Here is a 72,089-nt window from a genome sequence, read left to right on the forward strand (position 1 = left end):
ATCTTTTCATTTTTTAAAAAGCAGCGTTTCTATCAGTTGTTTGATAAATGCATATGAAACCTCAGGTACCCTACAGTTTACTTCAATGAGACTTTTACCAAGATATCAGTAATCATTATAAGATTTGTGCATCTATTCAACCTACCATACCGTAGACTGAGTGATTCAGAAACAAACAGCAAGTCATTTCTCTTTGCCTAAATAGAGTATTTCTCATTTTTCAGAATCATTTTCCAGCACACGGTAATGCAGTCATCATGCTGAGACTGTCAGTAATAACCCTCACTACTCAAGTGGCTTCTCTGAACAGCTGCTCTGACACAATTTAAAATCCCATATTCCCCTGAAGGATAACAAATGATGACTATAGCTATAGAAACATTTGAAATCTTAATGAGATACTGTATGAAGACATTGACATAGTATCAGCAGTGTGTCAACATAGAGCCCATTTCCTTCCATTAGGTCTTTATTGTCTTTGAACCTTTTAGGAAAAAGGACATCGTGTGTTCTCTACATGCAACATTCAAAAACATCTGAAACTTGAGCATGTAGATCTAGAAGTATCCAGCACATTTTCCTATTCAATATATCAATTCAATTCTTCATGCTTCAGTGTTTGTTTTCTTTTTCTTTTTTTAAATTTTATTTTAGAGTGGGAGTAGGGGAGAAAGAGGTTGGTGGCGGGGGTGGGGGGGGAAAGGAGAGAGAGAGAGAGAGAGAGAGAGAGAGAGAGAGAGAATCTTAAGTAGGCTCCATGTTAAGTGTGCCTCAATCTTACCACGGTGAGATCACAACCTGAGCCAAAATCAAGTCAGACCCTCAACTGATTGAACCACCCAGGCGCCCCATGCCTCAGTATTTTTGATATGAAACATTGTTATAAAATGATGCAAATCATGAAAATCTGAATTTCATGAAATTTCATGAAAATCTGAATTTCAAAATTTCATGAAAATCTGAATCATGAAAAAGAATTAGGAAATTCTTTTGTAACTAGGTACTATTTCATATGATTATTCAAGTCCCAAACTGTTAGAACTTTTGCAAAAAAAAACACAAAAAACAAAAAAAAAAAACAACAATATATAACTCATAGATTGAATAGCCTGATCAAAACAAACAAAAACAACAAAAAAAAGTTAAAATGACAAAGAATATGAATTGATGTACAGGAATCTGTAGTAGAAGATAAATATGATAGAAAACTCTGTTTTCAGCACTCAGTTTAAATCAGTTCTCTATATTGGTTTGATTTAATCTGACCATGTCATACTTTTACGAAATAATTATAAATCACAAACACACACAAGGAGGAGAGAATTGTTTCAGTGTTAACCAAAGAACCTGGCATCCTCTTCTAACTTAATGTATTGTTGGCAAGATTCATTTTCCGTCAGCTAGATAAAGTTTGCCTCAGGAAAGAGAGTCTCTGGCTTCCGTCTCTTACCTCTAAAGCGTTCTTTTAGATGCTCATCTGATTTGATCAGGCTCAGACAAGGTAGACTTCCTTGGTTAACCTCAAGTCAACTGATTATAGAGCTTAATTTCATCTGCAAGGTTCCTTCACTTTTGCCATGTAACTGAATAGGAGCCCGAGTAATATTCCTAAAATGTGCCAAATTTTACTGAGTAGAAGCAAGTTTCAGGTTTGTCTACACTCAAGGGGGAGAGTATTAAACATGGGTTTAGAGCATGGGGGCTTTATTGGTATTCTGCCTATCTTAACACCTAACAGTATTTATTTGACACCACTGCAAATGTCTTTGTAGTCATTTCACTCTTTATTGTTTATCTTTCTTTTTAAGTTTATTTTTATTTATTTTGAGGGAGAGACAGAGAGTGAGTGAGGGAGGGGGCAGTGAGAGAGAGAGACAGAATCCCAAGCAGAATTCACCCTGTCCGGGCAGAGCCTGATGCAGGGCTTAAACTCATGAACTGTAAGGTCATGACCTGAGCTGAAATCAACAGTTGGATGCTTAACAGACTGAGCCACCCAGGTGCACCTGCAGTTCATCTTTTAATATTTCTTCAAGGATCATGTGAAAGGCTAATGAATTCTTGGCAATATTTATTCGTTTCTTTAGTATTCAATAATTTGTATGCCCATAGAATTAATGGTTCATATTTTCCTTTCTTTTTTCTTTTTTTGAGGAATTTGCAGACATTGCTACAGTCCCTTTCAGAATTTACTGTTGATATTGAAAAATCTTAGGTCAGACTATTGTTTTGTATTTATAGGTAAAATGATATTGTACTTTACTGCCAACTGGATCTTTGAAATCAATTAGCTTTATTAAAATATTTCTAAACTGATCATTGTTTTTTTTTAAGACCCATTATATCCTTTATATTGGCAATTTTAATACTTTTTCATTAAAGTTTTCTTAAACTTCATTGTTTCATTTCTCTTAATTTTTTTTTTTATTTTGTGGATTATTTTGACTTCTCTCTTTCATGTCCTGTATTCCATCCTTTGTTCTAGCTCAAAGTAATTTTTCTTTTTACTCTAAGATAGTTTATTTTGCTCTTAGGATCCTTTTCAGAGGCCCACCAGTACATAGTTTATTTCTATAGTTTGATATGTTGTTCCTGAAATTTTGTATACTCTAATGTCACAAAAGTGAAATGACATACTGATTTATTTTATATTTTTTAAAAACTATGCAACATTTTTGGTCTGTGTTTACATTTCTCTGTGCGGTAATCCTTAATGCAGTCACCATAGTCTGGAAGCAGAGAATAACTCCTGATGTGTTGTCAGAAGGTGAGTAGTAGGCTAACGCCACATCACTACGCCTACATCACCCACGCACTTTATCTCATCATGTAGGCATTTTATCATTTCACATCACCACAAGATGAAGGGTGAGTACAGTACAATAAGATATTTTGAAAAAAAAATCAGACATAAATTTTATTACAGTATATTGTTATAATTGTTCTATTATTTATTATTAATTTCTTACCTTGGCTTATTTATAAATTAAACTTTATCTTAGGTCTGTATGTAAAGTAAAAATGTATATATAGGGTTTGGTACTATCTGTCGTTTCAGGCATCCACTTGGGGTGCTGGAGTATATATCCTGTAAATAAAGCAGAGGGGTGGAGCTCCTCTGGTTAAACAAACAAAAAAAATCTGATGGGTGTAACCATCTATCTGGTCTCTCACTCTCTCTCTCTCTTTTCCTTACATTTTGTAGGTCCATACTTGATAATTTACATTTTACTTAGATTTGAATGGTGTAATTACTTTCTGAACTGGATTTTTATCCAGAGGACCAGTATCATGTTAGAGTATAGAAAAGCATTTCTTGTGTAATAAGAATACCTACTTGAGTACAGTCTCTAAGTCTGTATATCTGCCAAACAACAGTGATCAGCTACCTAGAGTCAACTCAGTGCAGCATGGTTCTCCTTTACCAGCTTATCTCACTGAAAAACCTACTTTCTGCAAATAACTTCTCTGTAAAATTGCTCAGAACATACCTACCTTCCGGCTTCTTCTTTATGCCAAATGAGGTCGGAAGGAGGAAACTTCTGCCTTGAGTCATAATATACATCCCCATTCCAATTTTGTCTTTGAATCTTAAACTGCATCACTTAATTTGGAAGAATTTCCCTCAGTTATAGTAGTACAACATTGTCAACGATGGGAATCTTCCCTTGACATCTTTCCAAACCATTCCATTTGCCTCCATTAAACAGACTTACCTCACATAATGTAGTGCAGGGATACATAAATTTTCCATTATTATTGCAAATACGGATTGCATTTCATATTCTTTATACTTTTTGAGAGATTTCTGAGAAGACAATGAGAAAGACACATGCCCCTTGAAAATTTTAAGTTATAGTGCTACTATTGAGTTCCATATAAGATTTTTTAAAATTTTCAGGATTTCTATCTTCGTTTACCCCTGCTAACGAAGACCCTATATTTAGTTTTGTTTTGTATTATATTTAGTGATTGTTGTTAGGTAGCTAACTTGGTTGTTGCATGTATTGCAAACTAAAGTCTTAATGTTATCCTGTTTTGAATTACAGATTAGCTAATATTCTTGGTTGTTACTTATTTTTCCTCAGCATTTCTTCAGATATTCCTTACAGCTGGTTAAAAGCAATCTATTTTAATTACATTACAGGTTAAGTTTCTTTCTTAAACAAATAATGTGATTTTCCTTTTAGGTCTTAGAAACTAAACTTGATTCTTTTTTTGTGCCAAAAGTTTTTCCTATGATTGACATAGTCACAGGTATATTTTACTTACCCTTTTAAGGCCTACATGTTAATACAGAAATAAAACTCATTTTTTCTTCAGTTATCAAAAAATCATGTTAATACTATCTTCAAATATTGCCACTCTGACGTTTCTTCCATTTTTTTCCTTCTGAAACTTATATGTCTATTTCAGAGTCTCTACATGTCACATTCTTAACATTACATTAACATTCTTAACATTCTGGTCATTCTTAACATTACACCCGTGTGAACATCTTAACATTTTGGTGCATTAGTGGCAAATTCTTCAGTAGTGTCTGACAAGTTGCTAAGATTTTCTTCCTTGATGTCTCATCTAGTTTGTACTATCTGTTTCCATTTTAAGGACAATATAAATGTTGTTTAGTATTTCCAAAATTAAATATTTTTTCATAGTCCTAAATTCTTAGTTTTCACTTACTAATACTATTTCCTTTTAATTTTTTTCATATAACTATTGAGCATCAAAAACATGCTGAATGTAATATCTTCATTAGACCACCTTATCAAGTTATATTTATAATCTGCATTTAACTTATGTACTAGTTGTTAATCTGTCTTGTTACCACGATTTTTTTTTCTTTTCTTGGAATTTGATAGGTTCTATCCTTTGGAAAAGGAGTTTTCTTTTTGAATATATTCATATTTTTCTTTGTTTTGATTTTCTTTCAGTGTCTCCTAACCAACAGTTTGCTAGGGTCTATTCCCTGGCCCATGTGTCCTTGGGGCTTGAGGCTTATGATGAAATTTTGTAGTCGTATGAAATTAATAAAATATTGGGCTTTTGACTGTGTTGGGTACTGGGGAGACCAACTTAAACGCAGAGTTTCCATGATCTTTTCTCAGTTCTGAAGCTGTTCATGTTTCTTGTAGCTACAGGTTCAGGAGTACTGTTGCCAGGTAAAATACAGGCTGCCCGATTCAATTTAAATTTAAAGTAAACTGGATACTATTTTTTGTAGAAGTGTGCTCATTTTATTTAGTATTTGTATTTGCTAAATGTGACAGTCCTACTGAAAACGTGGTCCTTCTGTGGTATGGCCAGCCTCATTCGCTGAGATACAGAGCTTGACAAATAATGCATATGGTCAAGTAGGGAGCCTGACTCTTGTTTTCATATCACATGGTACACATGTCCCTTTAATGTGCCAGAGACAAGTCCTTGGCCATCACTGTATATTTATGGATCAAGGACCCATGGTTTCAATACTGTATGCATTTTGTCCGTTTCCATTTTTTTCCACCTGGCTATGCCTTTTCCATTATCTATACTTATAATGTTTTGTTTTTATTTAAAGCTAAGAAAGGACATTGCAACCTGAATATACTGTGTCATCTTGACCAGAATCTCATCCTTCTTTTAATAATAAAAGTATATTGAAAAGAAGTAAAGCATCACAATATTTTAAAGGGTATCCAGTTATCTAAATAAATATATCCCACAAAATACATTCTGCACATATATTTAAAGGAAGATAACCATACTTCTACAATTAAATCTAAAGCCAATATAATATATTATTGAAATTCAAGTGTTAGCATTTTCAATGAAATCACAAGCCCAGTAAATATTTGGGAGAACTTGATGTTCGTATTCTGCATTGTGTATAACACTGAACTTTTATGAAGTATTTTATTATTAGGGATTAACTATAGCATTACCTTTTAATGGAATCATAAATCTTTAATTATAGTTCAATATGTTGCTGACTTAAATTGCTTTTGGACTGAAAATTCTATTACAGTATACAGTATGAAGAAGCAATTACTTTTCCCTAAAATAAATATCCTAATTTCTAAACAGAAGAGATGCATTTTGTAGTACAAATCTTTTATTTTTTGGGGGTGGTGGGGGTGGACAGTAAGACATCTTTCCTAGCAAAGAGATGTGGCATTATTTACATGTCTTTGCTAAACAAGAGAAAATAAGAATGGGAGGAGATACTTTAAAGATCATTAGTTTAAACCACAAATGGAATCAGGATTTACTTTTATTGCATTCTTAATAATAGTAACATAACAACAACAACAAAACCAATAGTAGCAGCAGGAGCGAATACTTGCTTGAACATGGTCTATTGAAATAGTATCTAAAAATTGTGTTTAAAATTATCTTTATTTTTTATGTGTGTGTGCTCAATTCAGTTTATATGAAACCTCATATACATGAACATATATTTATTTATGTGATTTAACATATTTAAATAAAAAATACATGCCAGTTAAGCACAAATATGATATCAGACTAATTTAATCCATGTTGTTAATTTAACACAGACTAGAAAATATTGTGTAATAAGATGAAACTTTGTTTTAAATATCATCACATTATATTTCATAGTTTAACATTTTCAAATAATAAACTTCTTTAAGTTTTATTATTATCCTATTCAAAATTGGGAATACTGATACCAGGCTAATAAGAATTTATTAAAATATGGGTGTACCATATTTAATAGCATAGTGCCCGTGTCATAGTAAATGCACAAATAATAGCTTTTTTCTTCCATTTATATTCTAAATAATCAATACGAAAATTTATAGTAAATATATATTTAAAAGTATACTAAGCTGGGATTTATTCTATGTATACAAGACTGATTCAACATTCAAAAGTCAACAGGGTAAAAAAAAAAATCACATGATCATATCAATAGATACAGAAAAAGCAATTGACAAAATCCAACACTTATCCATGATAAAATATTTCAACAAAGAAGGAATAAAAGAGAACTTCTTTAATTTGATAAGGACTATTTATAAAAACAAACTATAACATCACACTTAATGGTGAGAAACTCAAAGCATTCCCAGTAAGGAACCAGGCAAAGATATCCTCTCTCACTAATCCTATTGAACATTGTACTGGAAATTCTAGCTAATGTAAAAAGATAACTAAAGGAAAGAAAGACTGTACAGATTGGAAAAATAAAACTTTGTTCACAGATAACTTCATCGTTTTGTAGAAAATATGAAATACTCCTCAAAAAATATTCCTGGAACCGGTAAGTGATTATAACAAGATTGTTGGACATAATGTTAATATACGTAATTGCTTTTTTATATGTCAGCAATGGGCAAGTGGAATATGCAATACCATTTACATAACCCCCCAAATGAAATACCTTAAGTATAATTCTAACAAAATATGTACAACGATCTATATGAGGAAAGCCACAAAATTCTGACGAACAAATTTTAAAAATAACTAAATTAATGGAGAGCTACTCAATGTTCATTGATCAGAAGGCTCAATTTTGTCAAATGTGTTTGTTTTATGGCTGTTAGAATCTGTCCCAGAGAATGCTTTATGCATGCTTGAAAAGAATATCCTGTTGTTTTTGAATGAAATATTCTGTATATAATAACTGTTAAATCCATTTGTGTCATTCAAAGCTACTGCTTCCATATGGATTTTCTCTAGGTTCAACTACCCATTGATATAGGTGGGATGTTAAAGTCCCCTACTATTATTGTGTCACCATTTCTCCCTTTATATCTCTTAATATTTGCTTTATATATATAGGTGCTCTATGTTAGGAGCATAATTTATAATTGTTATATCTTCTTATTAGATTGATCCCTTTATCATTATCTAATGCCCCTTTTGTCTCTCATTGCAGTATTTGTTTTAAAGTCTGAATATATATGTGTATGCATATATATATATATATATATATGCATACACATATACATATACATACATACATATATACATACATGGGATATTACTACCGCAGCTTATTTTCAATTTCATGTGGATGGAATAACTTTTCCCATCTCTTCACTTTCAGCCAGCATATGTCTTTAGGTCTAAAGTGAATCTCTGGGGCACCTGGGTAGCTCATATTTTCAATTTCATGTGGATGGAATAACTTTTCCCATCTCTTCACTTTCAGCCAGCATATGTCTTTAGGTCTAAAGTGAATCTCTGGGGCACCTGGGTAGCTCAGTCAGTGAAGCATCAAACTTTGGCCCAGGTCATGATCTCATGATCTGTGAGTTCGAGCCCTGCATTGGGCTCTATGCTGACAGCTGAGAGCCTGGAGCCTGCTTCTGATTCTGTGTCTCCCTTTATCTCTGCCTCTACCCCACTCATGCTGTGTCTCTCTCTTTCTAAAAAACAAAACAAAACAAAACAAAAACTTAAAGTCAGTCTCTTGTAGGCAGTATACAGATGGATCTTATTTTTTTATCCATTTAGTTGTCCTATGTCTTTTCCTTCCTTCCTTTCTTTCTTTCTTTCTTTCTTTCTTTCTTTCTTTCTTTCTTTCTTTCTTTCTTTCTTTCTTTCTGTTTATTTATTATTGAGAGACAGAGACAGAGCATGAACAGGGGAGGGGCAGAGAGAGAGGGAAACACAGAATCTGAAGCAGGCTCCAGGCTCTGAACTGTCAGCACAGAGTCCAACACGGGGTCCAACTCACAAACCGCGAGATCGTGACCTGAGCCGAAGTCGGATGCTTAACCAACTGAGCCACCCAGGTGCCCCGTCCTGTCTTTTCATTAGATTCAGTTGATTTTATTTATAGTAATTATTGAAAGGTGTGTAATTATTGCCACTTTGCAAAATTGTTTCTAGTTTTTGTAGTTCTTTCCCTTTTCTTTTTTTTCCTCTTTTTTTTCTCTTGTGTTTTGATGACTTTCTTGAGTGTTATGCTTGGATTTTCTGTTCTTTATTTTTTGTGCACCTATTAGAGGTTTTTGGTTTGTGCTTACCATAAGTTTTATACACAGCATCTTGTATATAGCAGTCTATATTCAGTTGATGCTTACTTAAGTTTAAACACATTCTAAAAGCACTGCATTTTTAATCCCCCTCCCACATTTTTGTGTATATGAGTCCTATTTTACATCTTTTTATTTTTATATTCTTTAATTATTGTCGATATCATTGACTTTACTACTTATTTTCTTTTAAGGCTTATTCTAGTTTTGTAAGTGTTTGATCTACTTCCTTGACTATATGCTTGCTTTTATCAGTGAAATATTTTCCTTTCGTAATTTTCTTCCAGTTATGGCTGTTTGTTGTTGTTGTTGTTGTTGTTGTTTTTACACTTAAAGAAGTCCCTTTAACATTTTATAGGGCTGGTTTAGGGGTGATGGATGTCTTTAACCTTTGGGAAACTTTTTCTCTCTCTTTCAACTCTGAATGGTAACTTTGCCAGGTAGTGTATTTTTGGTTTAGTGGGTTTGTTTTGTTTTGTTTTGTTTTGTTTTGTTTTGTTTTGTTTTCCTTTCAGCACTTAGACTGTATTTTGCCCCCCACCCCCACTACTGGCCTGCAAAGTTTCTGCTGAAAATCAGCTGATAGCCTCATGAAGTTTCCATTATATATAACACATTGCTTTTTTTCTTGCTGCTTTTAAAACTCATTTTTTATCTTAAACTTTGATATTTTAATTATTGTGTTTCTGGCATGGACCTCCTTGGGTATATCTCATTTTGAGCTCACTGTGCTGCTCTTAAATGTTTGTTCCCTTCCCCAGGTTGGGGAAATTTTCAGCTATTCAAACAAGTTTTCTGCTGCCTTGTCTTTTTTTTCCTTCTAGGATGTCTTAAATGTGAATGTTAGTATGCTGATGTTGTCCTAAAGGTCCCTTAATGTATCTTCATTTTTAAATTCTTTTTTATTTTTCTGTTCAGTTGGGTGGCTTTCTATTACCATGTCTTCCAGATTGCTGATCCACTTTTCTACATCCTCTAATCTAGTGTTGAGTCCCTCTAGTCTATTTTCATGTTAGCTATTATATTTTTTCAACTCTGATTAGTTCTTTTTAATATTTTTGTTCTCTTTGTTGAAGATCACACTGAGTTTATCCACTCTTCTTTCAAGTTCGGTGAACATTTTTATGACACTTACTTTGAACCCTTTATCAGGTAGTTTGGCTATTTCTATTTTGTTTACTTCTTTTCCTGAGATTTTTTATTGTTCTTTTGTTTGAAACATATTTCTCTGTCTCCTTGTTTCATCTCTCCGTGTTTGTTTCTGTGTATTAGGTAGCTCAGCTATGCCTCCTGGTCTTCAAGATAGTGCACTTAGATATAAGGCATCCTGTGGGGCCCAGTAGTACAGAATCAGGTGCTCCAGGAGTGCCTTCTGTGTAGGCTTGCATACCCTCCTGCTGTGACTGGGCTGTGACTGCTGCACACGTGTGCAGTATGCCGACGTGTGGGGCTGGCCCCAGCCTAGTGGGCTGCAGTGAATGGTTATGACTACTGTGTATACTGGTTGGCAGGGAAGGCCTCCAAGCACAGCTGGCGAGGAAGCCCAGCTGTACCTGCAGTAGGCTTGCTGGTGGGCGGGGCTGGTCCCCAGCCTGACTGGGTGTATTGATGGATTGTGACTTGGTGTGCTGGCTAGAGGCCTGCCTGTGGCCGGTGGGTGGATTACCTCCTAGTACAGCTAATTGAGAGCCTTGGCTGCAACTGTTGACAGGGGTGCATGTTGGCAGCATTGTAACCCCCTCCCTGAGGCAGAATGTGTTTTGTAGTGGCACCGGTTCTGGCCAGGGCTATCCGCCGAGTGTAGTGGGGTGGTAGTCACTATGGAGGGGATACTGGTCCTGACTGTTGCTGCCCACTGGGTGTGGCAGGAGGTATTCGCTTTGCAAAGGTGTGTTTGCTCATTGGGGTGGATTTTCACAGAAACACTGGGGTGGGCAAGCAGCACTCCCAAGGTAAATGGAAAGTGCCAGTTACGCCGAAGGAGGGCAAGAAAATGGTGCCCAACAAGACTTCCGTTCCTGGAGAAAACTGCTACAGTTCCCTGTCCCTCAAGTACATATTAAAATTAGTCAATAAATCTCCTTCACTTATAACCCAGGTCCTTTGAAATTTCGGCCTCTGTGCTGGGTCTCAGATCAAGTGATACAGTGTGTTGGCCCATTAAGAGCAGAATCTGAGTTTCCTGTAAATCTTTGCTTCCCTCGAGTTAAGTCCCATTGATTTTCAAAGACATTATGGAGCTTGTCTTCCAAGTGCATGATCCCCAAGGTAGGGTGTGCCTGATGTAGGGTTTGATTCCCTTGCTCCCCAGGGAGAACCTCCATACCTGTGATATTTCTCCTGCATGTGGGTCACTGCACAGAAAGGTTGGGTTCCAACCATGTCTCTTCCCCACTTCCCCTTCTCAATGTGGCTTTCTCTTTCTCTTTAGCTGTGGAAGTGCTGTTCAGCTGGTCTTCAGATCATTTTCAGAGTGAGTTACATTATATATACCTGTAGCCTCAGTATGTCTGTGGGACAAAGTGACCTCAGGATCCTCTGACTCTGCCATCTTCCTTGACCCCTAATGTTATCTCAGTTTTAGTATAATAGTGTCCTTGATTCTTACCAAACATAGTAAATATCCACTGTTTAAAAACAATAGTTAAAAATAGCAACTATTCACTGTTTAAAAACAGACGGAATAAGATTAGCAAAATAGTATGAACAGAAACAATTTTGTTAACTTCACAATAAATACAAACAGGTACTCATGGATTACACTTGAAATAATAAAAACCAAAAACAGTACTCATGGATGACACTTGAAATAAGGAAACAAAATAGGATGTATTTGATTCTCATCTATATACAAAAATTCAACAACTAGATCAGGGTGTTTTTTTTTTAATTTAATAAAACCATCAGTTAATATAGACTTCACAAAGGAATGAAAAGATGAATGAGACATAACTCATTTCTCATGTGGAAGAATATATACTTTATTGGAGGAGAATGGCACATACTTAAAATATGCAGGTAATCAGTAAAGGGAGGAAAGCGTTTTCTAAATTGAAACGTGTATTGTGTGAAAAGTCCATTTTACTTTGACATTATAAATTCGGCCTCCATATCCTTGTAAAGAATATGAAAAGTACTCAAAAAATATTTCTAAATGTTCAGTAGCCACCTACAGATAGTAACTTGTATATTTCCCTTTAAAGGTGGATAAAACATTTCCAAAGAATTCTTACTGAAAAATAATCTCAAAATTTTAAGTAAAAAAGTACATTCTGCTGAAACTAAAATTATACTGTATGTTAACTAACTGGAAGTTAAATAAAAACTTGAAAAACACATTCTGAAACAATATATATTTTATGAGCTTAAATTGGCTCAAAATTGATATGCATGTATTTTTGTGTGTGCACACATGCATACATGTGCAAATAATACCTTATTTGTGTGTATATTTCCAGAAACTTAATTGTGGTTATTTCTCATTTGGTGGTGATTTTACATACATGTAAATTACACACACACACACACACACACATATATGGCATATGTACAATATATTATTATACATGTAATGTATATTATGTGAAATATTATATATAACAAATGTTATATGAATACATATATACATATTCTATTCATAAAATGCATGTTGCATGTATTATATAAATGATTATATAAAATATATAATGAATATATATTATTTTCTAATTAGACATTAAGTGGTAGAAATAAAAGGTGTTTTCCAGAAATAGAAGGATAAATATTTTATGATATTTTAAGTATAAATTCTCTATTTAGGGGATAGTAGTCAGTCCTTGAAACTGTATAAGTATTTTAACATTAAGGTGGCCACCGATGCATGTGGAATAAGTCGAGAAAGCAAGAAGTGAAGAGAAATTAAACACACATAGAATACAATTACAACAAACTGCATTTTCTAAGAAATCATATGTGCAAAATAACAAGAGAAAAGTCTCCATGAAACCTGGTAAATATTTATTAAATATTTTGTAAAGCTATCATAGAGTCATACACTCTACCTTGTGTATCACTGTATTTAAAATATGACAGCAAAGCCATTTTTTTCAAAAGTGCTAAGAATCTTTGACACATTTACATGCTATGGAGACCTGTGAAAAGTTTGAAATCATAGTCAGCCAGATGGTTATCTGCATGATACCAAATTGCCACCTGCTTAACAACAGTTGCATGATTAACTGCACTTTAAAACTTTTTATCTAAGTATTTGGCAAAACACAGGAACAATCATTATTCTATGTGATATTTTAAAGCATTTCATGATACTATATATCTGACAATACAGAAAATCTTTGTATTTCATAAAAATAACACTGTTAAGTACATAGCACAAAAGCACAAAATGTATTGGATGGCATAAGTGTTCGTGTCATTGTGAGACTTGCACTTTTTATTACTTCTAGAAAATATATTTTAGACCCAATCTTTCACCTATCTGCTGCCCTGTTTGTTCGATCATAAAAGGAGATCATGAAGGAGATAAATGTTCTCATGAAGGAGAACATTTACATTTAATTTTCCAAGTAACAGAGCTGCTTTGCAATGCTACCTCAGAAATTTGATTGGTAAAACAACTTAAATGGTAATTTGTGCCTTTGTGTAACTCATATAATAGACTTAATTTACACAAACGTTAGAAAATTTAATGGATATTTTCTTTATGTATCAACACATTTTAATAGCAGTATGGCTATTGTACAACCAGCTATTTAACATTAGCTGCGTTAGTATAGATTATAAGCACAACTCGCATGCTTTATGCAAATAATGAATAAATTACATTCTGATAATACATTAATAACCTATTTTGTGAGTAAGTTGTGTGTAGGCCATGTATATAGACAATACATAAAAATGGAACTCAGAAAGAGCTGAATTAGTTTAAAAAATTAGTATTTTCATTATGAATGTGTATTTTAAAAATGTATAGGTTTTCTACATTTCTTTTACCTTTTATTAAACATCATAGTATTCAAAATGCTTTGCACAGTAATTACTGAAGTTGTTTTACTGTTTGGCATGTATTCATTCACGTATTTGTGACTGCTGCATGAATGTTTCTACCCATCAACTTTCTCTTTCAAATTAAACATTTCAATTATCCAAAATGTTTGATCATTAAAACAAGGCACCGCCCGGGCTTTCCTTTTCCTCTATATTTAGTCTCATGAGTAAATTTGGCTTTAGTAAATTTACAGAAATGAGACTTCCAAAAGCCTTGAATACGAAATATAAAATATTGCGAAGTATCTCAAATATCAAGATAATGGACTTAGATAAAATAAATGACTTAAAACTGCTTTAAAAATTATGTTATTTCAATACAGACTTGTGATATACTTGCTCACAATTCTTGAAAATTACGAATCTAAAATATTGGCTTTATTGACTCACTACTTTGGTGTAGCAGGATTCTTGCACAGAGAATTGACATCAAGGTTTTTTTGTTTGGTTTTTTTTTTTTTTTTTTTTTTTTTTTAGAAAGCAACTTTATTTGTGCCAGCACTGCTCGGTTGGGTTTGTACCCGAACTGAGCTCGGAACACCACGTGGCATAGTTTTTATATATATATTTTTTTACTTTTTTGTCTCCCATATATGGTAACTACACACACACATACACACACATGTAGTCTGATTAAGCGGTCTCATGTTCCAAGGTTGTGAGGGATGTTGTCACATACGGTATAGTCAGGTTGCCTTTTTTTTCCCCCCTTAGGGAGGGGATGCTATCACACGGGAGCTTTATGAAGCTATGATATCCAAACCTTTCTCTGATTCTTAATCTTGTTGACCCAACCACTAATTCATTTTCTCTTCAAAACAATTTTCTTCCCACATTATTTGTAATTATCTCTCACAGCCTAGATAATAGCTCAATAATGACTTTTACTGCATCATGACAACTATGGATAGTAAGTAACTCTACTCAAAGTCTAATAATACTCTCTCGCTCTGTCCCAAGCCTCCCTAGCACATGAAATTTGGTATGTCTTCGCAAACATTTTTTTCTTCAAAAGGATTTTTTTTTTCAAATATACCTCAAATGTTCAGCCTGTTCAGGTACTTAGAATTATTTGTACCTAAAGGAAAAATGAAGACACTGATACTACTCTAGAGAGAACACAGAAAGAGAAAAAAGAATATTGTGTGACCATTTTCGTGTGTGTGTGTGTGTGTGTGTGTGTGTGTGTATGCATGCAAACCTGTGCATATACAGGTTTATTACATAAACCTGGAAAATCATCTCTATGCCTTTTTTTATTTTTTTAATTTTATTTTTTAAATTTTTTTTATGTTTATTTACTTTTTAGACAGAGAGAGAGACAGAGCATGAATGGGGGAGGGGCAGAGAGAGAGGGAGACACAGAATCCAAAGCAGGCTCCAGGCTCTGAGCTGTCAGCACAGAGCCCAATGCAGGGCTCGAACTCACAGATCGTGAGATCATGACCTGAGCTGAAGTTGGACACTTAACCAACGGAGCCACCCAGGCGCCCCTCTATGCCTTTTTTTAAAATTAGATTTTATAAGAGATTTTGTGTCTAATCACTATCGGAGTTTATAATTGCAGAATCCTTTGTCAACTTTTAGAATCTCTATAGTTTTATATATTTTTTTCACATAAACACATTCTTTCTACACATTAGTCCTTTATTTTGTATAATTTTTGGTTCAATTCCATTTTTGAGACTAGATATTAAAACCTTTTCTGAGTAATTTTCTGCCCCTAGAGCTGGATTTGGAATGCCACATTTTTCTTTTCTAAACTATAAGTAGAATAATATTTTTATCTTCTAGAAGAAAAAAAACAAAACAAAACAGGGAGCCTGGGTGGCTCAGTTGGTTGAGCGTCTGACTTCAGCTCAGGTCATGATCTCACAGCTCGTGGATTCCAGCCCCACTTCCGGCTCTGTGCTGACCGCTCAGAGCCTAGAGCCTGCTTCCGATTTTGTGTCTCCCTCTCTCTCTGCCCATAACCCTCTCACATTCTGTCTCTGTCTCTCTCAAAAATAAACATTTAAAAAAAATAGAAGAGAGAGAAAACGATTGATAGGTTTTAATTTATTATGGTATTTAAAATTAGATACTGAGTATATTTTTAGCTTACTATTTAAGGAAAAACAGGTGAGTTGCATATAAGTATTACTATCATCCTTAGCAAAAAACAAGTCTATATAAATATTCAAGATATATATAATAAAAATGTTTTCTCTTAAGTGGTACAATTAAGTTTGTACTTTGTGATATAATCCGATTAAATGTGTGTTTTAAGTTTTAATAGTTTTATATTTGTTCAATGACAGAAAAATCTCATCCTTCAGGTAAAAGACTTGGGAATAAGCAGGTCACTGAGAATATAACCTGAATCTGAGAGAAAGGACTTGGAAGAAGTAAACAGGAACATGCATTTTGCGTATTCAGATATTAGGAGACTCAACACAAACCTGTTAGTATTCCTAATAAGGACCGAACAATACTCAGTGTAAACCCAAGTGCAGTTAGGTCTCTGTTCTACTAGATATGTTCATCAATACCTCAATGGTTTGAGTTACCTTTTTTCTTTTTTTCCTTGAATACTGCAAATCTTTTGCTAAGGAAGAATGCCCAGGTGCTGAGAATCTTCAAACTTTGTACATAGCTTGGAAGTTTAGAGTGTTGAACACAGACTGCATTTTTTCTTTTATCAGTGTCCACATACCCAGCATTCTTTGTCTGTTGTAGTCAGTAGAGCTTATGTCATTGAACCATGCAGGGAAAATAGAATGCTCTCTCTGAAGATCAAATTAACTCTTAGACACCAACCTAAAAACTAACAGAATATTTTATGTATTTCATGTGAAATTTGGTTTTCTTCTAACACATGCTTCTCCTTGCCATTCTCCCTCTATGTAGAGGTAACTCTATGCAGTAGGAGAAAATTTAGGTTGCTATAAAGAAAAAAGACTTATAAGAGATCTTGAGAGACTGGACAGTCCAGAGGTGCTTCCTCAAACACGGTCCCTTTTTATTTTAAACCTTATCTGAGTCTAATTGAATGTTCTTCTCTTAACTGGAAGACTCATGAGTGGCACCAAAATATATCTTCTTTCTCTTAGGTTGGATTATTTCAGTGGAGATCCAAGGATAAACATTTTCATATAAGTAATTTATTAAGAGGGTTCTAGTAAAAATCAGGAGAGTAAAGAAATTGTTCGATAGGGGCAAAGTTCAATAAAGACAAAGTACTTTGTAGGAAAATTTTAGTTCATCCTGCAGAGATCTCTTGAAATAGTATAAGTAGCAATTCATAGTGGCTCTAACAAGATAGAGAGGAGCTGAAGCGTTTATATTTATATCCCACATATATTTGTCAGTCACTGGGTTACAAAAGGCTGAGGGGAATGCTAGCTTACTCATCTGGTAAAACAGGTAAAATGTGATCAGGCAGCTTTAAGGGCAAGTCCTTTTGTATGTTTGTTTTTGTTCTCTCTCTTTTTTAATGTTTATTTTGAGAAGAGGGAATATAAATGGGAGAGGGGGAAAGGGAAAGGAAGAGAGAGAATCTTAGAAATCTTACCAAGTTGCACACTTGGCATAGAGCCCAATATGGGGCTTGATCCTACAAACTGTGAGATCATGACCTAAGCCAAAACCAAGAGTTGGAAACTTAACCCACTGAGCCCTCCAGGCACCCCAAGGGCAGGACCTCTAATAAGAAGATTCAATTGCTATTCAGAGTAGAAGCACATCAGTAGCCCCTGTACATGCAAGTGATAAGGAATAAGAAAAAAAATATGCATGTACAAGCGTGGGCTTCAATACTACAAAAGAAGAGGTATAAATCTCACTACTGAATTGCATGAACCTTGTTTTAGCTGAAAAAAATGTCAGTATAAAAATTAAACTACAATAATTTTCACCCTTTAGGTGTACTTTTTGATGAATTTTGGCAGTTGTATATATTCATTATCTCATCAATCATGATACAGAGCAATTCCAACCAACTAAAATATATTCTTGGCCTCCTTTGCATTTCATGCCTCCTCTGGCTTTCCTTCCTCACTGCTAGGAAACACTGATCTCTTCTTTGTCCCTATAGTTTTGCCTTTTCTGTAATTTCTTATAAATGATATAATGCTTACGTGTTTGTGTTTGACTTTTTTGACATAGCATGATTTTTGATATTCATCCATTTTCCAATGTTCAAATCTGTTTGTTTTTACTGCTGAGTAGTATTCTCTGAAATTGGGTTGTCACAATTTGTTTACTGACAAGTTTGTGATGGGTGTATCATTGAGCATTTTGATCAGAAATCTCTGAGAGTTCTATTTGCTCCACATCTTTGCCAACACAAGGCATCATCAAGCATTTTGATTTTAACAGTCTAGTAATTTGGTGGTTTGAATTTGAATTTTCTGAGTGACTAATGTTGAGCACATTTCCATATGCCTATGGGCCATTCATCAATCTTCTTTTGTAAATGATCTATTCAATTGCCCATTTGTTTTTGTAGGAAGCGGTTTTGTTTGTTTTTTTGTTTTGTCCATAGAAGTCTTCAATGTTAAGCACAATTTATTAGAAAGACTATCTTTTTTTTTCCATTTTTTCCATTTTTCCATCCCCCATGATTTTTCCGTTTAACTAACTTGGCACTGTGTAAAAAAATAAACACACTCTGTAAATCTGTGATTATTTTTTCACTCTGTATTCTTTTTTATTGATCTATATATTGATCATTACCACTATGCACACTATATGTGGTGAATCTTTCAATGGCAGATGCATTCTGTTTTGAGGTGTTTAAAAATAATTAATTTGGTTAGAATTTGTTCAAATTCAAATTTGTCAAATATGTCAATTTTTTTTCTTTTTCTAACAATTATTGATAGGATGTTGTAATCTCCAGGAATAGATTTCAAGAGAATTTATGTTTCAAGCCCAGTAATTTACATTGTTCTCTTTCTTACACATTTGATTGATTGTTCAATTGTTTTCAGGTCCTCTATTTTCTCCTTCAATTCCCCTTGCCTTTGAATCCTTAAGCATAGTTGTAAAAAGTACTTTTAAATCTATGTCTGCAAAATCCAACATGTTCATCATTTCTGAGTTTGTGTCTTTTGATTGGTTTTTCTCCTCTTTTTAAATTCACTAATTTGCTATTTTGTACTGAATATTGCTGTGTTATGCTATTAATGTGTAGATTTTGTTGTCTTAAAACAAGGTGACATTTTATTCTGGTAGAATTTGCAAATGAGCTTGATTTATTTGAGCTTCTTCCTAGATTGTACCAAGATAAGTCTGGGATTATTTCTTTTAGGACTATGTAAATCTTATTCTTAACGTATTGTCTTTCTGGGAGCTTACCAAATGCCTGGGGTGTAAAATGAGATCTCTCCACTCTAGCTTATAAGAATTTGAACATCTAGCAGCATATTCAAACCCAAACAATTGTTCAGCTCATATCTCCGCAATAGCTCCTCTTTGGTAGTTTTCTTTTCTCTTTTCTTTTCTTTTCCTTTCTTTCCTTTTTTTCCTTTTCATTTGTTTTGTTTTGTTTATTTTTTTATTTTTTTACTTTGGTTGTGGAGTGGTTAGCCTTGCAAAATCTCCTCTCGTAACTTCTCAGCTTAATATTTATCTAGAAAGTCAAGACAACTCCTGTGCATATTCCTGAAGTCCCTTCATTGTACAATATCTTCTTCAGTTTTTGGCCCATAAAGCCAGGATCCTCAATAACATAACATTGATCTCTGTGGTTCCAGTTCAGTGTAATTTTCTGCTCTATTTGGACTTGCTGTACTCCAGAAAGTATCTCCAGGCATAAAACTGAGGTTATAGAGCCATCTGACAGTTTTTGCTTCTTTTCATGATAACAGCATCACTTTGCCTATCATGCAGTATTTGAAAAGTTATTATAGTTATCTATTAGGAGACGTTAATTGCTAACAGTTTCGCCATTTTAATCACATATGGAAATCCCCATTCTTCTTTTTCTGAGTTATTTTTTAGTTGCAGTATAGCTAACACACAATGTTATGTTTGTGTCAAATGTACAACATAGTGATTTGACAAGTCTGTATATGTTAGGCTCACAAGTGTAGCTACTGTCTGTCACCATATGATGCTATCACAATACCATTGGCAATAGTCTCTATGCTATACCATTTATCCCCATGATTTATTCATTCCCTAACTGCAAGCTTGTATCTTCCACTCCCCATCATCCATTCTGCCCATCCCTCCCACTTTCCCCTCTGGAAACCATCAGTTTTTCTTTGTATTTATGGGTCTGTTCCTGCTTTTGTTTATTTTATTTTTTAAGATTCCACATATAAGTGAAATTGTATTTATCTTGGTGTGACTTATTTCACTTAGCATAATACCCTCTATGTTCATCCATGTTGTTGCAAATAACAAGATCTCATTACTTTTATGGCTAAGTAATATTCCATTATAGATATTTACATTCATATTCAGATTTATAAATATATATGTATATACACACATGCCCCACATCTTCTTTATCCATTAATTTATTTATTGAATGTCCCTAAATTTTTAAAGTGAGTTTTTCAACAAATTGTTTTGATTAACTGGACAGGTTTTCATAGTTTTTGAGCAATATTTTTTAATACATATAAACATCCTTGGAAAACTTCCTTCATAATTAGTGACAATTTTCCACATGAAAAAAGAATAGTGTATTTTTATCAACAGGGGAAAAAAGAATAGTATATTTTTATTGGGTCATCCTAATAATGTAATTAGAATTTATGGTATAAAGTCATTACTTAAAAAGTAAAACTTTTAGAATAATGTCTATGTTATTTGTCATTAATGTAATGTTCTAAAGGTCACAACATTAAGTGCATGTGTGAAAATTAGTGCTGTATACTTGGTTAGTTATGTCTTGAGGTGAAATAATCATAAATAGCTCAACTTTACAAAATAGGATACTGAGTATATCCATTGATGGTAAGAAATAGTGAGTAGTGACCCAATCTGAAAACAGTATACCATATTTCTTTTACTTGCAACATCTTTCACAAAAAAGTTAAAAAATCAACCCAGCAGGGCGCCTCAGTGGCCCAGTCGTGTAAGCGTCTGACTCTTGGTTTCAGCTCAGGTCATGATCTCAAGGTTCCCGGGCTCAAGCCCCCCACTGGGCTCTGCGCTGTTAGCCAATTCCTTAACATTTCTTCCTCTCCTTCACCCTCTCTTCTCTCTTTCTCTATATACACACATCCTATTGGTTCTGTTTGGCTGGATAATCCTGACTAATACAAAGGCTGTATTCATTTTCCTTAACTAAATACATATGTTCATGTCTCACCTCCTTTGCTAGTAGTTCTTATATATTGTTATAATTCCAGTTATTTTATTTGCATATGATTTCTATCACAAATTAGGGTATAAAATTCTCTACAACTGAGACAGTGTATAAAACCACTTTTATATCTGTGTCTACTACGTTTTTCTTTTTTAATTATTGAGATAGTTTACTCATTTTTTTTAATGTTTATTTATTTTTGAGAGAGAGACAGAGCAGAGAGGGGGAGGGCCAGAGAGAAAGAGAGACACAGAATCCGAAACAGGCTCCAGGCTCTGAGCTGCCAGTACAGAGCCCGACGCAGGGCTTGAACTCACAAACTGTGAGATCAACCTGAGCTGGAGTTGAACGCTTAAGCAACTGAGCCACCCAGGTGCCCCTCTGGTCCATTTTTCAACTACACAGGTAGAATGCCAATATATATTTTAAAAATTAATCCTATTGCTTTATATTATGCTACTGACTCTTGTGAATAAATATGAAGTATTTGATATATTATTAAACCTCAAAAAGTATGTATCTTTGTGTGTGTGTGTGTGTGTGTGTGTGTGTGTGTGTGTGTGTTGGAAAAGAAAAATGGAATGATATCATTATTAGTTGCTTCTAATGGCTCTCAAAGGAACCAAAAACTAAATGAAATATTTGTCCTATATCTGTTCATGAGTGTTCTTAAAAGAAATATTAGTTTTGTTTATCATGATTAGTATCATGTCATAATATTTTAGATTGTTTTCAATTTAATTTAAAGAGAATAAGGCCATATCTATTTTAAGTATACTGTTGCTTTTGTCCCCAAAGTGAATATAGTTAGATTTACTTTCACTGCCACTTTATTTTTAATGAGAATATTTCAGTGACAACAACAGTAAAATACTCTGATTGTTTTCAAATTAGAGATATAAACTCTGCTCCATAATTTACTTTTGCCTCTCTACTTCATGGAATATTCGTTATTTCTAAGAACTGCAGTTTCCTATAAATGATATAAATAAGGTAAATGATGATCTTCACCTTTCCTTAAATTTCTAAGAGGCAAAGACTAACTGAAAGTTTGTATTCACCTATTTTTTTTTCCATGGAAATTATTTGAGACAGAAGTTTTTCTTTTATTATTGGCTGATAAGCAAACAAATTGAAGCAAATCAAATCAATTTATAAACCTGTAGGAGGATAAAATATAGACATAAATCTACTGAACACACATGTAACTAATACACCCTCTGCACGTATTCTGAATGATTTCAGCTAACGCTACTCGTCTGTCCATAGGCACATGTAATGAATGCCAATGCAGTCATCTGGAGGTTTAGCCATCCTTCTCTTCTTCTTCTTTTTTGTCTCTAGGCTCTCCAACTTTTATGTTTTTCATTCACTCCACTAAGCTTCTCTTGAGCTTTCTAGGTTTGACAAAGTTGTCCTCTGGCATGTTTTTGCCAGCTGTCATGGCCCATGTGCAATTTAAGCCTCTGTTGCACACTATTGTAAATCCAGGTAATGAAAGCCACAAACTTCTCACAAGCATTATAAAGCTGACATCTGTCAAGATAAATATTGTGCAGTCAGCAAAGAGAGGGGATGGCTTAGATGGCTTAAACAGGTAACCTTGATATTTCATTTGAGAAGGCTTTAGATGCACCTTCAAAGTATCGTGGTTTGCATTAAGTTGTTACGTAACATCTGCAGATCACTTTCATGCTCTTAATAAGTAATAGTTTATGTTTTTAAAAACATCTGTGTTTTGGAGAAAATGGATGAATTATTTCCTAAGCCCATTATTTAAAAACATGGTATGATTTTCTGTGTTTTATTTACTTATTTACTATTTTATTGTAATATTAATACCTGTTGTTTAAATAAAATAAATACATGTGTTAAAGTACACATATGAAGAATATCACAATTACTTTTATTATCACAAACCTTTCAATGTTTGTTTAGCAATACTTTATATTCCTTTAATCTTTTATTTTTGCAACGAACACCGTATGAAAATTTGCATCTTAATATATCTCAGTAAATCTTATGTCATAAACATTGTGATGTTAATCATGTTTATCTAAATTATAGCATGAAGTTACCCTGTAGCTTTCTGGCTTTTAATGACAGAAGATTTTACAGAGTGCTTTAATTATAACTATTATAACAACTATACAAATAAGTTCTAACATTGACCATTTCTTATAGGTCAGACTATTTCCTATGTGATATATATTCTCTCATTTAATTCTTTCTAAAAAAATTTTTTTAAAGTTCATTAATTCATTTTGAGAGAGAGAAAGAACACACGCAAGGGGAGAGGAGCAGGGAGTGAGGGAGAGAGTGAGAATCCCAAGCAGGCTCTGTGCTGAAGTCCAATGTGGGGGCTCAAACTCAAGAATTACAAGGTCATGACATGAGCCAGTTGGCTACTGATCTGACTGAGCCACTGAGGCCCCCAATCTCATTTAATTCTAACAATAATCTACTACTCATACTATTATATATTATATAAATATAAGTTAAAGTAATACACAAATAATTATGTAAATATAATACAATAACCATTATATTATTATGTTCTCTCTCTCTTATAGACAATAAATCCAAAGATTAGAGAAGTAAAACAAAATGGTTGAGACAATACAGCCAGTAAGAACAAGAGCTGGCACTCGAGCACATTCTTGTAAGCATCTTTAGAATTAGTTCTTGTAATATCTTAGCATGTACAACACTATGTGACAGGAAAATGAAGATTTAGTTTTAGTTACAACTCACAAGTTAGAAGATTATTCTTTTACCCCATCTTATTTCTTTAGTATATTCAGAGAACACCGTAGAAACAGAACAACACTGATCACTATGGAAAAAAAAAAATAGAGCTGACTATATAAGGGAAAAGAATCTTCATCCATTCCCTTTGAGCACAGGAAAAAAAAACAAACAAAAACTAAAAACAAATGCTTTGTGTCAAGGTATAAAAAAAAAAAAAAAACAGAAATGAGAATGCTGTAAGAATTACATTCTCTCTTATCAGACAGTGAAACACCAAACAAGAGTAGACCAGAAAAAATGTTATTGACATAGACATGCTTTTTATCATTATTTTTTAAGGAATGAAATACTGAAAATGGATTTGGAACCCATAAAATCCTTTAGAATTTTTCCATATAAGTATGTATATAATGATTGAGACCCATAGTATACATGTGTGAATCTTTTTATATACGTACCTGTGTGTGTGTGTGTGTGTGTGTGTGTGTGTGTGTGTGTGTGTGTGTATTTCAACAGTAGGTAAACTAATGCAAAGTCTAATTATTCTGTTAATTTTGTATTTTTGAGATTGGAAACAAGAGAAAGATACTGTCATTAGAGTCTAAATTGTATTATACTCATCTGTGAAGAGATCTATCATTTTGTGAGAAAGAATAAGGAAGAATGTGATGAAATCAGAGTGAGCAACTGGGGGTGGAGGGGAGGAGAAAAAGCCAATATAGTATGATCTTGCTCTTCTCTGTAAGAAAGAAGGTAAATAAGATATATATATTTTTTTAATTTCTAAAGAGAGCAAGAATGAAATATGAACTCCTCAATTTTACATAAAACTTAGAAAAAGGGAATTGACAGGGAGAAGCAAATACATTTATATGATTTTGACTTTGAACCGTATTTCTTTTACGCTTCCAAAAATGAAATTCATCCACCTGTAGGGAAATACCTTAAAAAGTAGTAAAAATAAATGCAAAATTAGGCACAAACATTAGAAAATAAGTCCAACTCTATATTAAATAGGTAACACATCCATGTCTTATACAACGTTATTTATAATTATAACTCAATAAAATTGGAAAAAAACACCAAAAAAAACCCACAGACATAAGACATAAATAATATTTCAAGTAATTTTAACACAGTTCTTTATATAGATTTATACACACACACACACATACATGTATAAACAGAAAGAACTATAAATACACTTTTGGTACATTTTCAATCAAAAATGAACAATAGGTTTATTGTTAGTAATGTTGACAATGTAACTGTAAGCTACATTAAAGTACATTCTTGGGGCCCCTGGTTGGCTCAGTCAGTTGAGTGTCTGAATTTGTGGCTCAGGTCATGATCTCACAGTTCACTAGTTCGAGCCCTGCTTCAGGCCCTGCGCTGACAGCTCAGAGCCTGGAGCCTCCTTCAGATTCTGTGTCTCCCTCTTTCTCTGTCCCTCCCCTGATCAATTACTTTCTCTCTCTTTCTCTCTCTCTCAAAAATAAACACTTTTTTAAAAAGTACATTCTTTCAAACTACACCAAATGTATTATAAATGAATTTACAATTATTCCCTATGTTTTAAAAAAATGTAAATATATTGAATTTATTTGGAAACAGTTTTTACAGCATAAAAGCATTAAATAAAATAGTTTTATAGCATAAAAGTACTAAATAAAATAGGTAAAAACCTTTTTGTTAAATCTGAGTTAGAAATACAAATGTAACTTGTAATTTAAAGTATGTATATTCTCTAGGTTTTTGCTACTGAAATAATCTAGAAGCAGTGACCTCCTAAGAGTAATGTGTATACGTAACAACCAGACTTTGATTCTAAAAACTATTCTCCAATATAATGAAGAGGTGAGACTTGAAGAAATAGCTATTTCCAAGTCTGAGAACAGGGAAAATAGAGAAAATGAAAAATGCACACAAGAAAGTGATCAAATATTAATGTGTTCATATCAAAAGGATACAGAAATGGGTTGGCAATTTGTGTGGAAAATTTTATATATATATATATATATATATATATATATATATATATATATATATATGTGTGTGTGTGTGTGTGTGTGTGTGTGTGTGTGTGTGTGTATAAATGTTTTTTTTTCAATGCTATACATCTCAAAATCTTGATTAGTTTTTCCAGTATGAAAAATATGATATCCACTAAGTTTGGTATATACACTTAGTGGATCTTTCCATTCTGTTTATTTTTAAACTTTTTGTATCATTTTGTTTTAAAATCCTATTGTGCAAAAATATATGGCATTAGAGAGGAGACAGTAAGATTTAAGAAGAAAGATAGTATCTTTTAAGCAGTAGGCTTAAACCATTCATATGCATACCGATTTTTGATGAGTTTGAATATATTCCATATTTGGTTTTATGTGGTCTTACTTGTCATTATTCACTTATTTTATACACTCCATTTTCCACTTTTTGGTGATTTTAGTTTGCTTCATTTTGTTTACATATTTAAAACTACGTATTTTACTCTCAAATTTTCTGATTACTTTTATGTACATATTTGACAGGTAACATTAAATTTAAATCTTCTAATAAAAGTTGGAGTTTAATAAGATCAGTTTTACTCTCTGCAAGGACATTAATACCTATTTAATTTTATCTTCTTTTTTTCTTCTCCTCTTTCCCCATAAATAAACACACACACACACACACACACACACACACACACACACACACATCATAGGACAAACCTTATTATTTTCATCTAGGTTGTAGTTTAATTTGTTAACTAAAACACATTTTAAAACACTGATTATTTAGATATATTGCAGACATATTTTTGGTAGCAAATTATTGAATAGTATTGTTCAAATGCCAGTAAGCTAATTAAATAATTTATAGAAATATAGCATATCAAGAATGGAATATTTTGTTGTCATTAATATTGATGTGATTTGTCCATATCAGCATATATTTAAAATGCTCAAAATTTATTGTAAAGTGAAAAAATTAATTTATATGAAGACAGTTATTTTAGATACCATTTTATTCAACTTCTATCAATAGTTATGTCTAGAGAGATGCCCAAATAAATAGGTAGATATATACATACATAAACAACTTGTCATTTCTGAAAATAGGCACCATTATTTTATAAACACATTTGCCTTTATTGAGAGGAACTGGTACAATGTGTTACATATACATTTGTAATGCTAAAATTTTGCCATATTTGTGTATTATGTAAAAAAAAACCCTATTCAAAATGTCTACTACAACATGGCAGTTTTTAAAAAGTTCTTACAAGCCAATGATTACATGTTACATGGGCATCTGGGAAAAATTAGTAAAAAAATTAATTCATTGATGAAGAAAAACACATGTCCCTACAATAAGGAGAGTTGAATCTTCACAATCAGTGAAATAAGATTTGCCTACAATCTTGTCATCTACAATATTAGCAAAGCGCTTTAAAATAAACAATTGATGGAGAATGTGAGAAAAATGTTACTGAGGTGAAAATTGGTATTTAATGGCAATACGTATATCAACCTTCAGCTGGTATGAGACAGTGTAATTAATTATTGGGATAGCATTCCAAGTAAGAGTATGTTTAACAATACTCTGCCCTCTAAGGAACATTTCTTCTGTTTTTATTTTCCTTAAATTCAATAAAAAGAGAATTAAGAATGATGTTGATTTGAGTTTCTAAGGTTCACGCCTGCGAGTCAGGATTCTCAATCCAGAGACAATGGCCCCAATGTGACAGAACCCCAAAGGCCTCATTGAGAGTAACTGGAATGAGAGAGTTGATAGCTTTGATGACGTGAACCTCTCTGATTCCCTTTCCCGTGTCATCTATGCCTATGGCTTTGAGAAGCCTTCTGCCATCCAGCAGTGAGCCCTTCTTTCTTGTATCAATGGTTAATGTGATCACTGAAGCCCAATCTGAGACTGGGAAAATAGTCACTTTTGCCATATCAATTCTGTGACAGATTGAATTGGAACTAAAGGCTACACAGGCCTTGGTCCTGGCACCCAGCAGAGAGTTGGATCAGCAGATACAGAGGTAGTCATGGAATTAGGAAATCACATGGGTGCCTCCTGCCATGCCTGCATTGAGGGAACCAATGTGTGTGCTGAGGTGCAAAAGTTGCAGATGGAAGTTCCCCATATCATCATACCCCAGGTCATGTGTTTGATATGCTTAACTGGATATACCTGTATCCCAAATACATCAAGATGTTTGTACTGGAGGAAGCTGATAAAATGTTAAGCCATGGATTTGAGGACCAGATCTATGACATATTCCAAAAGCTCAACAGCAACACCTAGGTGGTTTTGCTGTCGGCTACAATGCCTTCCAATGTGCTTGAGGTGACCAAGAAGTTCATGAGGGAACCCATTTGGATTCTGGTCAAGAAAGAGGAGTTGATCCTGGAAGATATCCACCAGTTTTACATCAAGATGGAACAAGAGGAATGGAATCAGATGCACTGTGTGACTTGTATGAAACCCTGACCATCATACAAGCAGTCATATCCATCAACACCTGAAGGAAGGTTGATTGGCTCACTGAGAAGACTCACACTTGAGACTTTACCATGTCCTCCATGCATGGAGATATGGACCAAAAGGAATGAGATGTTATCATGAGAGAGTTCAGCTCTGGCTCTAGCAGAGTATTTATTACCACTGACCTGCTGGCCAGAGGCATTGATGTGCAGCAGGTTTCTTTAGTCCTCAATTACGACCTTCCCACCAAAAGGGAAAACTGTACCTACAGAATCAATTGTGATGGACCATTTGGATGTAAGGGTGTGGCTATTAACATGGTGACAGAAGAAGACAAGAGAATTTCTCAGGACAATGAGAGCTCTACAACACCTCCATTGATGTATACCCCTCAATGTCGCTGAAACCATCATCTGAGGTGCTTCCTGCTACCTAGCTGTACCTGGAGTTCAGTCCTTGGGCTGGATAAGGGGGGAGGGGGCACTGAAGAGGAGCAGGAGAGGGGAGGGAAGGGAGCCAAGGGATGGACATCTTGTCATTTTTTTTAATAAATATCACTTTTTGAGGCTAAAAATAAATAGACTTCTGTTGATTTTATTTTATTATATAGGCTATACTTTTCAATGTAAAAAGCAAATTTATACTTTTTTTTATAAATTGAAAGAGAACAGCATGTTTGGCATCATAAAACAGAGCTATGGTTGAAGTGTATCTATTGTAGACATTACAAGTAATCTCAGAATAACCTCGTGGTTTTTTTTTTCCATTTTCATGGGTGTGTGTTTGCAAAATCTAGTTTAAAAAGAAACCCATAGCAATTTTCATTTGCCCAGAATGAGGGATGAAGATTACAATTTACAGTCACTTTCTATTTTTTTATTGACGTATAGCTGACATACAGTATCCTATTCGTTTATATCAATAGTACATCATAGTAATTCAATATTTTTATACATGATGAAATGATCTCCATAAGTCTAGTTATCATCTGTCACCACACAAAGTTACTACACTATCATCAACTATATGATATATCCCCATGATTTATTTATTTTAAAACTGGAAGTCTGTACCTCTTAATCCTCTTTACCTATTTTGCCCATCCTCTAAACTTTGGTAACCAACAGTTTCCTGTATCTAGGAGTCTGTTTCTGTTTGGTTTTATTTTTAGATTCCATATATAAATGAAATCAGATGGTATTTGCTCTTTCTCTGACTTATTTCACTTCACATAATGCTCTCTAGGTCTATCCATGTTGTCTCAAGAGGCACAATCTCATCTATTTTTATAGCTGACTAATATTCTGCAACACACACGCCCCATCTTCCTTATCCATTGGTCTATTGATGGACATTTAGGTTGCTTCCATATCATAACTGTTGTAAATAAGGTTTCCATTGAACATAGGGATACAAATACCTTTATGAACTGGTGTTTTCATTTCCTTTGTATAAATGTCCATAAGCAGAATTGCGGGTGGTTTTAATTTTCTGAGGAACTTTCATACTTTTTTTCACAGTAGCTGAACAAATTTGCATTGCTACAAAGATATTATGAGAGTTTTCTCCACATACTTGCCAGCACTTGTTCCTTTTTGTCTTTTTGATAATCCGGGAGGAGAGAGGTGGTATCTCATTGCATTTTTGATTTGCATTCCCCTAATTATTAGTGTTTTTGGGCATCTTTTCATGTGTTTGTTGGCCATCTTGCATGTCTTCTTTGATAAAGTATTCAATTCCTCTCTCCATTTTTTAATCACATTGTTTGTTTTTATATTAAGTTGTGTTCTATATGTATTTTGGATGGTAACCCTTTATTGGATGTATGATTTGCAAATATCTTCTCCCATTCAGTAGGTGCCTTTTCATTATGTTGATAGTTTCCTTCTCTGTGCCAAAGCTTTTTAGTTTGATGTAATCCCATTTTTTTTTAATTTTAACTTTTGTTGCCCTTGCCTGAGTAGGTCCAAAAAGCATTGTTCACACAAATGTCAAAAAATTTACAACCTGTGTTTTTTTTCTACGAGTTTTATGGTTTCAGGTCTTACATTCAAGTCTTTAATCCATTTTGAATTTATTTTTTAATATGTTAAAAGATAGTGGTCCAGTTTCATTCTTTTGCACATAGCTATCTAGTTTTCCCAGTAGCATTTATACAAGACTGTCTTTACCCCATTAAATATTCTTGCCTTCTTTCTTACAGATTAATTTGCTACTTATGTGTGGAGTTATTTCTGGGCTTTATATTCTATTCCATTGGTCTATGTGACTGTTTTGTGCCAGTCCCACACTGCTCTGATTACTATAGCTTTGTAGTATAGTTTGAAATCAGATAGCATGATACATATACCTTTGTTCCCTCCCCCCGCCCCCCCAAAAAATTATTGCTATTTGGGATCTTTTCTGGTTCCAAACACATTTTAAGATTCTTCTTCTTAGTTCTGTGACAAATACCATTAGTACTTTGATGGGCATTTCATTGAATCCGTAGAATGCTTTCAGTAGTATAGACATTTTAATAATATTATTTCTTCCACTGCATGAGCATGGTGCACCTTTCCATTTATTTGTGTAATTAGTAACTCTCATCAAAATCATCTAGTTTTCAGCATACATGCATACGTCATCTTACTGCATTTTTCTTTATTGTGTATTATGAATATTGCATTTAGTACAACTAAAGATTTGTGGCAACCCTGAGTTAAACACATCTCTTGGTGCCATTTTTCCAACAGCATTTGTGTAATTTGTGTCTCTGTGTCACATTTTGGTAAGTCTCACAATATTTCATTTTTAAAAAATTTTTTTTTAATGTTTTACTTCTACTTTTGAGAGAGAGAGAGAGAGAGACAGAGTGAGAGCAGAAGGAGGGAGGGAGACACAGAATCTGAAGCAGGCCCCAGGCTCTTAGCTGTCAGCACAGAGCCAGATGTGGGGCTTGAACCCACTAACCATGATATCATGACCCGAGCTGAAGTAGGAGGCCCAAACGACTGAGCCACCCAGGCACCCCTCACAATATTTCATTTTTTAAATATTATTATACTTGTTATAGTGGCCTATAATCAGTAATTACTACTCCCTGAAAGGTAAAGTGATGGTCAGCATTTTTTAGCAATACTTTTACTTAAGATATGTATATATATATTTTTAGTCATAATGCTATTGCACACATAATAGGCTAAAGAGTTGTGTAAACATAACTTTTTCATGCAGTGGGAAACCAAACAGTGTATTTGATTCACTTTATTGCAACATTTACTTTATCACAGTGGTCTGGAACTGAATGCTCAATGTCTCTGAGGTACATCTGTACAGGTCTTTCACCTCCTTACTTAAATTTATTCCTAGGTATTTAATTCTTTTGATGCAAATGAAAATGAAATTGTTTTCATAATTTTTCTTTCTGATACCCTGTTATTGGTATATAGAAATGCAACCAATTTCTGCATCTTAATTTTGTATTCTTCAGCTTTAATGAATTCAGTTATTAGTTCTAATAGTTTTTTGATAGAATTTATGTATATGTATGTATGTGTATATATATGTACAATGTTATCTCCAAATAGTGACAGTTTAATTTCTTCCTTTATAATTTGGATGCCTTTATTTATTTATCTATCTATCTATCTATCTATCTATCTTGTCTGTTTCCTGTGGCTAGGACTTCCTGTCTTACGTTGAATAAAAAGTGGCAAGACTGGACATCCTTGTCTTCTTCATGATCTTAAAGGAAAAGCTTTCAACTGTTCCCCATTCAATTGATGCTATCTGTGGGTTTTTATTTTATGGCCTTTATTATTTTGAGGTATGTTCCTTCTATGCCAACTTTATTGATGGTTTTTATCATAAATGCATGTTGAATCTTGTCAAATGCTTTTTCTGCACCTTCTGAGACGATCATTGGATTTCATCATCCAGTCTGTTGTTGATTCCTTCTAGTACATTTTTTATTTCAGTTGTTACATTCTTCAGTTCTGATCGTTTTTCTTTAGATATTTTCTAACTTTATTTTCTAACTCTGCTAAAGTTCTCACTGTGCTCTTCCATCTTCTAGCCATCTTTATGATCATCACTTTGATCTCTTTATCAGGTAAATTATCTATTTCCTTTTGTTAGGGTTTTATTTTTCTGTCTTGTTCTTTCATTTGAAACATATTCCTTAATCTCCTCATTTTACTTGACCTTCTTTGTTAGTCTGTATGAAATAATCACAATAACTATCTCTCCTGGTCTTGGAGGAGTGACCTTGTGTAGCACCCATCTCTGTGTAGACTGCATTTGCCAGGCAGCTTTGGGAGACCAGCTGGAAGTAGAACAGGCATGAGTGGGGTGTTCTGGATGACCGTGTCCCAAAGCATGGCTTGCTGAAGAAGCCTTGGCATGTTTAGTGGAGTTGGGAGTAAGTACAGCTAGAGGAGGTGTAGTCGTGGGTACTTCATATCACAGCCTCCTTGGTGAGATAGCTAGAGTGGTTGTAGTCAAAGGATCCTAGGGTGCACCATGCTGAGGCCACCCTGGTGGGATAGTCGGAACTGGAGTGGGTATGGCCAGGTGGATCCAATGTTGTGCTGCACAGGGGCTCACTTGGTGACAGGAATGGAGCAGATGTGGCTTGGGGACATCCTAAGGCATGCTGCAACACAGTCGTCTTGGCAGAGTGGCTGGATTGTGTATAACCAGAGGTGGTCCTTGAGCACACTGCACCAGAACCACCTTTGTGGGACAGGTGAATTGAGCACAAGCTGGAGAGGTCTTGAGGGTGTCACACTAGAACTATCTCGGTGGGACAGCTGGAGCAGGCACAGGCCAGCAAGGACCCTGTGCCAGGGTCACACTGGCAAGATGGCTCCATCTGGTGTGGACTGGGAGCCCAGGGCTTGCTGGCACAGTCCTAAGAGGCTGCCGAGAGCACCTGAACCCTGTTCCTGTCTCCACTGTCAAGGTGAAAAGGAAACAAAAAAATGTGCTTGCTGGAGCCTCTGACCCTGGAGAGCTTCTGCTATTCCCTGCCTGTTTGGCAGACACTCTAGGCTTAGTAAAATGATTTCCTTTACTAATGGTCTAGTTGCCCTTTAAACCACTTTTTCCCCCTCTGCTTGAATGTGAGCAAGTCTGAGCACAGGCCCCTCAGGGCTATCCCCTCCCTACTGCAGGCCATAGCATGGGGGGGTGGGTTGCCAACACTACCTGTCTTCATGTCTCCTATGTTATGTGTATCCTGTTGTTGGTTGTTCAAAAGTTGTTCAGTCAGCCTCAGTTCTTCAGGAGAAATTCCTTTATATGTGGGTTTAGACTTGGTGTATCTATGGAGGGGTTAAGTTCAGGGTTTTCTTATGCTACCACCTTGGACAACCTTTTTCCCACAGTTACTTTCTATTGACGCTGTCATTGGGCATTAAGCAAAAAAAAAAAAACTTATTCTAAACTTAATCACAAAGTAGAGAACTTCATTTATGCTTTGACAATAGTTAGGCTAAATATGTCTCTGTCCTTCCCTGTACATTTAGATTAAGAAATAATACACATCTTTGTAAATATATATGTTCTCCATTTATTACAAGACATTTACACAAGCTGTGAATCATTATGCTTCCAGTCATTATATATTATGGAAAATAAAGTACCTAATTATCACCAATAGATATTTAAGATATATAATATTTTAAATGCATGTTTTTCAACAATTTAAAAAGTACATTTATTTAGTTATTTAACATATTGTTCCATTAAGGGGTCTGGAAAGTTTCAGTTACAAACATTAAGAAAATATTAAAGAGTGATAATTATAATAATTACTTTAAAATAAACTTAACTGGCACACTGTCATAGTATTTCTTTGCTAAAGTCATTTAGCTAAGTGTAGAAATGGCAAAAATAAGCCTTAGATTTCTTTGTTTATTCAAAATTCTCTAGATGTTTGCAAGAAGGACCATTATTGTTATAGTCCTGGGTTTCAGTTAAAGTCATACCATTTTGATGTATGTGTATATTATTATATTATACAACTTTTAATCTCCAATTGCTTTCAAAGAAAAGAAAATATTAATATCTACCTTATATTTTTAACTTTAAGACTAGCTGAGATTAAGAAGATGTTATATATGTTATGAAATAACCATATGAATTTCAATTATTATTTGCTACACAATAGTGTATTTTCCTTATTTTTTTTCCCTTTCATTCTGCCTCTGATATTCTCCTGTTACCCTAAATTTCACCCACCTGAACAATTTATCTTTGTATGAATGCTGGGATTTCTGTATATTTCTTTTGTTTAGACATTAGTAAAGAACGCCTGATGTTAATTATTAGAAGGAAAGAAAATAATAATTTTTTCCACTATGTGCATGTAAACCAAAAGAAAACAAAAAGTCTGTGGCAAGGATTTGTTGAATTCATTTATTTCTAGTTGTTGTTGTTGTTATTGTTGTGTGCTTTACTCCTACTGAAACACCCCTCCCATTTAGTAAATGGTAACTGCTTCATAAATACAGTATTGATTGCAAACAAATAGACCTTTATGAGCTTTGTTTATAGTCCAAATTTCTGTGCATAGCTACATAAATCACCATTAAAAAGCACAAACTACTGTTAACACTATTGAGCACTTGTGTGTCATAAGTTTTTCTAAGCATTTTATAGTGGTAGTGAGTAGTGACGTCAAGATTTAAATACAAGCATTTTGGTTCAGAACCAATTCTTAACCACCACACAATGCTGCCCTCTAACATTAATTAACTCAGTGAATATAAATTTGGTGAGATTATGCTATTCTGTTAAGATATATTTTCTAATGGATGAGTTTTGATCTACCTTTTTAAAGAAAACAAGAACAAGAAAGGTGAATCTAGGTTTGTGAGTCATCTTTGGGGTTTGTGAGGATAATTTTTACAAAGGTACAGGGAAGACATATACATTTATTTGAAGACAAGATGAGTATTCATGATACACTCTGTTTCTCTCTCTCAAAAAAAACATTAAAAAACAATTTATTTTTATTTATTTTGAGATAAAGAGCGAGAAAGAGAGAGAGAGAGAAAGTGAGTGCAAGGGAGGGGCAGAGAGAGAGGGAGACAGAATCCAAAGCAGGCTCCAGTCTCTGAGCTATCAGCACAAAGACCAAGTTGGGGCTCAAACTCATGAACTGTGAGCTTATGACTCAAGCCAAAGTGAAGAATTGAATCGTTAACTAACTGAGCCACTCAGGTGCCCCAAGCTTCTAACTCTTGATTTCAGCTCAGGTCATGATCTCAGTTTGTGAGATCAAGCCCCACTTTGGACTCTGCACTGACAGCACAGAGCCTGCTGGGGATTCTCTCTCTCTCTTCCTCCTCTCTCTCTCAAAATAAATAAATAAACTTACAGAAAAATCTTATGTTGGTGTCACAGGATGGTAGAAGAATAAGACATAAATAAGTAAATAAGTAAATGAATGAATCAATTTATTCATTCATCTGTTCGTTCATTTATTACAAAATAATACACTTTCAAGAAAACTAAGTTTATTGCTTGTTATATAACAATTATATATAATTGTTAGGTGAGCTAGCTGCCCATGTCAATGAGAAAGCTGTGTGTACTAAACCCCTTATTCAGGGGTCTAAGTTCCTTCTATGGTATGGGCTCCACCATTCTATAGATTCTTCTTACTATCCATGGGCCAGCTTCCAGGAGGGAGAAAGAAAGTACATGAAAAATAACCACCTGCTCTGTTAAGAGCCCTGCACTGAAAGTAGTTTCGAGCATTTCTACTCACCTTGAACTGAACAGAATTAATACATGTCTTTCACTATGTGCCTAAGTGTACAGCCGTGATTCTATTATGATAAAAGAAAACAGGTGGTACAGTGATTTTTTGTTGAAATCTGACAGTCTCGTAAAAAAAAAGCTGAGTAATACATTAACATCACTTTAATGTAAACAAATTCTGACCCTGCATAGACCAAATTTGATTCATTTTCTGCCTTTCCTCCCTCACCAAATCTTTATACCTGAAGATAGTGTTTTAGTGACAGTATTTAAGTTTGTAACTCACCAAATTCAAGAGACAAATTAAACTACTTTTTATCACAAACTGGCTGATTGAGGGAAGTAACATTTAAAAGTAATAACACGTAATAAAAGAAGTAACATTCTATTTTAAGTATCATCACTGATCTCATTTAAACCATGCAGGCAACAAAGCTATTTCACAAAGGACCAATGAAACCTGTGTTTTCTACTTGCTTTCCTTTCCTTCAGAGATATAGCATAATATCCTAAACCCAAAAGCAGAACTCAGAAAGAAGTGGTCAAAATAATCACAATTCTGTAAAATGTCTTTAATCAGGCATACCAAAGCCTTTGGTTTATCTCTTATTTTAGCAACAGTGACAGCGTGCAATTTCAGACTTACTCAGATGGACCTTGCCCTGCATATACGCCGACTCAGTCTTGTACCGTATCTTGTTCTGATATTTGCCGCACAGCAAAATTGGAAGCACAGCAATGTAAATGGGAGAAAAGTGAAAGGGAGCAAGGACAAGCTGGTGGATGAATGCTCCAGCTTCAGCCCTTGAGAGACACAATACTGGGAAGACTCCTGTATGTGTTTAAGGGACCCCACAACAGCAACTCTGGTACATCCTTATGTTGGCTCCTCTTGTCTCACTCTCCCTCAGCCATTTGTGCTTCTTAGAATCACTTCCTGGATAAACTATTTGAACACAATTCTTTCTCTAAGGCTCTGCTTTTGGAAAAACCCAAGTCGCAGTGTTCATCATTTATTTACTGAGAGTCAACTGTATTTTTAAAAGCTTCTCCTTCCCTTGGAAAAGGTATTTATATTTAATAAAATGAAAGATACATTATCTACATCTATCTCTCCATATCATTTATTTATATATATCCACACACACATTTGTCATCATCTTTATTGTGGCAGTGATGAATTATTAGGCATTTGATTTATAAGAACTTACGAGAATTTTCATTTTTATCCCATAACAATAAATGACTATGGGAGTTTTTCTAATGAATTATTTTGCTTTTCATTTCTTTTTTTTTTTTTTTTTGAGAGAGAGAGAAAGCGGTAAAAAAAAAAAAAAAAAGACTAAAAAGATATCTGCCCATTTTAATCATCTTCTATTTCTAGAGTCATTTCTACCTGTGTGCCAGAATCCACAGCAGTAACAAATGTGATAATAAGAGAAAAACATCATGCTAAAAATGGGAGTTAAGGTGAGAGATTAAAGAACAAAATCAATATATCAAATATTGAAAGTTGATATTCCTGGTAGACACTAAACCCCTATAAAGATGAACAGTGTGTGGTGACAAATCTAATTAACACATATGGAAACACATCCTATTCATTTCAGTGCTGTTGTGATATCCAAGGTGAGAATGTTGTCAAAAGGGAGTTGTTTTCAAGTTTGTATTTCTCTATTAGATTTTTTGCAGAACACAACATGAATTTTCGCAAAAAATAGATCAGCTTCCCTTTCAATTCATATTCCTGGAGTGTCTTAGCAGGAATGGTGTCTGTTTTCATAGCAAGACCAATTTCTACTTTATGAATCACTTGTCTACGTTGTGAACCCTGCTAAACTGTGAAAGAAGAATTACTTGTGGACAGAAAATGTTGAACTGTAAATTATTTTGCTTTCCGTTTACCTAAATGCAGAGTTCCAAATCCTTAGTTTTACATCTTATTGCACTACTCCTGTCTCTATTTTGACAAATCATACAAACTATAACTGTGTTACAGTAACACTAAATTAGCAGCTGTGGACAAATACAAATGTGTGCACACACACACACATACACTCAAATATTTGTAAATCAGTAGTCACTGGCTTTGCTTTATCTTAGAAGCATTAGGTAGTATAACACAAAATAATGAAAACATCTATGCTCTTGAAAAAACTAAAAAATGTTTAGAAGCAGGCAAATTAACTAGGACATCTACCAAATTCTTAAATGCTCATGCTTTTGCACCAATATTGCACTTAGCTGTCTTTATAGTCTAAATCTAAAATTATCCTACAATGATATACTTTCTACAAAATCCTGTAATCCATCAAACAGTCCTAAAACTGCATATTGCATTAACAATTACTATTCAATACTTTAAATGTTCGTTTCAGTACTATACTTTCAAGCAAGCATATGAGTGAGAGGAGTAACAGCTTTACATTCATGCTGAATGTGAACGAGTTTGCTAAATGGACTTTCTGAGGCAGGTGTTCCTGAACAAGGAATATCTTTAAGAGACTTTCAGCTGCTCTCAGCACTGGGGATATATTACAATATAAGCAATAGCTCTTTTCTTTCTCGTCTTTCTCGTTCGCTCTAAATATGGAAACAACTTCGGTCTTCTTAGCTTCCATTGCTTGAATAGATGAAACAGAAAAAGACAATTGCCTTCAAGCCATTTCACTTCTGTCTCTGCTCTGTGAATCTTAACTAGCACTTGTTACTATCAGTTTTATTTTTACTTAATTTTTTTTTTCATTTTAGCCAGTCTAGTAGGGGTGGCATTGCGGTTTTAATCTGCATGTTTCTAGTGACTCATTTTGGCATCATGTCACGTGTTTACTTGCCAACTGCAAAATTTTTGATAGTGTTCATACAAAATGTTGGCTCATTTTTCTATTGGTTTTTTTTATGGCTTACCTCTGAAATTTCTTTATATATTTTGAGTATAAGTAATTTTTTAAATAAATAATTTCAAATATATTCTGATGTTCAGCTTGATTTTATTCTCAATGTTATCCAAGAGCAAAAAGTTTAGGCTTACACAAAGCTCAATTTCTACATTTTTTTCTTTTGTATATAAGAACCTGTTACCTAACATAAGTTTATAATTTTATTCCCCTAAGCTTTCAATAAAAGTTTTGTAGTTTTACATTCCATGTTATGTATGCAATCTTGTTTTGCATATGATTATGCAAAAATATGTCATTGTTTCAGCGCCATTTCATTATAAGACTACTCTTTTCTCTTTCCAAGTTGAAGTACATTTGAAGTTTTTTTTTTCCTTCTCCTCCCCCTTCATGGGTGATGGGCACTGGGGAGTGCATTTGTTAGGATGAGCACTGGGTGTTGTATGTAAGTGATGAATCACCGGGTTCTATTCCTGGAGCCAATACTGCAGTGCATGTTGGCTAACTTGTGTTTAAATAAATAAAATTAAAAAAAAAAGTCTAAAATGGGAAGCCTAGACATTCATCCTCATGAGGCTGCAATGCAGGTCTTCATTACCCCAGCTTAAGTAATGTCAAAAAAGGCCAAGTAAGAAACCAAGACTTCTCACCATCTGAAGATAACAAGATCTTTCCTCCCACCATGCTGCAGTGTCATGGGAGACATGTAGGTAGCCTAGATATCTACCCCAAATGTGCAGAAAACTTTCCCTGCTGGGGTGATATCGGAGGAGGTCTAGTGGATAGTTATAACTTCCAGAATTACCTGATAACAAATAACAAGTAAGTCTAACCACAGTGACATTAGGCACCACGTAAAGAATTGAGACTTCTACCCCAGCCAAGCAATTATGAGGGGCCCCCACCTCGGTGTCATGTAATGACACCTGACAAGAATGAACTAGTCTTCCCTCCCCTGCCAGAGTAAAGTCAAAGAAAGCTAGTTAAAATGAAGATTTAAAGAATGTCATAATATAAAAATGTCCAACTTTCCATAGAAAACCACTTATCGTACCAATAGTCAGGAAAATCTCAAACTAAACTTAAAAATTTTAAAAGACAATCCATTAACGCCAACACCAAGAGGGCAGAGATGCCAGAATTATCCAATAGGTATTTAAAATCAGTCATACTGAAAATGTCTCAGTGTGCAATTAAGAACATGGTTGAAACAAATTTTAAAAAAGGGGGAGAATCGGGGCGCCTGGGTGGCTCAGTCGGTTAAGCGTCCGACTTTGGCTCAGGTCACAATCTCGCGGTCTGAGGGTTCGAGCCCCGCGTCGGGCTCTGGGCTGATGGCTCAGAGCCTGGAGCCTGCTTCAGATTCTGTGTTTCCCTCTCTCTCTGCCCCTCCCCCATTCATGCTGTGCCTCTCTCTGTCTGAAAAATAAATAAACGTTAAAAAAAAAATTTTTAAATAAAAAAAAAAAGGGGGAGAATGGTCTGGGAAAAAAAAAAAAAAAAAAAAAAAAAAAGTTCCAAATAGAAATATAAATAAAAGGCAATCAGATGAAAACTTTATAACTGAAATATACCATATCCAAAATAAAAAGCTTTGTGGAGGGGCACAATATCAGATAGAAAGAAAAAAAAATCAGTAAAAATGAAACAAAATCACACACTATGAACGAGGGAGATAAAATGGACTTTAATAAAAGAACAGAGCAGAGACTCATGGAGACATAAGAAAAGAGCCCAGAAGCAGAGGGGAAAGAGGTTGCGACTGCAAAAGTACTTGGATATAATGACTAAGAACTTCAAAATTTTGTCAAAAAACATTAAACTACAAATTCAAGAAGCTAAAAGGACTACAGTTTAAACACAAAGTAATCTACGACAAAATGCATCATAATTAACTACTTAACTAATGACAAAAAAAAATTATGACAGCAGCCAGAGAAAAATGCCACCACACCTACAGCAGAAATACTATTTGATTGACAGATTTCTTTTTCACCAGAAACCATGGAGGCCAGAGGCAGCAGCGCAATACTTTTGAGATGCTAAAAGAAAGGAATTGTCAATCCAGAATCTTATATCTAGTGAAAATACACTCTGGGAATGAAGGGAAGTCAATAAATTCTCAGATGAAGGAAAATATGATCAGCATATTTGCCCTAAAAACATTCTTTTATGTAAGAAATGCCTTAAGAAAGTTCTTAGGGAGGGGCACCTGAGTGGCTCAGTTGGTTAAGCATCTAACTCTTGATTTTAGCTCAGATCTTAATCTCAGTATTGTGAGTTCAAGCCCTGCACTGAACTTGATACTGGGTGTGAAGTCTACTTAAAAAAAAAAAAAAAAGAGAGAGAATCAGAGAAGAAGAAAAAAATTCTTAGGTAGTAAAGAAACAATAAGACAAGTGATGTTGGGACATAAGAATAAAAGAACATAAATATGGTAAGCAAAAATTAGAGACTGTTAAATTTTCCTTTTCCTTTTGAAGTTTGTACATTAGAGTTGGCATTTAAAGCAAAAATATATTACTGACTAATGTGGTTCTAAATATTTGTGGAGAAACTATTTGATTATTATAAACTGGAAAGGGTAAAGAAATATAAAGGGAGGGAAAGTTTTTTTGTGTGTGAAGTACAATTGAAAAACAATGTTATATTAGTTTCACGTGTACAAAATAGTGATTCAACAAATCTGTTATTTTATGCTCATCACAAGTGTAGCTACCATCTGTTAACATTCAATGCTTTAACACCATTGACTATGTTCTCTATGCTCTGCCTTTTATCCTCATGACTTATTTATTCCAAACTGGAAGCTGGTATCTCCAACTCTCCTTCACCGAGTTTGCCTATCTTCCTACCCCCTCCCCTCTGGCAACTATCAGTTCTCTGTATTTATGGGTCTGATTCTGCTTTTTTGTTGGTTAGTTTTGTTTTTTATATTCCACAGACAAGTTAAATAATATGATATTTGTCTTTCTCTGTCTTATTTCACTTAACATAATACCCTCTAGTTTCATCCATGTTGTTGGAAATGGCAAGATCTCATCCTTTTCTACAGATGAATGATATTCCATAGTATAATTATTTGTATACACACACACACACACACACATATATATATACTACATGTTTATCCATCCATCTGTTAATGAACACTTGGTCTGTGTCCATATCTTGGCTGTTGTAAATAATGCAATAAAACATAGGGGTGCACATATATTTTTGAATTAATGTTTTTATTTTCTTTGGGTAAATACCTAGTAGTGGAATTACTGGATATATGCTATTTCTATTTCTATTTTTTAGAGAAACCTCCATACTATTCTCCATGGTGGCTGCATCAATTTATGTACTTAGCAGCACTGTACAAGGGTATTTTTTTCCATATCCTCCCCAATACTTTCTCTCTCTCTTTCTTTCTTTTCTTTTCTTTTCTTTTCTTTTCTTTTCTTTTCTTTTCTTTTCTTTTCCTTCTTTTCCTTTCTTTCTCTCTCTCTCTCTTTCTCTCTCCTTCCTTCCTTCCTTCCTTCCTTCCTTCCTTCAGCCATCTGACAAACATGAGGTGATATATCACCGTGGTTTTGATTTGCATTTCCCTGATTATTAGGGACATTGGGTATCTGTCAGCCATCTATATGTCTTCTTTGGAATATGTCTATTCAGGTCCTCTGCCCACTTTTTAACTGGATTTTTTTTTACGTTAAGTTGTATAAGTTCTTTATGTATTTTGGATATGTATCCCTTATCAGATATAGCCTTTGCAATTATTTTCTCCCAGTCAGTAGGTTTGTTTGTTTGTTTGTTTGTTGTTTTTGTGGAAAAGGTTTTCATTTTGGTATAGTTCCAATAGTTTATATTTGCTTTTGTTTTCCTTAACAAAGGAGACATATCTAGAAACATGTTACTGAAGGCAGTGTCATAGAAATTACTACCTATGTTTTATTCCACAAGTTTTATGGTTTCAGGTTTCACATTAAGATTCTTTAATCCATTTTTATTTTATTTTTGTGGATAGCATTAAAGGATGTCCAAGTTTCATTCTTTTGCTTATAGCTGTCAAGTTTTACCAGCTACATTTATCAAAGAGACTGTTGTTTTTCCTATTGTACATTCTTACCTCCTTTGTCATAGATTAATTGACCATATATGTGTGTGTGAGTTTATTTCTGGGGTCTCAATTCTGTTCTACTGATCTTTGTGTCATGTTTTTTGAAGGTACCATACTGTTTTAATTACTATAGTTTTGCAATATAACTTGAAATCTGGAATGGTGATAGCTCCAGCTTTGTTGCATTTATTAGCTACTTGGGGGGTGTTTTGGTTCCACAAAAATTTTGGAATTTTTCTGTTTTAGTTCTTAGAAAAATGATGTTGGTATTTTGATAGAGAGTGCATTGAATTTGTGGATTGCTTTGGGTAGCATAGGCATTGTAAAAATATTAATTCTTCTAATAAGCATAGGATATATTTCCATTTGTGTTATCTTTAATTTCTTCATCAGTGTATTATGCTTTTCAGAGTACAGGTCTTTTACCTGCTTAGTTAAGTTCATCCACAGGTATTTTATTCTTTCTGGTGTCATTGTAAATGCAATTGTTTTCTTAATTTGTCTTTCTGCTACTTTGTTATCAGTATATAGAAATGCACCCAATTTTTGTGTATTAATTTTATATCCTTTGGGAAGGTAAGGATTATATTCCACTTGAACCCCATTTTCTAAATATCATGAACTTCAGAAGATACATATAAGCTGTGAGATATGTAATTTTAGACTATTGAATGGGGATTTAGACTACTTTGCAATTTATACTAATTTGCAAATACCAAATCAAACAACAACAACAACAACAATGACACATAAATACCTAGATATTTAAGCAAATGTTATTCTGGATGTTTCTGTGAAAGTTTTTGTTTTGTTTTTAATTGGTTAATATTTAAATCAGTGGACTTTGAGTAAAACAGATTACCTTGCATTATGTGGGTCAGCCTTATCCAATCAATTTCAAGCCTTAATAGAACAAGGACTGACCTCCTCCTAGCCAGAAGTAATTCTGCTAGTAGACTGCTTTTGTGCTGGAACTGTAATTCTTCACTGAGTCTCCAGCCCATCTGCCTATCCTATCAGCCTTTATAACTTGCCAAGCCTCCATAATTGCTGAGCTTACTTATTAAAATAAATATCTATATATATAATATACACACATGTGTATACACGTATGTATCTATATCTACATCTATCTATACATACACAGAAACACACTCACACATCCTTTTATTTCTGTTTCTCTGGAAAACCTAACACACTATTCAAATTTTATTCCTAAAAGTCCTAAAGTGTTCAATTATAAATTTGGATTTGTATACTATTCCTTTCAGTTATATCAGGTTTGCATTGTGTATGTTGTAGCTTTGTTGTTTGGTGAATACACATTTAGAAATGCTATCTTCTTGGTTGATTGACCCTTTTATCATTATAAAGTGATATGTATTAATGCTTTTTACCCACTTAATACTTGATCTCCTTCCTACCTAATACTTAATCTCAGAGAAGTCAGAATATCCAAAGGATCCATTTTTGTGGCACCTACTCCTATACACTGTACCCAAGGCTATAAAACAAACCCCCAAGTTTAAAATACAGGCATACTTCAGAGATACTGGGAGCAGATACCAGACCACCACAATATAGCAAATATCACAATAAGGAGAGTCAGGGGTGCCTGGGTGGCTCAGTTGGTTGAGCATCCAACTCTTGATTTCCACTCAGGTCATGATCCCAATGTTGTGAGTTTGAGCCCTGCATCAGACTCTGCTGGACATGGAACCCGCTTGGATCCTTTTTCTCTCCCTCTGTCTTGCTTCCATACTCTCTCTCTTTCTCTCTCTAAAATTAAAAATAAATGTTAAATAATGAGAGCCAAATCATTTTTTTTGGTTTTCCAAGGCATATGAAAGTTATATTTACATCATATTGTAGTCTATTAAGTGTATAATAGCCTTATGTTGGAAAAACCAATGTGCATACCTTAATTGAAAAAGGCTTTATTGCTAAAAAATGCTAACCATGAGGGGCGCCTGGGTGGCGCAGTCGGTTAAGCGTCCGACTTCAGCCAGGTCACGATCTCGCGGTCCGTGAGTTCGAGCCCCGCGTCAGGCTCTGGGCTGATGGCTCGGAGCCTGGAGCCTGTTTCCGATTCTGTGTCTCCCTCTCTCTCTGCCCCTCCCCCGTTCATGCTCTGTCTCTCTCTGTCCCAAAAATAAAAATAAAAAACGTTGGAAAAAAAAAAAATGCTAACCATGCATGTCTTGACTCATTGTTGATGGCTGCTGACTGATCAGAGTGGTGAATGCTGAAGGTTGGGGTGGCTGTAGCAATTTCCTTAAGACAACAATTAACTTTTCTGCATCAATTTATTCTTCTTTTTGTTGATAATTTCTCTGTGGCATATGATGATAGCATTTTAACCACTGTGGTATTGATAGTATTTTACCACTGTAGAACCTCTTTCAAAATTGGAATTAGTACTCTCCAACCTGTCTGCTATTTTAAGTTTATGTAATATTTGATGCCCTTTGCTGTTATTTCAAAAATCTACACAGCATGTTTACCAGGAGTAGATTCCATCTCAAGAAACCACTTTCTTTGCTCATCCATAAGGAGCAATTCCTCATCCATTCAATGGCAATTCAGCCATATCTTCAGGCTCCACTTATTTTTTTTTCTTTTAAGTTTATTTATTTTTTGATAGAGATAGAGAGCAAGTGAGGGAGGGGAAGAGACAGAGGGGGAGACTGAGAATCCCACACTGCCTCTGTGCTGTCAGTGAAGAGCTTGATGCAGGGTTTGAACCTACAAACTGTGAGATCATGACTGAGCTGAAACCAAGAGTTGGATGCTTAACCTACTGAAGCATCAGGGCACCCCTTCAGGTTCCACTTCTAATTCTAGTTTTCTTGCTGTCTCACCACATCTGCAGTTTCTTCCTCCACTGAAGTCTTGAACCCCTCAAAATCATCCAGAAGAGTTGGAATCAACTCCTTCAAAACTCCTGTTGATAATATCTTGACTTTTTCCCATGAATCACAAATGTCTTTCATGACACTTAGAATGGTAAATCCTTTCCAGAAGTTTTTCAATTTATTTTGCCCAGGTTCATCAGAGAAATCACAATATGTGGCAGCTATAATCTTACAAAATCTATTTCTTTTTTTTATTTATTTTTTTTTAATTTTTTTTTTTAACGTTTATTTATTTTTGAGACAGAGACAGAGCATGAACGGGGGAGGGTCAGAGAGAGAGGGAGACACAGAATCTGAAACAGGCTCCAGGCTCCGAGCGGTCAGCACAGAGCCCTACGCGGGGCTCGAACCCACGGACCGTGAGATTGTGGCCTGAGCCGAAGTCGGCCGCTCAACCGACTGAGCCACCCAGGCGCCCCCAAAATCTATTTCTTAAATAATGAAACTTTCAGGTCAAAATTACTCCTTGATCCATGTGACTACAGAATAGATGTTGTGTTGGCAAGCATAAAAACAACATTCATTTCATCATACATCTCCATCGGAGTTCTTGGGTAACCGGTACATTGTCGATGAGTGGTGATATTTGAAAGGCGTCTTTCTTTCTGAGCGGCAGGTCTGAACAGTGAGGTTGAAATATTCAGGAAACCATGTTGTAAACAGATGCTCTCTCATCCAGACTTTGTCATTCCATTTACAGAGCATAAGCAGGGTAGGTTTAGCATAATTCTTAAGAGTCCTGGGATTTTTCAGAATGGCAAATGGGCACTGGCTTCAACTTAAAGTCCCCAGCTGCATTAGTTCCTAACAAGAGAATCAGTCTGTCCTTTGAAACTTTGATGCCAAGTATTGACTTCTCCTCTCTAGCTATGAAAAGTCCTAACAGGCATCTTCTTCCAATCTAAGACTGTTTTGTGTACATTGAAAATCCACTGTTGAGTCTGGCTGCCTTCATGAATTGTCTTAGCTAGATCTTCTGGACACTTCGCTGCAGCTTCTACATCAGCACTTGTTGCTCCAGCTTGTACTTTTTTATTATGGACACAGCCTTTCATAAACTTTGTGAACTATCCTCTACTAGCTTCAAACTTTTCTTCTGACACTGCCTCACTTCTTTTCAGCCTTCTTAGAATTGAAGAGAATTAGGATCTGTTCTGGAGTAGGCTTTGGTTTAAGGAAATGCTGTAGCTGGTTTGATCCATTCCAACTGGTAAAACTTTCTCAGCAATAAAGCTGTTTCATTTTCTTATCATTCACGTGTTCAATGCAAAGCCCTTTTAATTTTCTCTGAGAATTTTTCCTTTGCATTCACTGCTTGGCTAAGTGTTTAGCATAAGAAGTCTATCTCAGCTTTCAACATACCTTTGTCACTAAGCTTAATTATTTCTAGTTTTCGACTTAAAGTGAAAGACATGTGACTCTTCATCTTGCTTAAAAACTTATAGACCATTGTAGGGTTATTAATTGGCCTAATTTGAATATGTTGTGTCTTAGGGAGTGGGAAGGCCTGAGGAGAAAAGGAGAGAGGTATGTGATTTCCTCTTATCTTCTTCATAGCATACAGACCATTCATTTCTAGTCTCCATAGTAAGAGATAAAGGGTTTGTTTTTGTTTTCTTTTCCTGGTAATTCTTCTTTTTGTACTGACTGTGCAATTATGCAGTTCTGAGATTCAGGCTGTCAGGCATCAGATATGGGATGAAAAAAAAAAAAACAAGACAAATGAAACAAAACAAAAAACCTAAAATAGGGAAATCACCACTGTATTGGTTGTGTTTTGAATTTTGGTTTTTCTTCAAAGTTTCCTGAAATTATTTACTTTTCAGGGTCTGTAGATAGTTGCTTATATATTCTTCTCAGTGTTTTGCTGTTGTAATCATTGGGAAAGTTTGGGTGGAATGTGCTTACCTATCTTAGGTGGATCTGGATGTCTGTACTCTAACTTTTACATTAACAAATTGCCTTATTTCAATACAAACACATAGTAGTAGCTATAGCTATATATCCTCATGTCACATTTGCATGGGGCTACCCATAGTTAAAATGAAACCTATATTTAAAGTGAAAAAGAAAAAAAAATAACAGTAGGGACTATTTCCTTTCTCTAATTATATTTCTGAAAAACCCTTACTTTAGTACTATTAATATTTTAGACAATAATAATATTAGCATTCTGGATTCATATTTATTAACTAGTGTGGTAGTTAACATGAAAAATTGAACATTATTAATCTCTTTTCTTTTTTCGTGTCTATTGATGCTTGGCAGGTGGCTTTTAGTTTTGTTTCCTGTTCTTTACTAAGCACTGTATTGAGAATAATTAATTTTTGATTCAGGCAATAATTTTTTCTCTGAGACATTCAAACCTTGTTTACTTTGTTAAAATAGTAAAGTAAAAATGCAGTGTTTTAGCCTATGAATAAGCAATCAGTCACAAAATGCCTTTCTAATTAAATTCAGTATTTCTCCTGACTCTCAAGTTATTGCACATCAAGTTAAATCAGTAGAAGAGAACACCTAATGAATCCATAGATAGATACATGTCCATTTAGCTGCTTGTTTGGTCACTAATGTAACCTACTTCTCAATACATTTTAGTATTGTCAGAATTATTAAATCTCACTTGAAGTTATTGGTTTTGAAAGTAATGGATTTTGAGTATAAATTCTTGCTGTGAATGTTTTATGTACTTTTTGAGATTAAGGGACAAATTATTTAATATATGTAATTTGCATATGGGCCTTATTAATCAAAAAGGAAAGAAATATTTTATTACTTACCTTATTACTGATAACCTGCAAAATATTTATTTACTTGTTCAACTTTAGAATCCACATAAAACAATTTCAAGATTGTTAACCCACTATCCTGTTAAAAGCATATATATATATATATATATATATATATATATATAGTTAATATATATCTATATATTAACTAGATAACAAGGTTGATGATGAACTCTCTTTTTGTCTTCAGCCTTGCAGTATGAAATGAAAATAGTCTGTTTCAAAATTACTTAGGTTAGTTATCTGCTGCACCTCCATTATGCTATGCAATATGCATTTGCAATATGCTATTGCAGTAATGTTAAATTAATTTGTGATATCATGCATTTTGACTGTTTTTTCCCTACACATATCCTGGTTAATTTTTTTTTATTAGCATACATTAAAATTCACCCTTTATAGTGTAGACTTCTATGGGTTTTAAAAAAGACATGGAGCCATACATGTACTACCACAATCATTTCAAGATCTATCCCGTTATACTGAAATGTTCATGTTGTCTGTAGGTAGCACATACCTTTGACTAATACCACCCTTAGCAAATGCTGAGATACATTTCATCCCTGTAGTTTTACCTTTGCCATATTTCATATAAGTTAAGTCATACAATATATAAGCTTTTGGATCTGGCTACTTTGACTTAGTAAAAGGCATTTTAGATGCAACATATGTTGTTTTGTGAAACAGTAGCATGTTTCATTGCATTGCTGAGAAGTATTCCATTCTGTGTAGGTACCATGGTGTGTAAGTTTACTAGTTGATGGATACCTGGATCATTTCCAATTTGGAGTGACCATCAATAAGTTCTGCTCTAAACATTTATATTAAGATTTTCATGTGAATATGTTTTTATTAATCTTGGGTAACATTGTGTTAGGGGAATCACTAGGTTACATGGTATCTGTATGATTAACTTTTTTTTTAAAATGCCTTTTAGGAGTTGAATTGTATCCCTAAAATGATATATTGAAACCCTAACTCTCAGTACCTCAGAATGTAATTGTACATGAAAATAAGTTTGTTTTAATCAAGCTAAAATGGGGTTATTAGGGGGCGCCTAGGTGGCTCAGTCAGTTAAGCTTCCGACTTGGGCTCAGGTCACGATCTCGCGGTATGTGAGTTCGAGCCCCGCGTCGGGCTCTGTGCTGACAGCTCAGAGCCTGGAACCTGTTTCAGATTCTGTGTCTCCCTCTCTCTCTGACCCTCCCCCATTCATGCTCTGTCTCTCTCTGTCTCAAAAATAAATAAACGTTAAAAAAAATTTTTAAATAAAAAAAATTAAAAAAAATGGGGTTATTAGGGTAGACACCAACCCAATGAATGTATTATTATAAAGAGTAGAAATTTGGACAGAGATACACAAGAAAAATGCCATGTAAAGAAGAAAGCAGAGATTGGAGTGATAGATCTATAATCCAAATAATGCCATGGATTGTGTGCAATCACCAGAACCTTGGAGGGAGGCATGGAATAGATTCTCCTCAGATCCCTCAAAAGGAACCAACCCTTACAATAATTGGAATACTGACTTTTAACCTCCAGAACTGTAAGAATAAATTTATGTTGTCTTGAACCATGAAGTTGGTAGTACTTTGTTATAGCAGGTTAGAAAATTAATATACTACCAAACTATTTTCCAAAAGAGTATACCAATTTGTAGTCATACGAGAAATATATTACAATTTCAGTTACTCTCCATCACCAACAGCACTTAGTATTGCCTTTTATTATTCTAGTAGGTATACAGATGTATCTCACAGTGTATTTAATTTGAATTTACCAAATAATTGATCATCTCTTCATATGATCATTTACCACCTGCATACTTTTTGAAGTATCTGTCTGAATTTCCTGCACATTTTTATAAAGATTTTTCAAACAGTTTTAGGGACACCTGAGTGGCTCAGTCAGTTAAGCGCCTGGCTCTTGATTGTGGCTCAGGCCACCATTGCACAGTTCATGAGTTCAAGCCCCACAGTGGGCTCTGTACTCACAGTACTGAGCCTGATTGGGATTCTCTCTCTCCCTATCTCTCTGTTCCTCCCCATCTTGTGCCCTATCTCTCTCTCATAAAATAAATAAATAAACTTAAAAAAAATTTAAAGAAAAAAAGAAAGTAAAAAAGTAGATTTACTGAAAAATCAAAGATGGTAATACAGTTTTTATACATTCTCTGCCTAATTTCCCCTATTATTAATACCTTAAATTAGTATGTTATTTCTATTATAATTAATGATGCAATATTGATTCACGATTATTACCTAGATTCCACCCCCTATTCAGATTACCTTAATTTTTACCTTTTTTTTTTCTATGTTCTAGGATCCCATCTAGGATACTGCATTATATTTAGTAGTTATATCTGCTTAAGCTCCTCTTGTTTGCAAAAGTTTCTCAGACTTTCCTTATTTCTGATGACCTTGATAGTTATAAAAAGTGTATCTCTGGTATCTTATAGAATGTCCCAAAATTGGGAATTGTACGATGTTTTTCTGATATTGAAATCGAGGTTGTAGATTTTTGTGAGGAAGAACACATAGGTGAAAGTGTCATTTTCTCACAACATATCAAGGGTACATACTATTAATATGGCTTATCATGGTTGAGGTTCACCTTGGTCACCTAACTGAGGCTGTGTTGGTTAAATATTTCCACTGCAAACTAGTCTTCCCTTCTCTTCTATACTATACAAATAGTCCCAGCTTTGACCACTGAGAGCTGCTTCAGTTGGCTCCTGTGTCCCTTTGATATATCTCTGTCATTGCATTTGTGTGTGTTTTTAGCACTTTCTTACACTCTGGAATTACACAACTTTCCAGATTCATCTTGTATATTTCTCCCCCATTCTTAGAACAAAGAATTTATCCCAGGATCCCATTTCTTTTTACTGAAGGTTGTTTTTACTCGTATCATAATAAATCAGAAGCTGATCACTAGTTGTCCTTGTTGCTATTGTAGTGTCATTTCATCTAGGGTCAGTTGAGAGAGAAAAAGGAAGTATATATGTGTATACTAACCTGTGTGGATGCATCTATCCATGTTTCTATGTGTAACCATCTGTATCTATATTGAGCTAAATATGAGTTCATTTCTTATGTTTCTAATTCTAATCCATTAACACATGGATCATTAAAGACTTTCCACCCCCCCCCTTTGTTTGTCTGTTAACTACCACTCCAACAGTAAGTAAACTAGCTCCCACTATTGCCTTTAGATTTACTTATTCAATTCCAGTATATATGTATGGCAGTTTCAGAATTTTTAACCTGTACCCTACAGGAAACAAATTTGTCAACCAGAGTACAGTGCTTATGTGCAATTCCTTTTGTATTCAGTTTTATAGACCCTGCTTATTTCCAAAGATTTTTAGGTTAGAGCATTTTCTCCCAGCCCCATCAGAGGTTTTTTTTTTTGTTTTTTTGTTTTTTTTTTCATACATTTGTAACGCAGGTAGATTCCTTAAACATAGCATGCTTTTTTTCATGCGATCCTCTGACCTCCTAAATGACATTTGTTGTTGTTGTATTGACATACATAATGGTTCACTCACTGTGCTGCAAAACTGTATGAATTTTGACAAAAGCATAGTGTGATGTATCTATTGTTACATTATTATGTAGAATAGTTTCATAACCCAGAAACAAAAACAAAAACAAACAAACAAATAAAACTATGCTTTGCCTAGTCATTCCTCCTCCTGAACCACTGGAACTCACTAATATTCTCATTGTGCCTGTAGTTCTGCCTTTTCTGGATTGTATATAATTGAAATAATAAAATACCTAGCTCCATTAGACTGCTATCTTAAATTTAGTAGTATACATTTAAGATTCGTCCATATCTTTTCACGGCTTGATAGATCATATCTTTCCATCACTGAATAACAATCCATTGTACATATACCATATACCTTTTTTTTTTTTTTTTAATTCATACAGGGGTAGCTTAGTTGCTTCCAATTTGGGCAGTTATGAATCAAGTCGCTCTAAATATTGATGTGCATATTTTTGTGTATACATGTTTTTAAATCAGTTGAGTAAACACCTAGGATTATGATGCCTCCTAGGATTGTATAATAAGACTATTTTTAGCTTTGTAAGAAACTTCTAGTTGTCAAAAGTGGCTGTACCCTTTGTATTCCCCTCAGCAATTAACAAGAATTCTTGTAGACATGTATCCCCACCAATAATTGGTATCACTAGCTTTTTAGAGTTTCAGGCATTCTAATAGGTATGCTGTGGTATGTCATTGTGATTTCTATTTTTTTAATGTGTTACTAGTGTTACATTGTGAGAATTCTCTATATATACTGGATATATTTTTCAGAAATATGATCTACAATTTTTTTCTCCAAGTCTACACCACTTTTTTAAAAGTTCTTAGCTCTGTCTTTACCAAAGAAAATTTGTTTATTTCCTATTTATCATATAGTTGTTTTCTCTTAATGGTTATTTTTTGATGTTGTATATAAAACCAAACTATTTGCCCAATTCAAAATTAGGCAGAGTTTATACTATGTTTTCTTCCAGAAGCAGTGTAGTTTTAGATTTTTAGATTTTATAACAGATTGATTGTCTATTTTAAGTACATTCCATGACATGTGATATAAAGATCAAGATTCAGTGATTTCTCCAATGAATACCTGTTCCACTCTCTTTTATCCAGTGAGTTGCTTAGCACATTTATCAAAAATCAGTTAACTATATTTGTGTTGATCTATTTTCTATTATGTAATAGATATGTAATCAAAACAAAATAAACACCTTTATATTATTTCACTAATACCACACTGTTTAGATTATTATAACAATTATAACAAGTCTGAAAAGTTGGAAGTATGAACCCTCAAAATTTGTTCTTTTCCAAAAGTTTTAGGGAGTCTTATCCCTCGCATTACATATAAATTTTATGTTAACCTGTCAATATATGCCAAGAATACCTGCTGAGGTATTTTTGAGATTGCTATGAATGAATCACTTTAAGTAGAAGTGACATCTTAAGAATATTGAGTCTTCTAGTACATAAACATAATTTGTCTCTCCATTTATTTAGGAATTCTAAATTTCTTTCAAAGGAATTTTAGTTTTCAGCATACAGATTCTGTACATGTTTTATTAGAATTATATCTAAGTAGTTCCTTTTGGTGCTGTAGTAATCTTTGGTATCTTTGTTTTAAAAATTCAGTTCATTGCAGCTATACAAAAATACAATTACTTTATGTTGACATTGCATCATGGGATATTGTTAAAGTTGCTTTCCAAATTTAGGAGTTCTTTTGAAGGTTCTTTGATACTTTCTACAGAGGCAATTATGTTGCAAGTTAATAGAGATAGTTTTTGTATCTTCCTTTCCGATCTGAAGATAATTTCTTCTTTTAAATTTTTTTTTTTAATGTTTATTCATTTTAGAGAGGCGGGGGAAGGGACAGAGACAAAGGGAGACACAGAAACCAAAGCAGGCTCCAGGCTCTGAGCTATCAGCACAGAGCCCAATGAGAGGCCCGAACTCACAAACTGCGAGATCATGACCTGAGCCAAAGTGGGACACTTAACTGACTGAGCCACCCAGGTGCCCCTGAATATAATTTATTTATTTTTCTTGCCTTACTGCAATGCCTAGAACTTGTGGTACGATGTTAAATAGGAATGGTGTTAGAAGATCTTATATTCATGTAACCAACTTTAGGAGAAAGAAATCCATATTTTCTCATTATGTATGAGGTTAGCTTTTATAGATATCCTTTATTTACTAGGGGAATTTCTACCCTTAGTTTGTTCAGTTTTATTATGAACAAATGGTGAGTTATACAAAACGTTTATTCTACATTTGCTTTAGTAAGTTAATATGGTAATTTTCATTAATTTTTTATTGAAGTATATAATTAACATACAGTATTATATTAGTTTTAGGTGTACAATACAATGATTCAATAATATTATATGTTACTCATTGCTCATCAAGATAAGTGTACACTTAATCTCTTTTATATTGCCCCTCACTTCACCTCCCTTTTTTCTGGCGACCAGCAATTTGTTCTGTATTTAAATGTCTCTTTTTTTTGTTTGTTTCATTTTTTCTTTCTTTTTCTTATTTCATAGATTCCACATGTGAGTGAAATCAAATGGTATTTGTTTTTCTCTGACATTTTTTATTTAACACTATGCCTTCCAGGTCTGTCCATGTTGTGACAAATGGCAAGATCTCATTATTTTTAATGACTAAGTCATATTCTATTGTACGTATATGCCACACTTTTTTTATCCACTTATCTGCTGGTGGATACTTGGATTGCTTCCATATCTTGGCTATAGATCATTCTGCAATAAACATAAGTGTTCATATATCTTTTTATTTTTTATTTTTTTTTAATTTTTTTATGCTTATTTCTGAGACAGAGACAAAGCATGAGTGGGGGAGGGCCAGAGAGAGAGGGAGACACAGAATCTGAAGCAGGCTCCAGGCTCTGAGCTGTCAGCACAGAGCCCAGCGTGGGGCTTGAACTCACAAACCATGAGATCATGACCTGAGCTGAAGTCGGTCGCTCAACCGACTGAGACACCCAGGCGCCCCATTGTTCATATATCTTTTTAAATTAACATTTTCATTTTCTTTGTGTAAATACCCAGTAGTGGAATTACTGGGTCATATAGTAATACTAGTTTTTAATTTTTTCGGCAAACTCCATACTGCACCAATGTGTATTCCCACCAACAGTGCACAGGAGTTCCTTTTTCTCCACCTTCTTGCCAACGCTTGTTAATTCTTGTCTTTTTTGTTTTAGCTATTCTGACAGGTGTGAGGTAATATCTCATTATGGTTTTTATTTGTACTTGTCTGATAATAAATAGTGTTGTTGAACATCTTCTCATGAGCCTGTTGGACATCTGTATGTCTTCTTTGGGAAAAAAAAATGTCTATTATTTAATTGGATTATATGTGGGATGTTTTGGTGTTCAGTTATATATTCTTTATATTTTTTGGATATGAGCCTTTTATTAGATATATCATTGAAAATATCTTGTCTCATTCAATACATTGCCTTTTTGTTTTGTTGTTGGTTTCCTTTGCTGTGCAAAAGCTTTTTATTTTGGTGCAAGTTTTTTGGTTGTGATAGCTTGATTTTGTTTCCTTTGCCTAAAGAGCCATATCTAGAAAAGTACTTTTATGGCTAATGTCAAAGAAATTACAGCCTATGTTTTCTTCTGGGAATTTTATGGTTTCAGGAATTATATTAGGTCTTTAGTTCATTTTGAGTTTATTTTTGTATATAGTGTTAGAAAGTGATCCAGTTTCATTCTTTTGCGTGTAGCTGCCCAGTTTTCTCAGAACCATTTGTTTGTTCTGTTTTCCCCATTGCATGTTCTTGACTCCTTTGTTGTAGATTAATTGACTATATAAGTGCGGGTTTATTCCTTGGCTCTATTCTGTTCCACTGATATAGGTGTCATTTTTGTGCCACTACCATTCTGTTTTGATTACTACAGCTTTGTAGTATATCTTAAATTTTGGGATTGTCATCTCTCCAGCTTCATTCTTCTTTCTCAAGATTGCTTTGGCTATTCAGGCAACTTGTGATTCCATACACATTTAAGATTATTTATTCTAGTTCTGTGAAAAATGTTGGTATTTGATAGAGATTACATTAAATCTGTAGTTTGCTTCCAATCCATGAGCATGAAATCTTTCCATTTGTTTATGTCATCTTCAATTTCTTTCATCAGTGTTTTATATTTACTGGAATACATGTCTTTCACCTCCTTGGTTATGTTTATTCCTGAGTATCTCATTCTTTTCATGTAATTGTAAATTGGGATTGTTTTCTTAATTTCTCTTTCTGCTGCTTCATTATTAGTGTATAGAAATACAACAGACTTCTGTACGTTGATTTTGTATCCTGCAACTTTACTAAATTTGTTTATCAGTTCTAGCAGTTCTCGGGTAGAGTCTCTTGGCTTTTCTATATATAGAACTATGTCATCTTCAATAGTAAAAGTTTTATTACTTCCTTACAGATTTGGATGCCTTTTATTTATTTTTCTTGTCTGATTGTGGTAGCATCATATAGATATGAATCTTGCCTTTTTATCCATTCAGTCACACTATATCTTTTGATTGGAGCATTTAGTCCTATTACATTTAAAGTAGGGGTGCCTGGGTGGTTCAGTCGGTTAAGCGTCCAACTTTGGCCCAGGTCATGATTTCGCGGTGCATGGGTTCGAGCTCCGTGTCGGGCTCTGCGCTAGAAGCTCAGATCCTGGAGCCTGCTTTGGATTCTGTGTCTCCCTTTCTCTCTGCCTCTCCCCCCAGCTTGTACATGCTCTCTATCTCTTAAAAATGAATTAACATTAAAAAAATATTTTTAAAGTAGTTATTGATATGCATGTATTTACTATCATTTTGTTACTTGTTTTATTGTTGCTTTTGTAGTTTTCTGTTCTTTTCTTCTTTCTTTGTTCCCTTTGGTTAGATGGCTTTCTTTAGTGTTAATGCCTGGATTCCTTTCTCTTTATTTGCTGTATATCTATTAAATAGGCTTTTTGATTTGTGATTACCAGTAAGTTCATATATAACATGCACATAACAGTCTATATTAAGTTGATGGTCACATAAGTTTGAACTCATTCTAAAAGCATTAAAATTTTATCTCCACCACGTTTTGTGCATATGATGACATACTTTATATCCTTTAATTTTGTGAATCCCTCAACTGATTTTTATATTAATAACTGATTTCACTGGTTTTGTGCTTTAACCTCTACACTGGTTTTATAAACGATTAATCTACTACTTTTATTATATATTTGCATTTACCTTTGAATAGTTTTTTTTTCTTTCATTATTTCCTTACTCCTGATTATGGTTTGTTTTTTGTTTCTTTGTTTGTTTTCTACTCAAAAAATTCTCTTTAACTTTCTTATAAGGCTGGTTTAGTCGTGAACTACCTTACTTTTGTTTGTCTCAGAAACTCTTTATCTCTCCTTCTAATCTGAATGATAACCTTGCTGGGTTTAGTATTCTGGTTACAAATGTGTTTCCTTTTCAGTGTTTCAAATATATCCTGCCACTTCCTGTTGGTCTGCAAAGTTTCTGCTGAATAATCAAATGGTAACCTTATGGGGTTTCCCTTGTATGTAAATCTTTTCTTTTTTCTTGGTATTTTAAAACTTATCTCTTTTATCATTATTTTTAGCCATTTTAATTATTATATGTCTTGGTATGGATCTCCTTGAGTTGATTTCATTGGGTCCCTCTGTTGGGAGATCTGGATTTATGTTTCTTTCCCCAGATTCAGAAAGTTTTCAGCTATTATTTCTTCAAATAAGTCTTCTGCTTTCTTTTCTCTCTTCTCTAAGATCCCTATAATGTGAATATTATTATGCTTGATGTCACCTAGTTCCCTTGACATATTCTGTTTTTATTATTCTTTTTTCTTTCTTCTGTTCAGCTTGATTGCTTTCCATGACTCTGTCTTCCAAGTTGCTTATCTGTTCTTCTGCCTCCTCTAATCTGCTATTGATTTCCTCTAGTGTATTTATTGTTATTATTATTTCAGTTATTGAGTTCTTCATCTTTGACTTTTTTTGTATGTTTTCAGTCTTTTTGTTGATGGTCTCATTGAGATACTCCATTCTTTTCTCAAGTCCAATAAGTACCTTTATAACTGTTACTTTGAATTCTTTATTAAGCATAGTGCTTATCTCCATTTCATTTCACTCTTTTGATTTTTTTTTCTTTTTCTTTAATTTGGTACATATTTCTCTGATGCCTCATTTTGTCCAACTCTCTGTTTGTTTCTATGTATTTGGAAAGCCAGCCACATCTTCTGTGTCTTGAAAGTAGTCACCTTTAGAAAGAAGAGTTTCTATGGTATCCTGTAGCAGAAGGCTCCCTGTGCAAAAGCAGGAGCTTCAAGATGTCTACTGTGTGGCTTGTGTGTACCCCGCTGTTGTGTCTAGGCCACATGTTTGCCCTCAGTCTGGTAGACTGCAATTGCCCTTTGCCTGTTGTAGGTGCATAGGCAGGTTTTGGCCCCTGTGCTGTTAAGCAGTCAGTCTGGGCTTGCTACAGGCTTGTAGTTGGGTGTATCAGTAGTCAGACTAGATGCCTGCCCTCAGCCTGTCTGCTGGGGCTGCAGTCACACCTAATGCAGAGGCTCTCTCTGCATTGTTCCTTGAGAGAGTTTTGTTGGGGAGCAGGGCCTTCAGGCAGACCAGATGCCTGCCCCAGTCCCTCTTTTGGTGCCACAGTCAAACTGATTAGCAGGGCTCTGTATCTGTGCTGCTAGGTATAAGGATTCAGCTTCTGGGATTTCAGGTGCACTGGTACATGTGGTTATCTTTTCCTTCCTAGGGCAGGAGTCACTTTGGAGTGGCACCATTTCCTGTTGGAACTTTTTGCAGCATGTGATGTGGCAGGAGCTGCATTGGAAGGACTTCTCTGTAGTGGGGTGTGTTGGATGGATCCACAGGAGAATATGGAAGACAGGGCTAGCAGTGCTAACAAAATAGGGGGAGAGTGGCCCACTGGTTCCTGTAAGTGTCCTGTTATGTAGGCTGCTGAGAACGGGGAGACAAATGATGCCTTCAAGCTCTTTTGTTCCTGGAGAAATTTCCTAAAGATTGCTGCTCCTTCCATGCATGTTCCAAGACTAGTAAATAGATCTCTCTGTATACCCCAGTGTTTTTCAAACTCTTGCTTCTATGCTGTAGCTCAGCTGGGTTAACTGTTATGATGGCTCTTTAAAGACAGGCTCAGTTTTCTAGTGCCCTCTGGCTTTCCCAGAGCCAAGCCCCAGGGTTTGTAAGAACATACAAAGCTAAGCCTTACTGGCCTTCAAAGCCAAATCTCATGGGGATTCATTTTCCTAATGCAAGTCCCCCATGCCTGAGAGGTGTGGTGTGGGGTCTGATTCTCTTGCTTCTTCATGTTAGAGGTGTCCCTCCTGTTTGTCATTAGTCTCACCAGAGACTGTTGGTTCCCAACTGCGTCTCCACCCATCCTATGTTTTTCAATATGGCTTCCTTTCCAGAATTAACTGTGGAAAATCTGTTCTCCCAGTCCCCAGATAGCTCTCAGAGTTAGTTGCATAGTTGCATTGAGGTGACTGTAATCTTGGTCTGTCTGCAGGAGGAGGTGAGCTCAGGCCTTTCTATTCCATCATCTTTCCAGACGTCTCCTCACTGCTTAATTTTTGAAGTTTGAAAGAACCTTGAATTGCTAGAATAAACGGTACTTGATTGTATTTTTTTATCTTTTTTATATGTTACTCGATTTGATTTGATATTTTGTTTAGCATTTTTGTATTTATGATTATGAGGCAAAGTGTATAAGCACTTCTTAAGTTTTCCCTGGTTTTGGAATTAGAGTAATTCTGGTTTAATAAATCATTTAATTGTATTCATTTTATAGAAGGATTGTATAAGTTGGTATGATTTCTTCATTAAACATTTGTTAGAATTCACTAAATATCTAGGCATGGACTGTGTTTTGGTTTTTGTTATTTTTGGAAAGTTTTCAGTGTGTACTTAATTACTTTAATAGATATAGTACTATAGTGTTAGCAGGTTATGTATTTCAAGAAATTTGCGTACTTATTTACTTTTTGAATTTATGGATATAGAGTGGTTGGTAATATTAATTGATTAGCCTTTATTATCTGTGATATCTGTGGCAATATTCCCTTTTTGTTTATGATAATAGTAATTTATGTCTTCCTTCTTTTTTTATTCTTCTTTGTCACTTTGGCTAGAGTTTTCTCAGTTTTATTGGTATTTCAAAGAGCCAGCTTCTGGTTTCATTTTTTTCCTATTGTTTTCTATTTTCAATGTAATTCATTTATCATATTTCTATTTTTTGGGCCTTTCTCATTCTCTAGACTAAGCCTTGCGTACTACAACTTTTCCTTTAAACCTTACTTTAGCTGAATTTTATTTCTTGTTTATTCAGTTTTATTCAATGCAAAACATTATTAATTTACTCTGAGAGTATCACTTTGGGCCATGAGTTATTCAAGATTTTATTGTCTCATTTTCAAATACAGAGATTATTAAACTTATCTTTCTATTATTGATTTCTAGTTTAATTCAATCATGGGCTGAGAAATACTGCATATAATTTCTCTCCTTTTAATGGTATACAGAAGTTTGTCTTATGTAGTATAAAAAAAGTCTTGGTGAAGGTTTAATATACATTGTTAGGGGAATGTTTGAGATCATTAGGTCAAATTAATTGATAGTGTTCCTCAGGTTTTCTATATCTGTACAAATGTTATTTCTCCCAGATGTATCAACTTATGAAAAAGAAGTGTGTTAAATTCTCCAAGTGTTGTTTCTATTCTATAGTTTTACTTATTTTTGACTTAATGGATTTTGAGTCTTACTAATCAAGTAATCATGTAAACATGTAGGGTTGTTGTATATTGTTGGAAAATTGACCTTTTTATACCTATACAATTCTCTTTTCTTCTTTATAATATTCTATGTTTTGAAATGTGTCTTATGGGTGTTGTTTACACGCTAAAGTTTTTCTTTCTTTTACTAACTTTTTAATATCTTTATATTTAAAACGGTGATTAAAAAAAAATTTTTTTTAATGTTTATTTTTGAGAGAGAGAGACAGACCGTGAGCGGGGAAGAGTCAGAGAGAGAGGGAGACACAGAATCTGAAGCAGGCTCCAGGCTCTGAGCTGTCAGCACAGAGCCCAACACGGGGCTTGAACTCACAAATTGCGAGATCATGACCTGAGCCGAAGTCAGACGCTTAATTGACTGAGCCACCCAGGTACCCCTAAAATGGGCTGTTCCTATTTTAATCAATCTGACAATTTCTGTCTTTCAATTAATGTGTTTAGGCCATGCACATTAAAACTGATACTGATATGGTTGTATTCTGTTTTCTATTTGTTCCATCTCCTCTTTGTTTATATCTTTTTTATTTGCCCCCTTTCAATTTAATTCAGCATTTTCCTTTCCATTTAATATTCTCTATTGGCATGTTATATTTATATATTTTAAAATTTCTTTTTAGTGGTTGCCTCAGGATTTACTATATATTTCTTTAATTAATTACTTACAGTTTACCTTTGAATTACATTATACCACTTCATATATAGTGCAAGCACATTATAGTAGCACATTCTCTATTTCTCCTTCTTTCACCCTTGAGCTAGTGTTGCCATGTATTTCACTTAGCCTATGATATGAACACAGTATCAGATGTTTTAAAATTTGGCTTTGATTAGCTACTGATCTGTTAGCATATTGAAGGTTAAAAATTATTTTATCTTAATATCATTATGTGAATCCAGGGTTCTGTTATATTCTTTCTGCCTTTAGTAGTTCTTGCAGTGTAAATCTTTTGCTAAAAATCTGTCAGATTTTGTCTGAAGAACTGAATATTATTCACTTTTATATTGAGAGATATATTTTTATGGGTATAGAATTCTGGTGTATATATATTTATCAATTTTAAGATGTATCCAATGTTTTTGCCTTAAGCCTTCTGGAAAGAATTCTGCTCTTTGTTTTTTTTGTTTTGTTTTGTTTTGTTTCTTTCTTTCTTTTGCTTGCTTGGTGTTGTCAGAGCTTATTAGGTAAATTTTGGTGCCTGTTGCCTGCTATTAATTTTGCAGAAGTGTCAGCCATTATTTTAATTTTTCAAATAATGCTTCTGTTCTATTTTCTTTCTCTTCTCCTTCTGGGACTTCAGTTACACGTTTGTTAGTTTAAGTCCCATAGCTTTCAGAGGATCCATTTAGATTACTTAGAATTGTTTTCCTGTTTGTTTTTGAGTTTAAGTATTAACTTCAAGTGGAGAGATTCTTTCCTTGGCTTAACTGAGTCTACTGATGAACCTGCCAAAGGCATTCTTCATTATTGTTTTCACATTTTTATTCCTGCCATTTCCATTTGGTTCTTTCTTATCATTTTAATCCCCCTGTTGAAGTTACTCATCTTTTCTCAGGTATTCTTTATCATTTTTGATAGAGCCATCAACATTTTAAAAATAATTTGTAATTCCGTTTCAGAAGAAAATGCTAATGTATACATCATATCTGAGTCTGGTCCTTTTGACTGTTGTATGTGTTGTCAGTGCTGTGCTTTTTCTCTGCCTTTTCTTATGTATTTCAATTTATTGTTCAGTAGTGAAGATGGAAATAAATAAGTTTATGGTCAAAATGATCACAGCTTCCCATGCTAAAAATCTTTATTTGGGGGTTTCAGTTAGTCTTGTTAGGAGTTGACCTGAGCTTGAAGTTTCTTGTTCTGGTTTTCTTGTTGTTCATTTCAGTGGTCATTGGAATCTTCCATAACTGCTTTATGTTGAGGGTGGGAGCTGATTTGATGGAGAGTTTTTCTCAGTGTCTGTTACTCACTCACTCTTAGGCTTTTCCTTTGCAGTGTGCTTCCCTCTTACTTCTTACTAGATACTTGCTAGCCTTATGGCGATGGGTGTGGGTCAAGGAGTAACATCATTATCAATTTTTTGGGTGAAGACTCAGTATTAGGCAGACTGTGCTCTTGGGTCTCATGGATGTGACCTTCTCAGTATTCCTTCCATTCTCCTAGCTGTAGTTTTGGCCTAAAATTATTTCTCCTCTTCCTTAAGAATAAAGGTTTATCTGTGTTCCATTCTTCTAGCTGCAATGGATTTCCATCATGGGTTGCCCTGAAGGCAATAGTTCTTGTTGTTATACCTACTGTAGATTAATGCTTTAATTTGTAGCATATTAGAGTATAAGAATTACTGATGAAGTCTCACGTCCACTATACTTGCTTTCCTAGCCCATGCCAGCACCATGATGGTGTCATTTGGATGATTACCTGGTGAATTAAAAATAAGGCTTGAAAATTCATATGAACTCTCTTGCATATAAACATGCCTCTTACCACACACTATTACCAGCCCACACTCTACCTATTTGTTGTTTTGTTGTTAACTGAATTTTTATTACTTTTGTTTAGCTATATATTCCTCAGGTTCACCTTCCCTTGTAGAAATCTCTCTCTCTTTAGATAATGGGCTGGTTGGTTGCCCTGTGACCTCAACCATTTTGATGAGTTAAAAAAAAAAGTATACACACATTTTAGCCAGCTCTAAGTTTTAGAGCAATACTATTTTCTGAATTTTTAAAAATAATAAATTGAGCAAAAATTGGTCATTACTGAATGGTACAGAGTAGATATCAGTGTATATCTGTAGCTGTGGTTGGCTCTAAGTTTTAGGAGAAAGGCTTCTTATATCATAATTGTAAGCATGTGTCAAGGAAAGACAAGAATGGATGGAACTAATTCTACATTATGCTTCTCACCAAAGTTATTGATAATTTATATATTGTTGCTCGGCAAGTTCGATCTCATCTAGAAAAGGCCTCTTTCCAGTGGGTAGGATCTAGAATTTTGGTGTGATGGCAGAAACTATTTGAGAAGCATAATTATACTGCTTAAGACATTAACAAAAATGTGTTTTATGAGATATTGTTTTAGGTGGAAGTCTTTTGCCAGGCCGGGAAACAACAGAGCACAGATCTTAGATGAAGGGAGTTATGGGGAATGGCAGTAGCAAGAGCTGAAAATCAAAATACCAGATTGTCTGAGTTTTACTGCATAAATTTAATGGGGCCCTGGCCTACAAAACCAGAATTAAGGGATACATCTGGTTATAAAAACTAGGAAAACATAGGAAGAATTAAGAGAAAATCATACTCTTATTTTGGTACATTGGTACCCCTTACTACATGGGTTTAGAACAACAGTCAAAGTTCAGATCTTTGTTTCTGGTGATTATATATATATATATATATATATATATATATATATATATATATACACACACACACACACACACACACATATACATATATACATATATGTATACACACATATAAATACATATATACATATATGTATATACATTTATACATATAAATACATACATTTTTTTTCAGTTCCGGGGGAAGCACCCTATTTTAATATCCCTACCACAAAAGAGTTTAGATTTTAAAAGAATATTAAAACCTCAGTGTGTAGGGGTTTTTGAAATGAGAGTTCATTTGCTTCCTTTTGGAGGCTGTTATTTATAATTCAATACAGTTCCTTTACAGTTGTCTTTCTGGATTATTCCACAAAGCTATTGTGAAGATACAGTACCATCCCTTGTCTTCTACTCATGAGTATAGAATTTCACTGAAATGTTCTGAACTTATCTCCAAGTAGTTTCATCAGATAAGTTTCCAGTCTATTCTTTATTTACAGTTTCTTGTCCCATATTCTCTCTTCTGAATGTTTTGTCTTTTTTTTGGAAACAAATATAATGCTGGAGAAAATATAATTGAATGGCAAGTTACTATTTCATGACTCTCATGCTTCCTTAAAAAGGGGTAGGAGTGGAAAGGAGGGAGATCAAGATGGGCACATGGTACAGGTTACATTTCAAGTTTGCTTCCCAAAGTTAACTTTGCATATGATGACCCACTCTCACTACACAAATGTCTGGACCAGGGGAGCCTGGGTGGTTCAGTCACTTGAGCATCCGACTCTTGATTTCGGCTCAGGTCATTATCTCACCATTCGTGAGTTCAAGCCCCACATCAGGCTCTATGCTGACAGTGCAGAATCTGCTTGGGATTCTCTCCCTATCTCTCTCTTTCTCTCTCTCTTCCTCCTCCGCTTGTGTTCTCTCTCTCAAAATAAATAAACAAACTTAAAAAACAATGTCTGGACCAAACTGGTTAACCAAGATCATTATGGATTCTATAAAGAAAAATAAAATACAACAAATAACGTGAACATGTGAAACATTTTAAATGTGATGTCTTAGTTCAATTTAAAATTATTGATTTTTGCTTCAAATACAGTTAAACATATACAAAATATGTAAAATATATATAGCATATGACATGTCAAATATGCATTTTAAGGTAATTTTTGCCAGAAGTTAAATGTGTAGAGTTTATTTTGGCTCAAAATTAAAAAGGTTTTTCTTTAGTCGGGCATACCTGTGTACTACAACTGCTAGGTAATAAGGAAATTGAATGAATGCCCTGATAACTCTGTAAATTATTTTAAGGTTCATGAGAGCATGAAATTTAGTCATGACCTGTTCTTCTTTTCCCTTACATTACAAAAATGAAAGCTCAACAAGAATGTGTGGCTCCCTTTTATAAATTTGAAATCTACTTGTGTTTCAGAGAGACTGCTAGCTATTTTCAGGTGGGGAGAATGATTGTCTGAAATCTATTTAAATGTATTTGTGATTCCAAGAACATAAATTTAATTATACATAACATATAGGCCAAACACACACACACACACACACACACACACACACACACAGGATCCACTGCTTCTTTTTAAACCTACTGTGTCTAAATAAACATTGTTTTCTACTTTGCTTCAGATATTTACGACTACCTTTAAAATAAAATGTTAGCATTTCTCTTGCATCCAGGTTTCTTTTACAATTTGTGAATTACTTTTAAATGTAAAATATTTGCTGATAAAGAAATAATTTAATAGCATGAGACAGTTTAACAGAATGGCCCTTATGGTCATGATACATCTAAATAGGCATTCCATCATCACACTTCACTGTCTCAGATTTATAAAGTTAGTTATTTCTCATCATCAGTAAAATATGTGGATAACACTACCTCTGTTTCAGAGTTGCCGTGAGGATTAAATGAATTTCTGTTATTTCCAAAACCTTTATTATTCTGATCACCATATTGTAAAAACACACTGCTTAGAATTGAGTATAATACTTGAGTCATGGGTGATTAACAAAAATCATTAATACACACTGTTTTTGCAATAAGATCTTGTATTAATGGGTCTTAGAATATGCTAGACATTTTAACAGGTGTCTAACATTGTTGGCTTGTTCAGCTTAGAGTAAATTAAACTTCAAACCTGAGTGAAATGCAGGTTTCAGATGATAGAGCCATATATATTCTTTACTTCCCAACAACAGGTTATTTGCTAGAATTGCAGTTATACAAATTGCTATAGGGAACAATTTTGTTCTCCAAATTTAATCAGGTAAAGTCATAAACATATCAAAGTGCAGAAACTGCTGTCATTTTAATATGATTTGTTTACTACAATTTTTCATGTACATGTAAGCATAATTGGGAAATATGTCTATATTCCCTATGAACAGCAATCTGTTATCAAAATATAAGGATATACAGAGATTGTTTTTAATGCAATAGATAGTACACAAAGTTTTCTACAATTACTGGAGGTGGGGCTTATCTATAAAAAATTCGCTACAATTTTTCAAACAAAATTGAGAATTTCTTAGTATAAGACTAGGGAAGAAAAAAAAACAGAAACGATAGTCGAAGTAAAAAAAAATAGACTTACAATTCCAATTTTTAAAATTTTTTACACTGTTAAAAGACAGAAAAAACAATGGGGAAATGTGATAGGGAAACATTACTGCATTCATAATGCAATTGTAGAGAGAATTCCACTAGAAGAGCCTACACATTTGTCTTATTTACCATTGTATAAATAATGTATAGTAGATTAGCATATAATAGATACTAAGAATATTTAGAGAGAATATAAATAAACTAAAAAGTGAATAATGAATGGATGAATGGTGAATGGAAAGTTCCACCTATTTTGTGAAAACTTATCTTTTATAAAATTTTCTAATGTTTACTTATTTTGAGAAAGAGAGAGAGAGTGAGAGAAGGGGGAGGACAGAGAGAGGAAGAAAGAGAGAATCCCAAGCAGACTCTACACTTGAACACACAAACCACGAGGTCATGACCTGAGCCAAAATCGAGTCAGAGGCTTAACCAACTGAGCCACCCAGCCACCCCAAAAATAAATTTTTAAAATTGAGATATAACTTACATATATTGAAATCTGAAGATCTTATGTGTATATTTAAATGAGTTCTGACGATCGTAAAATCTATATCCTCATCATTTAAGACAAAGTATAGGATATTTTTGGTGCAGTACAGGGTTGCCATGACAGAGCTGCAGCAGCTCTGGGGGCAGGAGGAGGTATGCTCTGTGGTGAAGAGTCTGGGGGGAGACAAAGTCCAGAAGATACAAGGCCTCATGTTCCAGGGCAGCACCAGCTGTTGTGAGGACAGTAGGGCTTCCACTGCAGCTGATGCCCCAGTACATTGAGCGTTGCCATGCGGCTCTGGTGACCAGTACATTGGATAAGTTCCAGGACCACCTGGCCCTGTGTACCATGCATTGCAATGACGAAGCCAAAGATTCAATAGATTCAGGAAGTAAAGAGCGTCAGGTGAAATGGAAGCTGAAGAGTTGAGTGACTAAGTGTGTGGATGACCACATGTACCTCATCCCTACCATGACCAAGAAGATGAAGGCGTTTCGCCTGTCTATTGGGAAATAGAAGTCTTTGCAATTGGCCATCAGAGCTGACAGCAGGGATCTATTTAAAATGTGAAATAGGAGTTTTGGACTTTGAAGTGAAGTTTGATGCAGCAAGTTTGAGGCATGTGCCACTTGCCTCTGAACCCTGATTCCTTTGTTTCAACCTTAGAAAGCAAAACCGAAAAAACTTCTGCTAAAATTTGGGGCAGACATAGCACAGGAGAGGTTTTGATGGCCTCAGTTTCACATGCTTGTCTTGGCACTAGGGATCTCCCTTGCACCAAGCCTGAGCCCTCCAAGGTACCAGATTAGTATATGGGCACCCACAAGCTGGCAGGTTCCTCTAAACTGCCTATAATCTGGTGGAGTGTGAGTAGAGGTGTTTCCATTTGTTGCCAACCTTCTGTTTATCAGAAGGACCTCTAAGTCATTTTCCATAAGCTGTAAAACAAAATCCACAAGGTCACTAATTTAGCAAGGGAAAAAATGGTTTCTGGGTCTTTGTTTTGCTTGGTTTTGTTTTATATAGAAGATCATGAAGTTGATTAAAGATGTGGAGCTGGGAGAGGTAGTTTGGATAAGAGCTTGAACAATTCCTTGTCGATATCTGTTTCTGGCTATCACGATGTTAATATGCATTTCTTGAAATACGCATTACATCTTTCAGCCAGGAGACCCTGTAAAAACATGAGAGGTGACGTTACACAGGTTACGGGAAACCTACCTTCCCTCTGGTTGCCATGATGGGCCCTGAGGCTAACTGCAGCAGAGCAATAGGACAATCTTGCAATAACACACTCCCTTGGAGGGAAAGAGGGTTTTGATTACACTACATGCCAGTATCCAGGAGTAAACATTGAAGGAGAAACTGTTGCCTTCTTAATTAAGAGAGTTATTAAGTACTAAATTTGGAAAATCCAGAATGGAATAAAAGCCTTAAACTCATTATTGCTTACTTAGCCCCCTGAAACAACAGAGCTCTCCTGAGACACTCCCTTGGCAACAAGAAGGTCAAAGGAGAAAAAGTAAGCAGCTCAGGGGTGAGCTGTGATTCCTTTAAAGGAAAAGAGGAGAAACTCCCTCGTTACCAAATGCCACTTTTGCTTGGGCCTTCTGTAGCAGTTTGCGGGCTGTCCCAGCTCTAGCACCCTATCATTTTGAGAAAGACCTTCTTGTCTTTCTAGTAACTTATTACTTGAAATGACAATATAGCCTGTATTGGGTGTTTCAAAGCTGTGATATATTTCCTAGTGGTTTGGTTTTTTAAAATAAAGTTTAGTTTTTCATCCAAAAAACAAAGGGGGTATGGAATACTTCTTTCATCTCCTTACCTGTTCCATGCCCCAAAGAAAACCACTCTTATTTCTACCATCAGCAATTATCATTGCCAGGTCATGGACTTTCTATAAATAAAACCAGAAAGTGACTACTCCTTTGCTTGGCTTCTTTTGCACCTGCATTTTGGAGACAAAATAATATTTATTTGGAGATAAAATTTATTTGGAGATTTATTTGGAGTTAAAATAAAAATATGTGCTTAAAAGTCTGAAATATATAGGAAACAAAATAGTATATTCTCTCTTCCCACACAATAACGTGAGAGACCCTCCTCTCCTTTTGTTTCCTTTCTGCCTGATACTTGCTGGAAAAATCACCAGGGAGAAATTCTAGGAACCCTGAAGGATGGTATGGAGAGAACCCCACTTTTCATGACTTTAGACTTACGTGAACAAGGCATGTGTCTTTGTTTTGTGAAACCCTTGAGATTTTGGAGTTGTTTGTTACCGCTGTTGGCATGCCCTAATATAAGTAGAAAGTAGATGTCTTATTTACTGCCATTGTAAAAGCAAAACACAAATTAAAAATAAGAAACTTAATTCTCTCTGTTGAAAATAAGGGAAGAGACTGCATTTCCTTAGACCATTTGCTTTAGAAAACTTGACAGTAGTGAATTCTTATCTGTCTTCTTGAAATATTTGCAAATCTTTTTAAAAGCTAAAACTGCCACTTGCTGGCTTTATGACCCAGAAATGTCTCTTTCAACAAGCAGGGAACCATCGCCTTGAAATGTAATCATCAACAAGGACAGGGCCTCAATCTTCCAATTTCTGGGGGAGAATAGGAGCCTAATTTTTGTAGCGCCTTTTGCCAGGTTGCAGAACTACCTTTTTCCAAGTTGCAGAAGATGCTGGCAAGTCTTCTTACTTGAAGACTGGTTATTGTTTCTCTTGAGAACATGTATGTAAATGGTGTTCGTCTGTGTGGCTCTTTGAAAGGGTGAGAGATCTTTCTGGTTTTGCAAACTCTTAGCAAATTATCTGTGATGCACATCACATTCTGGTTTAATGCTTATGCAATAATGAAGTTGTTTTATCTCTCTTTTATCTTTGTGCAGAGGTTTTTGAGAAGATTTTGTTTTTAATTATATTTCCCCAACAATTCTGGTAATGAAGACAGTATGTTTGGAAGTTCCTGAACTGAGCGATGCAGCTGAAGTTCTGTGGCCACACAATAGTCAGGTAAGTGGCCATGAATTATAGAAAAGTTTCCCCTCCAGCTCTCCACTCTTTTGGAGTACTAGGTAAACCACCACATTCTCTCAGTTCAAGATTTTACTATTGAATAGCATGGGTAATACAGGTTCTAAAACATCATTCAGATCATATTGTTGGAAAATATGAAAATGCAAGAATATTGCCTCTAGCTCTTCCTCTTAAAAAGCTGATATCTTTCTGTCATATTTTGAATGGATATATAAGAATCTGGTTCTTTAATGGCATAAGAACAGTTCTTTTGATTTGGATAAATTAATGTATTTTCCGGGAGTCTTGGGTTTCATCCCAAATAAATTAATTATGGGTATTTTGGGGGATATAATTCTAAGAAGAAAATGAAATATGATTTGGATAACCAGAGCAAAATATTGAAGAAAAAAAAAGGGAGGAAATGTGAGACTTAAAGGTACTTCCCCTTTATCAGAGCTTTCCTTCTTTCTCTACTGTTCCTGTTTTCTCCATTCCCCCTGTATCTCTTTGTCCTTCCTTGCCTCAAACTGACTCCTTGAAGAAGGTGATGATTCTTTGAACAAGCAGTTCCCTCATTAGTGGATTTCCTTGAAAAAAAAGGAATAAGGGCACAATTTCTTGACTGGTTAATGAATCACCCGCTCAGTTTGATGACACAGGTTTGTGTATCTTATACCTTGGACCTGAGTTGTTTTCATATTTTAGTCTAGATTCCACTTTCAAGCGTCTCTTCTCATCCATGTACTCTGTAGCTAGGAAAGCAGACTTAATGGTGAGATGTAATTGGGGGATAATGGAGAATATAGTGAAAACCTATGACCCCCTGTATAACCAGTAGAATGGAGAGTAGCTACACCAGTCACTTGGAAAAAGGCAGGCAAGCAAGCTGCTAAGTGGATGAATGCCAGCATGGGAAGGGAAATAAAAATGCCCCATAATTTACATTTTTCTTGTCTCAGTGCTAGAAAAACAAGCCCTTCCTATTTGGACTGACAGAAAAGCTGATAGCATTGAGTATCCAGAACTTCCATTCTTTCACATTCACTCAGTATGTGTTTTTAGGTCTGAGGTGAGTCTCTTGCAGGCAGCATAATCATGAGTCATGTTTTTTAGCCCATTCTGGCACTCCGTGTCTTTTGATTGGAGCATTTAGACCATTTACATTTAA

General features: G+C 34.6%; 2 pseudogenes; both read left to right on the forward strand.

Annotated features, from left to right (window-relative positions):
- The first annotated feature begins 10,810 nt into the window (after nt 1–10,810).
- LOC102965461 lies at nt 10,811–28,976 on the forward strand (annotated as a pseudogene).
- A 39,039-nt stretch (nt 28,977–68,015) lies between these two features.
- On the forward strand, nt 68,016–68,415 carry LOC102971269 (annotated as a pseudogene).
- Nucleotides 68,416–72,089: the final 3,674 nt, after the last annotated feature.

The sequence above is a fragment of the Panthera tigris genome, chromosome C2, assembly GCF_018350195.1.
Source record: "Panthera tigris isolate Pti1 chromosome C2, P.tigris_Pti1_mat1.1, whole genome shotgun sequence".
NCBI lineage: Eukaryota > Metazoa > Chordata > Mammalia > Carnivora > Felidae > Panthera > Panthera tigris.